This window comes from Capsicum annuum, chromosome 8 (assembly GCF_002878395.1).
Source record: "Capsicum annuum cultivar UCD-10X-F1 chromosome 8, UCD10Xv1.1, whole genome shotgun sequence".
Lineage (NCBI taxonomy): Eukaryota > Viridiplantae > Streptophyta > Magnoliopsida > Solanales > Solanaceae > Capsicum > Capsicum annuum.
This window is the reverse complement of record NC_061118.1, coordinates 36,958,183-37,030,271: the sequence shown is the minus strand read 5'-3', so window position 1 is coordinate 37,030,271 and position 72,089 is coordinate 36,958,183. Positions and strand designations below refer to the sequence as shown.

General features: G+C 34.9%; 2 protein-coding genes and 2 pseudogenes across 8 annotated transcripts; 3 read left to right on the top strand and 1 right to left on the bottom strand.

Annotated features, from left to right (window-relative positions):
- The first annotated feature begins 27,259 nt into the window (after positions 1 to 27,259).
- LOC107845795 lies at positions 27,260 to 33,696 on the top strand (annotated as a pseudogene).
- Positions 33,697 to 33,704: 8 nt separating this feature from the next.
- LOC107845785 lies at positions 33,705 to 38,650 on the top strand (annotated as a pseudogene).
- Positions 38,651 to 51,130: 12,480 nt separating this feature from the next.
- On the top strand, positions 51,131 to 56,852 carry LOC107845753 (protein WVD2-like 4). 7 transcript variants are annotated; one of them, XM_047394381.1, is made up of 9 exons: positions 51,267 to 51,458; positions 52,177 to 52,216; positions 53,576 to 54,155; positions 54,246 to 54,298; positions 54,441 to 54,521; positions 54,632 to 54,716; positions 54,811 to 54,882; positions 54,983 to 55,090; positions 56,266 to 56,852. In XM_047394381.1, exons 3-9 carry the CDS (start codon positions 53,589 to 53,591, stop codon positions 56,701 to 56,703), a joined length of 1,404 nt encoding a protein of 467 aa, XP_047250337.1. In that variant the 5' UTR covers positions 51,267 to 51,458; positions 52,177 to 52,216; positions 53,576 to 53,588; the 3' UTR covers positions 56,704 to 56,852. The 7 variants fall into 7 exon arrangements, with proteins under 7 accessions (XP_016545720.1, XP_016545727.1, XP_047250337.1 ...); XM_016690234.2 differs by lacking the exon at positions 52,177 to 52,216 and having other exon boundaries at positions 51,131 to 51,458; XM_016690241.2 differs by lacking the exon at positions 52,177 to 52,216 and having other exon boundaries at positions 51,232 to 51,370.
- A 5,061-nt stretch (positions 56,853 to 61,913) lies between these two features.
- LOC107845746 (fasciclin-like arabinogalactan protein 17) lies at positions 61,914 to 66,712 on the bottom strand. Its single transcript, XM_016690224.2, has 2 exons — positions 65,178 to 66,712; positions 61,914 to 62,025 (listed from the first exon to the last, which is right to left on the bottom strand). Exons 1-2 carry the CDS (start codon positions 66,448 to 66,450, stop codon positions 61,976 to 61,978), a joined length of 1,323 nt encoding a protein of 440 aa, XP_016545710.1. The 5' UTR covers positions 66,451 to 66,712; the 3' UTR covers positions 61,914 to 61,975.
- Positions 66,713 to 72,089: the final 5,377 nt, after the last annotated feature.

Below are 72,089 nucleotides of genomic sequence, written 5' to 3'. Positions count from 1 at the left end.
TAGATAATCTCCCAGGAATACCACCTGATAGGGAGATAGATTTTGGTATTGATTTGTTGCCAAATACCCATCCCATCTCTATTCCGCCATATAAAATGGCTCCTACAGAACTGAAAAAGTTGAAAGAACAGCTAGCAGACCTATTGGACAAAGGTTTTATTTGTCCTAGTGTTTCTCCCTGGGGTGCACCTGTACTCTTCGTGCGAAAGAAAGATGGCTCCCTGTGTATGTGCATAGATTACCGCCAGTTGAATAAGGTCACTGTTAAAAATAAATATCCTCTTCTTAGAATTGATGACCTTTTTTACCAGCTTCAGGGTGCTAGATGTTTTTCAAAGATAGACCTTCGTTCAGGATACCATCAGTTGAAGGTCAGTTATTATGAATTCTTAGTCATGTCCTTTGGGTTGGCTAATGCCCCTGCAGCTTTCATGGATCTGATGAATAGAGTGTTCTGTCAGTTTCTAGACCTGTTTATGATAGTTTTCATTGATGATATTCTAATTTATTCTAAGAGTGGGGAGGACCATGCCAATCACCTCCGAATCATCCTTCAGACTCTTAAAGATCATAAGTTGTATGTGAAATTTTCCAAGTGCAAATTCTGGCTTAATGCTATTGCTTTCTTGGGGCATATTGTGTCTAGTGATGGGATTAAGGTTGATCCCCAAAAGGTTGAGGCAGTAAGAAAATTGCCCAGACCCATGACTTCAACCGATATTTTGAGCTTTTTGGGTTTGGCAGGGTATTACAAAAGATTTGTAGAGAGTTTTTCTTCCATAGCTACACCACTTACTAAGTTGACTTAGAAAAAGGTGAAGTTTGTGTGGTCTGACTCCTGTGAAAATAATTTTGAGAAGTTGAAAGATAAGTTGACAACTGCTCTTGTTTTGACTCTTTCGGAAGGTACGGAGGGGTTTGTTGTGTACTGTGATGCGTCCTGTATGGGACTTGGATGTGTACTTATACAGCATGGTAAGGTGGTGGCTTATGCATCTAGGCAGTTGAAAGTGCATGAGCGCAACTACCCCACTCATGACTTGGAGTTAGTGGCAGTTGTGTTTGCACTTAGGATCTGGCGGCACTATCTTTATGGGGTGCATGTTGATATTTTTACTGACCACAAGAGCTTGCAGTATGTTTTATCACAGAAAGAATTAATTCTCAGGCAAAGACGTTGGTTGGAGATTTTGAAGGATTATGACACGAGCCTATAGTATTATCTGGGTAAGGTGAATGTGGTAGCTAACGCCCTCAGCAAGTTATCTATGGGCAGTCTTTCTCATGTTGAAGAAGGGAAAGGAGAAATGGTAAAGGATATCCACTGACTTACAAATCTAGGAGTGGGACTCTTGGATTTCAAAGATGGGGGAGTGGTTGTTCATGAGGTAGCTAAATCTTTCCTTTGTGCCAAAGTTAAAGAGAAGCAGGTTAAAGATCCCATCTTAATACAGATCAAGAAAGATGTGGGTTAGCAGAAGGTGATGTCTTTTGAAATAGGTGGTGATGGTATTTTAAGATATCAGGTTTGACTATGTGTGCTAGATGTAGATGGGTTGTGAAAGAAAATACTTAATGAAGCTCACACTTCGAGGTATGTTGTTCACCCAGGCTCTACTAAGATGTACCATGATCTAAAGACTATATATTGGTGGAATAATATGAAGCGTGACGTGGCTAACTTTGTTGCCAAGTGTTTGAATTGTCAAGAAGTTAAAGTGAAACATCTGAGGCCTGGTGATACATCCCAAGAGATAGCTTTACCTTTATGGAAGTGGGAGATAATCAATATGGACTTCATCATGAGACTTTCGAGGTCCCGAAACTAGTATGATTTTATTTGGGTGATTGTTGACAGGCTGACTAAGTCTGCCTGTGAGGACTAATTATTCGGGAGATGACTATGCCAAGATTTATATTGAGGAAATAGTCCATCTGCATGGAGCACCTGTGTCCATCATATCTGGCCATGGTACGCAATTCTCTTTGCAATTTTGGAGATCTTTTCAAAGGAGTCTAGGTACTCAAGTGAACCTAAGTACGGCTTTCCACCCCCAGACGGATGGGCAAGCCGAACGTACTATTCATACCCTTGAAGATATGTTGAGAGCTTGTGTGATTGACTTCAAAGATAGTTGGGTAGATCCCTTGCCATTGAAAGAGTTTACTTATAATTATAGCTACCATGCTAGTATTAAGATGGCCCTTTTAAGGCCCTGTATGGGAGAAGGTGTAGGTCGCCAATAGGGTAGTATGAAGTTGGTGAGACGCAGTTGTTTGGTCTTGATCTTGTTCATCAGACAATGGAGGATGTGAAGATTATTAGAGAACGACTTAAGACAGCCCAGAGTAGACAGAAATCTTATGCCGATGTTAGAAGAAGGGAGCTAGCATTTAGGGTTAGTGATTGGGTGTTTCTCAAAGTCTCTCCTATGAAGTGAGTCATGCATTTCGGGAAGAAAGGGAAGTTGATTCCTTGCTATATAGGACCCTACCAGATTGTGAGAAGATTAGGTGAAGTTGAATATGAATTAGAGTTGCCTGTAAATCTGGGTTCTGTACATCCGGTATTTCATGTGTCCATGTTAAAGAAATGTATTGGGGACCATTCTTTAGTGTTACCCGTAGAAGAGATCATAGTGTCAGACTCCCTATCTTATGAAGAAGAGCCTATTGCAATCTTAGATTGCGAAGTTCGGAAGTTGAGGAGCAAAGAGATAGTGTTGGTGAAGGTGTTGTGGAGAAATCAGAAAGTTGAAGAAGCAACTTGGGAATCAGAAGATGACATGAGAGCAAGATACCCAAACCTGTTTGATCCGATAAATGATGAGTCGAAAGGTACGATCCTTGTATTATTCTTTCCATGTCCTTGGTATGCTTGTAATCGTGCTTGTCTGTGTTTTGCGTCATCATTTGGGAACGAATGATACCAACGGGTGATAATGTAATGCCTCACAAAAATTCATACATGTGTTAGCCCCTAGTAGTGTGCTCATAGACTTGAAAACTAGAAAATTTTCTAAGTATAAAAAAGAATTAGAATTATTTTGAGCTTCCTATCTTCAAGGATTTTATTTTCGACCTTTACGACCTCCGTTTCTTGATTTTTTTATTGATATGCGATGGGGCAAGTCAAAAGTACGTCTCAGGTGAGTTTCAGAATTTTTAGACAAGCTTAAGGGCATGTTTGGGTTGATGAACCAGTGAGCCGAGGCGATTATCCCGCGGCGCCTCGCTGATCGCCTCACCTGGGAGTGAGCAAGGTGATAGGCAAGGCGGCGCCCTGCTATCACGGTGCTCAACCCAGGGCGGCGCCTTGGAGATTGCCTCAGGCCATTTTTTTCAGTTTTCTCCGAGATTTTAAGGGTACTTTGGGTATTTTCAACTCCCCAATCATCTTAAACACGGGATTACAATCCCAAAACACCACATTACTCATATTTTCATCAAATTCCTTCAAGAATACTCCCAAGGATTTCAAATTAAAAATTCAAATAACTCAAGATTTAAACGTGGGTTTTCAAGATTGATTGAAGATTTGGAATCCCCAAACTGTAGGCTTCAACAATCATCCATTATTTTTTGTAATTGAGGTACGTGGGGTTTTCCTAAAAAATTCATAGGCAAAGAAACCTTCTTTAATTCATGCTAAAGATTAAGAAATCATGATTTTACAGAAAGGATTTGAATTACCATTACTAGCATGTTTTAGAAGCTTTAATTAATATTGTTTGGTCTTTAGGCCTTTCACCAGAGTGATTTGAAATTCTATGTATATGTATGTATGTGTTTTAATGTGATGTTTGAATTAAGAGCATGACTTACATTAAATTCCTCTTGATATGATTTATCCCATTTTTCACATGATATGGATTGTTTTGAAATGCATCTTGAAAGGCATGATACGAAATGTATTGATTTATACAGTGACATGAATATGATTTTTGAATCAAAAGAGAGGGTTGTTTGTATTGATAAATATTGAATACAAATATCTAATGGAAAGAGTTGTATGGTTTGACAAAGATTTCAGGACCACCACATTGTTATTTAAAGAATGATAATCCTTGCATAGTTTTGACTTGTGCTTTCGAAACATGAAATCTCTTATACTATTTGCATGTTTGGGTGGTCTAAATTGAGTTTTTGATGAAAGAATCATGTTTGATGCATTATGGATCATAAATCGGACTTGAAAGTCTTGGTGTGACGACACCAACTCAGATAATGCCATGTTAATTCAGAACAGAATAGAATGTATGTTTGAAATCAGATTTTCAGATTTTGAAACTACAATAGTGCATGTTCAGAACAGACTAAAATTGGGCATAAAGAGAGCTTAGGTGGCTCCTCAAATAAGGCACGATTTCAGACAACTCATTGCCCAAAACCGTGATTTGTCGATCCGGGTGTATTATACGCTGGACTAGTGTCCTGTGGCGTATCAGACTCAGATACTCCAACCCTTGCGGCACACTTGGATTGGGGGCTTCCCCGCCAAGTCAATGGTGGATTCCATATATCCCATGGAATATAGGGGAGTGCCACCTAACTCATAAGTAATACAAAGATCAGAAACTGCATTGACAGAAAGGTTTTATGATTTTCAAAAATGCCCGTATTTTGGAATTTATATCATATATGATGTTTTATGACTAGCTCTCAGCTATTTTATTTATATTAAAATCTTTATTTTGGATTGCTCTACGTACCATTATATCAGTATTGACCCCCTACCTTTCAGGTTCTGAGGCACAGTCTAGGGGTCCTGATAAGCAGTAGATTTCTTCAAACAGAAGTGCAGAGTCCAGTGGGTGAGCCTTCTTTGTTTCAGAAGGCCTATTTATTTCCAGACATTTACCATTAACTAGTGTTTTGGTCTACTGGGGGCCTTGTCCCAACTTTCAGACAGTTGTTATTAGTGATGTAGTAGAGACTTCGCAGACGATTTTTGGATGTTATTAGATGGTTTGAATTTCATTTTTCATTGTTGAAATATATATGACTTATGACCATGATTCCGTTCTATTATGAAATTATGCATTTTCCTCTATTATATGAATGTTGTGCATGATTACCAGACAGATAGAGACGCCCAGACCTTTATGGTTTGGGATGTCCGTCATGGCTAGGGCCCCGGTTCGGGTCATGACAGAGGAGTATCAAGCAATCATGTGTTGCTGATTCCACCATGGAAGACAAATATGTAGCTGCCTCTAAGGCGGCTAAAGATATTATTTGGCTCGGTAACTTTCTGAAAGAGCTTGGAGTTGTTCCTTCAGTTCAAACACCACTATCACTTTATTGTGACAATAGTGGTGCAGTTGCGAACTCGAAAGAACCACGAATCCATAAAATAAGTAAGCATATTGAGATAAAATATCACTTGATTTGGGATATAACTCAAAGGGATGATGTGAGAGTTTTGAAGATTGAGTCGAAGAACAATTTGGCGGACCCATTTACAAAGGGCTTAACTCAAAAGGTTTTTGATAAGCATGTGGAAGAAATGGGTGTTAACGTTGTGCATTCATGGTTATGAGTCTAAGTGGGAGATTGTTAGGATATACTATTAATCACGTAATATGTGTTATAGTATTATATTTTCATCCCATGCAAAGACTATTTATTATATTAATAAAAAATTTATTTGAATAGATCATTGTGTTAATATGTGTGTCCTTTTGTTTTATAGTAGACAATTTTGTGTATGGAGTATTTTAAATCATGCACGGAAGATTAAAATTGTCGGTTCTTATAAGTAATAAATTAACGTTCACAATCAAAGATGGAGTAGGACAAATATCTTAATGATTGTAGCACAAGATTAAATATAATTTGATCTTAATTATGGGAGTGGTAATATTCCAACTTCTTGTGCTAGTACATTTCGTATGTATTGAATGCACCAATTAGAGATATTTGTTTATGTTCTGAATATTAATAAACGATTTCTCTAGTTCATTACATGTATTTATACTCTTAATCTTGATATAATTATTATGATCTATGTGGTTTGTTTTGTTCTTTTAATTTATTAAAAGGTGAGACTCTTTTGTGAGTCAACACATTCCTAAGGTTGGATGATGAGGAATCACTTAGTGAAATATTAATTAGTTGATAGAACCATATCTCGGACTTGAGATAGATGACACCTCTTTACGGTTGCTTATAAGTTTTCACATGAAAACCCTGCAGGTGGATTTTGTATCCGTCATGTGAAATAAGTTAAGCATTATAAATAAAGGATTAAATTAATCAATGAATTAAATTTTTTTCAGAGAATTTAATTTAATTGATTGGTGTCGGTAATTCTAACATAGGGAGTTAAATAAGATGTAATGGCAGATTTTGAATCGAGGAGTGCAATTACAGATTTTTAGTGGAATAATTTATAATTTATTATGATATGATAATTCTTCACCGAATTAATATGGGTAAAATTCAGAAATAGCATACTTATCTCTTTAATTATGAGTTTCATGGCAACAGTTTCATAATTATATAATATAGCAAGTTGTATTTTATATTCTTGCAAACTGTTGCAATAAAAATACAAATACATATGATTTTTACTGCCCTTATGATCGATATGTATTTTGTATTTTTGCAAACTGTTGCTACAAAAATACAAATACATACAAATACATATGCTACAAATGTAATTTGATAAAAGTGCTGCTATTTTTTATAATTTAATATGTAAGTATGCTACTTTATGTATTTTTTCCAATTAATATCATAATTGGAAGCCTCACTTAATAAATTTGCGGTCCCTACCATACCGGATTAATTAATCATTTTGGAAAAGAAAGGAAAAACTTTATAGAAGAAGTGATTTTGTTTTAATTACTGGTCTTCTATAAATAAGGAAAGAATGAATTAAAAAATCAGGTTTAATGACTGCATTAAGGCCAAAACACATTTTGGGTATTAAACCCATAATAAAGGCAAAAACGTTTAATGGCATAATTGCAGCAATAAGGGAAAAAAATGTTTTGCACCCTTTATCTTCCCTTTTCATTAAAGATTGGAAAAAAATAAGGGCTGATTTTTTTATTCAAGATAATCTTCTTTACAATCTTCTTTTCTGAAAAATAATCACTTGCCACTCAAGTGTTGATTGAAAAAGGTTAATTTGATTTTGGTAGAAGATCGCAGTCCTGGAAAGCAAAGCGTTGAACGAGTTTTGTGAAAGCTTTAAGAGGTAAGTTTTTTGATTCTCGTTTTAGTTATGTTATCTAGATATTATGTAAGTTATTGATCCTGTAGAATTATTGCTTCCGTTGTGCATGTTCTATCAAAACCTACATAATGCTGAAATAGCACTACTAGTTAGATTAGGTTGTCTACATCACACTCTTTGGGACGGGGACCTTCTCCGACCCTGCTAAGGCAAGATGCTTTGTGCTTTTCTTGTTTAGGAGAAAGAAAAGTCTATGAGCATGATAATTGGTGTATAGACCATGACCAAATACGCCAAAAATCAAGACTATGAGTAAAATAACATTTCAAGTCAAAATTCCAAAAGACTTGATTGGTTAGGATAATAGTGTTGGTTGGTCCTTCCCCGGACACCGTGCATAGCGATAACTTTAGTGCATCGGGCTACCTTTTTTTTTTCTAATGTGCAGAAATGTAACATCATTGGTTTGATAATCTGCAGAAAAGCTACTTTTTCTTGGAAAAAGTACGCTTTTTGGAGTGAAAAAGTTCACGTTGAAGGCCAAATGGGATCAGAAGCAAGTTTGTATTTGCAGCAGAAACGACTGCACCATCTAATGCGATAACTCTATCGATGGCTCTTCCATTGATAACCCTGGGGTAGGAGGTACAACGGGTGTGATTATGAATAGTAGAGATCGGAGAATGGGTTACCGGATGTAAGAGGGACTTGCCTAACGCAACTAACAACATAATCGAGTTACTAGTTGTTATGCAGGGTTTAAAAATTGAAGCGGAGAACAATTTGACGCCACTAAAAATCTCCACGGACTCAAATTAAAAACTGCTAAAAACTGGACATATCCCTTACAGTGCTAGAATGTGTTATCATCAGCTGGTTTCAACTAAATTTGGTGAGTTATCTAGCTTGACACGTCCTTATTTGGAGTATTCAGGTTTTACAGGACTAATCCCAACAGAAATCTCTACCCTTTCTAAATTACAAGTTCTTAGTATATCGACTGTTGATCCGTATGGGCTTAGACTTGAGCCTTACAATTTTGAACTGCTCCTTAAGAACTTGACCCAATTAAGAAAGCTTCACCTTGACTCAGTGAGCATCTGTTCCACCATTCCTCTGAATTTCTCATCTTATTTAACAACTCTATGGCTTCCACGCACACAGTTACGTGGGGTATTGCCCGAAAGAGTTTTCCACCTTTCCAAGTTAGAACACCTTGATTTATCATTCAATTCCCTAACTGGTCCAATTCCATCCAACGTAAGTGAATTCCAAAACCAACAATTACTCTACTTGTATATTCTCCCTCTCGTCACTACAATTGTTAAACTTGAGAAATAACTCTTTCAGTGGCAAAATTCAGGAGTTCAAGTCTAATACATTGGAATTCGTTTCTGTAAAACAAAATCAGCTGCAAGGTCCTATTCCAAAGTCACTCCTAGACCTGCAAGCTGCTAAAAACTGGACATATCCCTTACAGTGCTATTATATCCGAATGCAGGTTGTTGCTGAGAAGGCTAGAAAACCAGGAGGCATACCGTAACTACGGAGAGCAAAACAAGGTTGCTGATATCCTATCATAGGAAAGAGGCAAAGAAGAAGCTTTTGAAAATGTTAAGTGCAACAAATAGTGAAGAAAGCAGTGTAGAGCCTACAAGAAAGGGACAGTAACAACATCGAAAAGCGAGCAGACATATGCTTGTAGTTTGTCTTTGTATATATACTTAAGTAGTAATATCCTTTTAACCAAAAAAACAAGGGTGAAGATTAGTTAGTTCAATGCAAAAAAAATAATTTTCACGACTTAGAATGAATAAAGTTTAGTGATCATTCTTGATATTAACCATACTTATTTAAATGTGTTGTTTCAGTTACATTAATTATACAAAAAAAAAAATAGAGAATTTCATGACACAAGAATTGAAGCATAATCAAATTCTCCTAGATGCCTAAGTTCCTTTTATGGTTGTTGTTGAAAATATGTCTCAGAAATAAAGTAGGAATAGATATTTTTAGTAGTTTTTAATTATTAGAGTCCTATGTGACTTAGGAATTAGTTGTCCCTTTATTATTTGAATAGGAATTAGTTATCCCAATTTAGATTGGAGTGTAGTTAAAAATTCAGCTATAAATATATGTTTTGAGTTATTAATAAAATAATTCTCTTTGACAATATTATTGTCGTATTTTATTTTTCTCCAATTCTTTCTCTGTTATTTCTCTAATTTCACAGCTAAAAACCAACAATTGGTATTAGAGCCAATTTTTTGAGGGATCTATGAGATGAATTCTGAAAACAACTTTTTCCAAATAGCTCCTCCTGTCATTGATGGTGAGAATTACCAACTTTGGGTAGTAAGAATGGAGACTTATCTTGAAGCTTTAGATCTTTGGAAAGCCGTGGAGGAGGATTATGATGTTGTTCTGCTTCTCCATAATCCCACGGTGGCCCAGATCAAAAGCCAAAAGGAAAAGATAATCAGAAAATCAAAAGCAAAAGTGACTTTGTTTGCTAGTGTTTCTCCAATAATTTTCATGAGAATTATGGCCTTTAAATCAGCAAAAGAAATTTGAGATTATCTGAAGGAAGAATATATTGGAGATGAAAGAATACGAGGCATGAAGGTATTGAATCTACTAAGAAAATTCAAATTACAAAAGATGAAGGAATCTGAGACCGTCAAAGAGTATTCAGACCGACTTCTTGGCATTGTTAACAAGGTAAGAATATTTGGCACAAAATTTAAAGATTCAAGAATTATTGAAAAAATTCTTGTTACAGTGCCTGAAATATACGAAGTATCAATAACTACCTTGGAAAACACAAAAGACCTGTCCAAGATTACCTTGGCAAAATTATTAAAAGACCTGTCCAAGATTACCTTGGCAAAATTATTAAATATGTTGCAAGAGCAAGAGCAAAGGTGGCTTATGAGGCAGGATGGTACAGTTGAATGAGCTTTGAAAGCTAACCACAAGACTCAAAGTAAGGGTAATAATTTAAGAAAAAATTACCCACCTTACTAGCACCGTGGCAAAATAGGTCATCCTCCATTTAAATGTTGGAAGAGACCAGATGCACAATGCAAGATTCGTAATCAATTTGTCCATGAAGCTGTGATTTGCAAAAATAAATCTCAAAAATATGAAGTAGAAACCCAAGTCACCAAAGAAGAAGAAGATCACTTATTTGTGGAAACATCTTCAACCAAGAAATCTGATTTTTGGATGATTGATAGTGGTTGTACAAACCACATGATATATGACAAAACTCTTTTTAAAGAGTTTTTGCTTTTAGACAATAAGAAAATCAGAATTGGGAACGGTGACTATATTCCTGCAGAAGGAAAAGGGAATGCTGCAATCAAAACAGTTTTAGGTACAAAAATAATTTCAAATGTCCTTTACGTACCCGATATTTATAAAAGTTTGTTAAGTGTTGGTCAGCTAATGGAAGAAGGATTTAAACTATGGTTTAGAGATAACTATTGTTGAATCTTTAATTCCACTGATCTTGAGATTTTACAAATTGATATGAGAGGCAAAAGTTTCTTATTTAATCCAACAGAAGATGCACATAAGTCATGCAAGAACATAAACGAATTGACAGATTTATTCAAGAGGACAAATTCAGCCGAAGCTGAGACAATTTTTGATCCAAGGAGGAGTGTTGAAAATATGTCTCAGAAATAAAGTAGGAATAGATATTTTTACTAGTTTTTAATTATTAGAGTCCTATGTGACTTAGGAATTAGTTGTCCCTTTATTATTTGAATAGGAATTAGTTATCCCAATTTAAATTCGAGTGTAGTTAGAAATTTAGCTATAAATATATGTTTTGAGTTATTAATAAAATAATTCTCTTTGACAATAATATTGTCATATTTTATGTTTTCTCCAACTCTTTCTCTGTTATTTCTCTAATTTCACAACTAAAAATCAACAATTGTGTTATCATCAGCTGGTGGACAATGTTTTTTTTTCATGACACACATGCTTGTAGATTTTTTTTCCATTACTTTAACTTCATACTATCAAGTGATTTGAAATCCAATTACAACAAACTTTCTATTACAATCATGGAGTAAATATGTACAAAGTTAAGATAACTGAACAATAGGCGGCAAAGCAACGTGATATCATTAAAACTTGAATCGTAGATCTAATCCTGGTTATAAAGGATAGTAAATGCATAGCTTGTCCAAGTCTTAACTCGAATCGAAGCAGTTAGAGTTAATTGTTTGAGTCGTTTGTAAGTTGGTTAAGCATGTTTCACAATCATGTGTGGTGTTGAATCAATATTGAGGAACTCCATCGAAACTCTAACCTGATTTATCTCCAAAACAACTCTTTGCTTCATCACTTCCAGATCCAAATTTGTGGAAGTCTGGATATGGAAAAGTAATTACCAAACACTGAACAGGTTCAAGCATTATCTGTTTAATTTCCAAATTTAAGAATATCAATAACAACAACATACCCGGTATATTCCCACCAAGTGGGATCTGGGGAAGGTAAGTGTACGCAGTCCATACCACTACCTCAGAGGTGAGGCTATTTTCAATAGACCTCCGGCTCAAGATAAAACAATCTAGAGACAAGGAATAGTAAAAGGATATGATACAATAGAAATTACCACACCAATAATATCATAGACAAGATTCACCAAGTAATACAACAAACGATACGACATCCGCCTCCTCCACAACTTCCTATCATGTCCTCTGAAAGCTGAAGTTGCTTCATGTCATGTCTAATCACCTCCCTTCAATATTTCTTCATTCTATCTCTACCTCACTTGAATCCATCCCTACCCAACCTCTCATACCTCCGCACTGCGGCATCCGTTCCCCTCATCATCACATGTCCGTACCATCTCAACCTCGCTGCCCTCATCTTGGCTTCCACCGAAGTCACTCTCACCTTATCTCGAATAACCTCATTTCTAATCCTTTCTTAGTACACCCACACATCCACCGAGGCATTCTCAACTCCGCCACCTTAATTTTTGGATATGGGCCTTCTTGATAGGATAATACTTTTCCCCATACAACAAAGCCGTTCTAACCACCACTATGTAAAACTTGCCTTTAAGTTTAAAGTTATCAACAATACATCAATTGAACACAAATCTATTCTCTATTATTATTTTTTTACATGATACGATAACTTTTACTGTTTAAATAAACATTTGAATCAATATTGATATATTCATTGGAACAAAGTATCATTCTTTACTTAAAATTTGAATTTGTTAACAAACACAAAGTGAAATGTTGACATGTGTATCGTGAGAAGAGAAGAAGTTTAGAATAAAAAGAAAAGTGATTCTTTTAAACCGAGGATCTAGTAGAAAAAGCCTCTCTACCTTCAAGGTAGGATAAGTCTACGTACACACGATCCTCCCCAGACCCAACCATAGGATTACACTGGATTTCTTCTTGTTAGTATCTGATATTTCATGAAGTGTTTGTTAGCCTATGATAACGTCACGAGTTTTCTTCCTTTGTGACCCAACCAAATTTTGTTTTCGTTTGTTAATATGTAGAAATAAATTCAGTCTAATAAATTCAGCATATTCGACTGATAAACAGAAATTTGGATAGAATTTGAATCCTCAGATCATTCAATCAATTTCCTAACAAAACCTACAGTTTCTCATATCGTCATAAAACTAATTGTAGTGGACGTACTACACCATCCTGGATATCCTCACTTCCATCACTAGGACTATAACAATGAGTTTCTTCCTTTCGACTTCTCCCTTTTTTTCCTTTTTACCTTCAATGAAAAGTAGAATAAATCTTATACTCCAAAAAGACAAGAACAACAGACTCACACTAACCTAGTTGGACTTAATGAATCAGTGGTATATGAAGAACATGATGCCACGTATAGTGTCACGACCCAAACTAAGGCCTGGTCGTGACGGACATTCCGAACCATGAAGGCCCGGATGTCCTACTCTATATAATCTGGTAATCATGCACAACATTCATAGCATACAAGAAGATGCAGAAATATAATTTAATACGGAAACATGGTCAAACTCTGAATTCATTTTAATAACGAAGAATAAAATCCAAAATCAACTAAACATCATCTGAAATAGACTGCGAAATCTCTACTACATGATCTAAAAGAGAACTGTCTGAAAACTGGGACAAAGGCCCCAGTATACCAAAACAAATGAGTAACATAATCTGAAATAACAGGCCTTCTAGAACAAAGAAGGCTCACCACTGCACAGATCACTTCTCTTTGGGTACTCTACTGATTATCCGAACTCCTAGACTGAGCCTCTAAACCTGGGAGATAGGAGGGTCAATACAATTATACTGGTACGCAGAGCAAATCCAAAATACTAATTTATATTCAACATATATGAGAGCAATTTAAATCATTTCATAAACATATCATATAGTAAGAAATCTCATGGGCATTTCTGAAAGACTCTGTAAAATCATCTGAACTCTGTGACACTCTTTGTTTTACTTCTGCGCTAGGTGGTATACCTTACAATTCTGAAATTCCACGGGCTATATAGAATCCGCCATTAACTCTGCGGCCAAGCACCCAACCCAAGTATGTCGTAAGGGTCGGAGTCTCTAACTCTGCTACACCACACAGCCGTCGCCAGTATAAAATAATATACCCAGATCAAAAAATTACTGTTTTAGGCTAAGAGTTACTTGAACTCAAGCCTTCTTCGGGTAATCACCTAACCCTCTTTAAGTCCATTTTTAATCCTTTAAAACATGCATTCTCTGAAGACATATTCTGAAAATATACTCTGTTATGGCATACATACTTATGGTATCGTCATACCATTGACTTGCAAGTCATATCTCTGAGCTATTATTAGCATATTACAATATCTATTTCCAAAACATAAATTCGGGGCCACCATATCAATAAATCATTTCAAAGAACTCTTTCTCTAAAACTCATGTAAACACATATATGCAACTATCTTTGTCAAACTTGCAATGATGCAAGGTGGCCATGTCAAAACTCTTAATCTCATACAAATCTTTCTCTTTTAACATAATATATTTACGTCAAGAAACTCCCTCTCTTAAATCTCTAAATCATGCTCAAAATACAATGGTATTTGAGTAAACTATTTTCAAGCCATAAATCAGGTATTTCAATCAATCACCATAAGATCATAAATATAAGGTTATCACAAGAGAGGAATTTTCATTATTTATGCTCTCAAACAAATCTACAATTTTAAGTTTCATACATATACTTATGTGTAAATCAATTTAAGGGGATAAGGCCTAAAGGCCAAAACAACACTATCATTAAACATGCATAAAGCATAATAAAATCATGGATTTCAAAACGCCTTTAACAAATTGATGCTTGATGACCTTTAAATCATGTTCTAGTGTTTACAAGCCCATGTAGTTTTTTCGGATAAACCCCACGTACCTCGAATTATGAACTTTGATGAATAAGCTTGATTGAGACTCTTTCTCGTACTTTTGTGTCACGCCCCAAAATCCCATCGGGCCGGACTGGCACCCGAAGACGAGAAGGCCCGGGAGAACCCGTTCAAATACCTGTACTTTCACTTACATGTCACCAAAAATTAGACAGCACTTCGTTGCATATAGAAAGATCTAATTACCTGTATCAGCACAACACGCACAAATATATATATATAATACTTGGCCGTCGGGGCCACCACATATACAAATATAACGTTACTATATAAACTTCCATGACTTTACCCTTCCTTATGTCTACAAAGCCTCTAGGATATACATGACATAACTAGGGTCGAGATAAACCCCCGCCCACACATGACTCATGTACAATAACAAAACATAAGGAACCGACTCAGAAAGCTCCGAAGCAAACTGGAGCTCACCAACAATAGCTGTATGACCTGGCTCCTACTTGTGCGGTGTATGAGCTGAGGTACCTGTGCCTGCAGCATGAAATGCAGGTCCCCCGTGAGGGACGTCAGTACGAAATATGTACTGAGTATGTAAAGCTGTAAATAATCACATATGATATAGGAGCTCAATAGAAATCAGAAACAAGTGAATAAGTCGTAATGGGAGTGGGCCACACTTACTAGAACTTGTGACAACCTGTACATTGTATTTATTCAATCACTTTACTTTCGTTCTTATCGTCTTTGTAATCATTACTGTACTGTACTGTGACCATTAGGCTGCCTCCAGTACATATCAACTGGGATTGACCCATGCTAGGCTTATGCCCCTGGGATACCACCCATAAACACCTAAATAGGGATCGACCCATGCTAGGCTTATGCCCCTAGGATACCACCCGATAAGAGAGAACTCCCATCACTTAGTTCAATTAATCTTTGAGATTGTTATTTCGGTCACCACCACATTTTTGATACTTTGAAACAATGATACATCAATAGGAACCAAGTAATAGACCTTCTATACAATAACGATGTAATAAAGACTCATTGGTACATCAACAATGTGTTTCAGAATCATCAATATCACAACAATGAAATAAGAGCCTTTTGGTATATCAATGAAACATTTTGACACTTTACAGGATGGAAACAACTTCGTTGGTAACATAGAACAATACATGTTTTAGGACAACCTCGGAATCTTACTTGATGGAACATTGGTGTTTTCATGCCAAAGAACATTGTTAGAGTATGCTTTACATACCTCGTTGTAGATTCGGATACCAATTCAACACAACTTCCCGTCTTTACAAATCACTTATCTACAATGAAATGTTTGGCATCTAGTATTAGCAACCCAACACCACAATTCTCTTCCATAATTCCATACTACCAATATTTGCAAAACATTCCAAAAACCAACTTGAACAATAGGTTTATGTGTGTATATATATATAATCATCATTTCAATACCACATCATCAATACCACATCATCACACCAAATTCCTTCACAATTCAACATAATCCAACATCATTTTCCAATCATCTTTCAACAACAATCAAATAACATACTTCTTATGCTCACATGCATATATATATATATACATATCCATATAAATAACACCAACATAATTTACATCCTTACCATAAAATGGCCCTTTTGATTTCGAAGTCCTGTTGGCACAAATAAGGGGTGCTTCTCGAAGTCCTAGAGACGGTGAACACAACTACGGAATCAATTTGGATTTTCTACGGTTGAATCACAAGATATTTGGAGTTGAAATTAGGCTAGGGTTTCTTATTCTCAATAATTTGACGATAATTGATGGATATGAGACTAATTATATGTATATAATGACCAATTTTCGTCCATGAGGTGATGGAAAATGACCATATTGCCCTTAAAAATTTAAGTAAATCCGAATCTGTCCATGGTGGACTGTTTTGATAGGCTAAAGTAAATCGGCCATAACTCTTTGCTCTGATATCGGATTTGGGTGAAATTGGTATCGTTAGAAATATAATTCAAAGGTCTTTCATTTCATATAAAGTAGTACACCCAGTTCGTCCTGTACAAGTAGTTATGATCGTTTGAAGTTGACCCTAAAAATCTGTTTTGAGAGGCTGAAGTAAAACGAGTATAACTCCTTACTCAGATGTTGGATTTGGATGAAACCAATTGCATTGGAAAGAAGACTCAAATATCTTTCTTTTGATATGTGGTATCTCTCCCAGTTCATTATATTGAGGGAGTTATGATTGTTCAAAGTTGACCCAAAAAACTGGCAGGCCTCAGTAGTTTTCCTGCACATTTACTGTTCACAACATCCCGGCCACCGTTTTATAGTTTCGAACGTGCTCGATTATATCCGAAACTTATCCGTTTTTGGAAATCTTTATATCGTTGGAAAGCTTATTCAATAACCTTCGTATGGAACCATCGACAGGAAAATTCCGGTATAAATAAAGTCGATTCCTATACACATATAATCAAACTATACACTTGAAACCATCTCAAAATAATCAATACTCATACTTAAACTCATATATACCTAACTTAGGATCAATACATATACTCCAACACATATAACAAGCCTTTGACTAGGAAACCTCAAATATCAACTCAATTTGTGAAAGTTACGTGGATTCTTGAGATTCTTGGAAAAGGTTTTGGGATGCTTAGGGTTTTTGCTTTGTAGAGAATGAAGATTTGGGCATAAAGTGCTTTGTTATGCCATTGATTGTATGTTTATGGATGAATTGGGGGTAAGGTAATTGCCCAAAATACCTCCCTTTTAACCCTTAACGTAACTGAAAAAATATAACTGGAAGCCCGATTTTATGGGCCACCGCGACGCGCCATTATCACGGTGGCTCACTGAAAATTGACGAATGGGATTCTTGGGGTCACCGCGATGCGGAGCCATCGCGTTGTCCCACTGGTTGGGACCTGGAACTTCAGCGCGATGTGCCACAATCGCGCTAGGCTACTGCAATTTGACAATTGTTAAATAGACCCTCTCTGCGATGCGCCAAGCACCAAAATAACGGTGTTTTACGACTAGGACTTAAATTAGCCATAACTTCTTGCCCGGGTATCGGATTTAGGCGAATATTATATCGATGGAAAGCTCATTCAATTTTCCACATGATAAAAAGTTGAAATTAGGGAAATTATATATGGTTTAAACTTTACTCACTTTGGAAGTCAAAAAAATGAGACTGTCTCTTTGACACTAAAAAAAATTTTCTAGTCTGCAACTCTAAGAGCATATTACCAAGAGCTAACGCATGGACGATTTTTTTGCGGGGTGTTATATTTTCTCCCTCTCGGGATCATTCATCCCCGAATGATGACGCGGAACACATACAAGCACAATTTAAAGTATACTAAGACCATAAAAGAATAAAGCAAGGATTATACCTTCCATTTCGTCATTCACCGAATCAAATAGATTTGGATATCTATCTCGCATGTCATCTTCTGATTCCCAAGTTGCTTCTTTAACTTTCTGATTTTTCCACAACACTTTAACTGAAGTTCTCTCCTTACTCCTCAACTTTCTAACTTGACGATCTAATATGGCAATAGGTTCCTCTTTATAGGATAAGAAGTCTATCACTTTGATTTCTTCTATAGGTAACACTAAAGAATGGTCTCCAATACATTTCTTCAACATGGATACGTAAAATACAGGATAAACAGAGCCCAAACTTGCAGGCAACTCTAACTCATAAGCAACTCCACCTATCCTTCTCAAAATCTGGTATACCCCTATATAGCGTGGACTTAGCTTACCTCTCTTCCCGAAATGCATGACTCCCTTCATAGTAGAAACTTTGAGAAACACCCAATCACTAACCTCAAACTCTAAGTCTCTTCTCCTCACATCAGAGTAGAACTTCTGTTGACTCTGGGCTGTTTTAAGTCGTTCTCTAATGACCTTCACATCCTCTATTGCCTGATGAACAAGATCAAGCCCAAATAACTAAGTCTCACCCACTTCATGATACATCTTAGTAGACCCTAGGTGAACAACATACCTCGAAGTGTGAGCTTCATCAAGGATTCTCTTCCACAACCCATCTACATCAGGCACACATAATCTACCCTGATATCTCAAAATTCCATCACCACTAATTTCGAAAGACATCACCTTCTGTTGATCCACATCTTTCTTAATCTGCATCAAGATGGGATCTTCAACCTGCGTCCCTTTAACTTCATCACAAAGGGAAGATTTAGCTACCTCATGAACAATCACTCCCCCATCTTCAGAATCCAAGAGTCGCACTCATAGATTTGCAAGTCGATGAATATCCTTCACCATTTCCCTCTTTCCCTCTTTAATATGAGAAAGACTTCCTATAGATAACTTGTTAAGGGCATCAGCTACCATATTTGCCTTGCCCGAATAGTAGTACAGGCTCAATTCATAATCCTTCAAAAGCTCCAACCAACGTCTTTGCCTGAGGTTCAATTCTTTCTGCGAGAAAACATACTGTAAACTCTTGTGGTCAATAAATATATCAACATGTACCCCATAGAGATAATGCTACCATATTTTAAGCGCAAACACCACAGCCGCTAATTCCAAGTCGTGGGTGGGTTAATTTCGCTCATGCACCTTTAACTGCTTAGACGCGTAAGCCACCACTTTACTGTGCTGCATAAGTACACACCCAAGTCCCACTCGGGAAGCATCACAGTATACAACAAAACCCTATGTACCTTCTGGAAAAATCAGAACAGGTGCAGTTGTCAACTTGTCTTTCAATTTCTCAAAACTATTCTCACAGGAGTCAGACCACACAAACTTCGCCTTTTCATGTGTTAACATAGTGAGTGGTGCAGCTATGGAAAAAAAGCTCTCTACGAACCTTCTGTAGTACCCCGCCAAACCTAAGAAGCTCTGAATGTTAGTTGGAGTCGTAGTTCTGGGCCATTTTCTCACTGCCTCAACCTTTTGGGTATCAACCTTAATCTTATCACTAGACACAATATGCCCCAAGAAAGCAATAGCATTAAGCCAGAATTCACACTTGGAAAACTTTGCATACAACTTGTGATCTTTAAGAGTCTGAAGGATGATTTGGAGGTGGTTGGAATGGTCCTCCTTACTCTTGGAATAAACCAGAATATCATCAATGAAAACTATAACAAACAGATCTAGAAACTGATAGAACACCCTATTCATAAGATCTATGAAAGTCGCAGGGGCGTTAATGAACACAAAGGACATGACTAAGAATTCATAATGACCGTATCGGGTTCGAAAAGCTGTTTTGGGAATATCTGACTCTCTAACCTTCAACTAATGGTATCCCGAACGAAGGTCTATTTTTGAAAAACATTTAGCTCTCTGAAGTTGGTCAAAAAGGTCATCAATTCTGGGAAGAGGATATTTATTTTTAATAGTGACCTTATTCAGCTGGCGATAATCTATGTACATACGTAGGGAGCCATCTTTCTTTCATATGAAGAGTACAGGTGCACCCTAGGGAGAAACACAAGGATGAATAAAACCATTGTCTAAAAGATTTTCTAGCTGGTCTTTCAACTCTTTTAGCTCTGCAGGAGCCATTCTATATGGCGGAATAGAAATAAGATGGGTATCAGGCAACAAATCAATACCAAAATCTATCTCCCTATCAGGTGGTATGCCTGGGAGATCATCGGGAAAAACTTCAGGGAACTAATTCAACACATGGGAAGACGGGAGTGAAGGACAGTATCCCGCCCACACACATTCACCACATAATTTCTATACACCCTCCTAGCAATAAAGAATCTCACACCGAAGTGGAAACAGAAAAAGGTTCAGCAATTACCTCGGGCTCAAACCCAAAACTAACAGCCATATAAGGGGTTACATAAGGCAGGATAGACCCGAGATCAAGTAACACATATACATCACGATAAAAGATTTGCAATATACTAATAACTATATCTGGTGAGGCCTCTACCTCTTGGCAATTGGTCAAGGCATACAACCGGTTACGGCCATTTTCGGCAGCTGAAGTGACACCCTTCTAAGGCAGTGGTGGTGCAGAAGAATCAGCTTGTGACTTGGCTCCACTAATATTACCCTTTGTTGCCGGACAGGCTCTCTAGATATGGCCTGGCTGGACACACGAATAACACACCATAGCGCCAAAGTGACATCTTCCTGGATGATTCCACCCATATCTCTCACAGTGCGTGTATGTCCGAGAGGTCTAAGCTACACTTCCTTGAGACTGCGAACCCTACATCCTCGGCCTCTGCCTAGACTGAAAATCCTGGGTGCGTTGTCCGACTGGGGGTCTGGTCACCGGAGCACTGGCTGCAGACTGCGCATTACCCCAATTCTTCTTCTTCTGCCATTTGTTACCCTAATTCCCACTTTACTGCTGACTGTAGCTCTGGTCTTCTGTCTTGGCTCTCTTTGCCAGTCTGTCCTTTTTCCTAGATTCTACGATTTTCTTTTTCTTCTCTTCAACTTGCTGCATGTGGACTGATAGTCTAGCAAAATCCATGTCCCGATTCAACATTGCTCCCTGACATTCAAGCACTAAGTCATCTGAAAGGCTGAATTCAAATTTCCGTATTTGGGCTCTCATGTTACTAGTCATCTCTGGAGCATGATGAGCTAGTTGGTTAAACCTCAGAGTGTACTCCTGGACACTCATCTTTCCTTGCTTTAGATTCATAAACTCCTCGTCTTTGGCCTCCTTCAGCTCGAGATAAAAGAATCGATCAAGGAAGGCTTCTACAAACTCGACCCAAACTATGGGCTCCGCACTCTCACCCTTCGCATCCTCCCACTCGCTATACCACTGATTTACAATGTCCTTAAGCTAAAAAGCTGCTAATTCCACACCTTCTACCTCATCTACATACATCACCTTGAAGACCTTCTCCATCTCATCAACGAACTCCTGTGGATCCTCCTCTACCTTGGTGCCAGTAAACTTAGGCGGGTTCATGCTCATGAACTGACCCACCATAGTAGCCTCAGATGTAACAGATGCAAACCCAATATCTTCCAACCACTGAGTTTGTGTGGCCACCAACTATACAAGCATGTGAATAGACTGCCTAAATTTTGCATTAGACACCTCTCTCTCACGAGGCTGAGTACGGCTAGTCCCCATTTGGGAAGCTCTAGGTGCCCTGAGTGGGCTGGTCTGAGTAGGTGGGACGCCTGGAGTAGAATCAATCTCCGGATTCTAAGCTCTATTTTGGGTTCTCATCCCATAAGTGGGACGGACCTTATCTGTCTGTGCATTCTGATTGATACTATAACGCGGAGGCATGATTATTTTTCTGAAACACAAGAGATCATTGATTAGGGGACAATTCAGACTCTGAAGCACGAACTAAACCACGAAGAAAAGAAACATTCCTTAACGCCTAGTAGCCTCTTGATTATAAGTGTGGTGTACTACAAACCCATAAACAAGACTATACCCGATGCGATTTCATAGACACCTTAGGACCATGAACCGTGCTCTGATACCAAGTTTGTCACGACCCAAACTAAGGCCTGGCCATGATGGACATCCCGAACCATGAAGGCCCAGACGTCCTACTCTATCTGATCTGGTAATCATGCACAACATTCATATCATACAAGAAGATGCAGAAATGTAATTTAATACGGAAACATGGTCAAATTCTGAATTCATTTTAATAATGAAGAATAAAATCCAAAATCAACTAAATAGCATCTGAAATAGACTGCGAAATCTCTACTACATGATCTAAAAGAGAACTGTCTGAAAACTGGGACAAGGCCCCCGGTAGACCAAAACAAAGGAGTAACATAATCTGAAATAACAGGCCTTCTAGAACAAAGAAGGCTTACCACTGCACAGATCACTTCTCTTTGGGTACTCTACTGATTAGCCGAACCCCTAGACTGAGCCTCTAAACCTAGGAGGTAGGGGGTTAATACAATTGTACTGGTACGCAGAGCAAATCCAAAATACTAATTTATATTCAACATATATGAGAGCAATTTAAATCATTTCATAAACATATCATATAGTAAGAAATCTCAAGGGCATTTCTGAAAGACTCTGTAAAATCATCTGAACTCTGTGACACTCTTTGTTTTACTTCTGCGCTAAGTGGTATACCCTACAACTCTAAAATTCCACGGGCTATATGGAATTCGCATTAACTCGGCGTCCAAGCCCCCAACCTAAGTATGCCGCAAGGATCAGAGTCTCTGACTCTGCTACGCCACACAGCCGTCGCCAGCGTAAAATAATATATCCGAATCGGCAAATCACGATTTTAGGCTAAGAGTTACTTGAACTCAATCCTTCCTCAAGTAACCACCTAACCCTCTTTAAGCCCATTTTTAATCCTTTAAAACATGCATTCTCTGAAGACATATTCTGGAAATATACTCTGTTATGGCATACATACTTATGTATCGTCATACCATTGACTTGCAAGTCACATCTCTCAACCATTATTTGCATATTACAATCTCTGTTTCCAAAACATAAATTTGGGACCACCATATAAATAAATCATTTCAAAGAACTCTTTCTCTAAAACTCATATAAACACATGTATGCAACTATCTTTGTCAAACTTTCAATGATGCAAGGTGGCCATGTCAAAACTCTTAATCTCATGCAACTCTTTTGCTTTTAAAATAATATATTTACATTAAGAAAATCCCTCTCTTAAATCTCTAAATCATGCTTAAAATACTATGGTATTTGAGTAAACTATTTTCAAGCCATAAATCAGGCATTTCAATCAATCACCATAAGATCATAAACATAAGGTTATCACAAGAGAGAGATTTTCACTATTTGTTATAACACCCCGCATCATCCATGCGTTAGCTCATGGTAATATGCTCTTAGAGTCAAATGACTAGAATAGTGTCAAAGCGACTTAGTCTCATTTTTTTTACTTCCAAAGTGAATAAAGTTTAAACCATATATAATTTCCCTAATTTTGAATTTTTATCATGTGGAAAATTGAATGAGCTTTCCGTCGATATAAGATTTACCCAAATCCGATACCCGGGCAAGAAGTTATGGCTAACTTAACTCCTAATCGTAAAACACCATCATTTTGGTGCTTGGTGTGTCGCGGAGGGGATCTATTTAGCAATTGTCAAATTCAGTAGCCTAGCATGATTGTAGCACGTAGCGCTGAAGTTTCAGTTCCCAACCAGTGGGACAACGCGATGGTTTCGCATTGCAGTGACCCTAAGAATCCCATTCGTTAATTTCCAGTGAGCCATCGCGATTGTGGCACATCACGGTGGCCCATAAAATCAGGCTCCCAGTTATATTTTTTTATTCCATCTCATTAAGGGTATAGTAGATATTTTCCACCCCCTTATCAGCTTAAACATGGGATTATAATCCCAAGTGACCACATTATTCATATTTTCTTCAAAAATTCACAAGAACACTCTCTACGTTTTCAAACTAAAAATCCAAATAACTCAAGATTCAACCGTGGTTTTTTGAAACTGATTGAAAATTTGGAATACCCAAACTGTAGGCTTCAAGAATCATTCATCAAATTCCTAAATTGAGGTACGTGGGGTTTATCCTAAAAACTACATGGTCTTAAAACCATTAGAGCATGATTTTAAGATTTTTATGCGTGAATTTCAAATGGGTTTTGGAATCTATGTTCTCAATTACGTACTCCAAATATTTTAATGTTACTATTGTTTTGACCTTGTGGTCCTATCCCCTAAATTGATTTACATGTATACGTATATGTATGGGATTTGAGATTTAAGATTGTTTGAGAGAATAAATTATGAACTCCCTCTCTTGTATTGGCTTAAAGCTTATGGTTTTGTTGGAAAAGAGTTGAAATACATGTTATATGATTTGAAAGATGTTTTCTCAATGTCCCTGTACTCGAATATGATTTCAAATTATTGAGAGGGTGTTTCTTCATATAACTATATTTTGTGTTAAAGAGAAGAATTGCATGACATAGAGACTTTGGACATGACCACTATTGTTTGTTAAACTATTGATAAAGTGAATTTCTTGCATAGTTTTACATGAATTTTAAAGCAGGAGTTCCTTGAACGAATTGTTGTTATGGTGGTCCTGAATTTCATGGTTTGAAAACAGAGATATAAATTGCTATAAATGGCTCAGAGAATGTGACTTGCAAGTCAATGGTATGACGATACCATATATGTGTATATGCCATCACAGAGTTAAAGATTTCATAGTATGTTTTCAGAGCATGCATGTTTAAAGAACTAAAAATGGGCATAAAGAGGGTTAGGTGGTTACCCGAATAAGGCATGAGTTCAAGTAACTCTTAGCCTGAAACCGTATTTTCCGATACGGGTAGATTATTATTGTACGCTGGCGACGGCCGTGTGGCGTAGTAGATTCAGAGACTCTGACCCTTGCGGCACACTTGGGTTAGAGGCTTGGCTGCCGAGTTAATGGCAGATCTCGTATAGCCCGTGGGATTACAGATTGAAGGGTACACCACCTAGCACAGAAGTAAGTCAAAGAGTGTCACAGATTTCAAATCTTTTCACAGAGTCTTTTAAAACGCCCATGTGATTTCTTACTATATGATATGTTTATGAACTGCTTTAAATTACTCTCATACATGTTGAATATAAATAATTATTTTGAATTTGCTCTGTGTACCAGTATATCTGTATTGACCCCCTCCCCTACCTCTCAGGTTCTGAGGCTCAGTCTAGGGGCTCAGATAAGCAGTAGATAATTCAGACAGTAGATTAGATTGTGCAGTGGTGAGCCTTCTCTATTACAGAAGGCCTGTCCTTTCAGATTATGTCATCTATTACAGTTTTGGTGTACTGGGGGCCTTGTCCCAGTTTTCAGATAATTGTCAGATTTTCATATAGTAGAGATTTCACAGACTATTTCAGATATTGTTAGTGATTTTTGAATTTCATCCCTTATTGTTAAACTTAATCCAGAATATGACCATGTTTCCGTATTAGATTGTAATCCCGCATTTTCTTTTATTATATGAATGTTGTGCATGACTACCAGATAGAGTAGGACGTTCGGGCCTTCATGGTTCGGGTTTTCCATCACGGCTAGGCCCTAGTTCAGGTCGTGACATTTGTGCTCTCAAACAAATCTTCAATTTCAAGTTTCATACATATACTTATATGCGTAAATCAATTTAAGGGGCTAAGGCCTAAAGGCCAAAGCACACTATCACTAAACATGGATAAAGCATAATAAAATCATGGATTTCAAAATCCCTTTAACAAATTCATCCTTGATGACCTTTAAATCATGTTCTAGTGTTTACAAGCCCATGTAGTTTTTTCGGATAAACCCCACGTACCTCGAATTATGAACTTTGATGAATAAGCTTGATTGAGACTCTTTCTCGTACTTTTGGATGAGGGTTCTTGAAACCTTTGACTTGGAAACCTCGAATCTCAACTCAATTTGTGAAAGTTATGGTGGATTCTTGAGATTCTTGGAAAAGGTTTTGGGATGCTTAGGGTTTTTGCTTTGTAGAGAATGAAGATTTGGGCATAAAGTGCTTTGTTATGTCATTGATTGTATGTTTATAGACGAATTGGGGGTAGGGTAATTGCCCAAAATATCCCCCTTTTAACCCTTAACGTAAATGGAAAAAATATAACTGGGAGTCCAATTTTATGGGCCACCGCGATGCGCCACTATCGCGGTGGCTTACTGAAAATTGATGAATGGGATTCTTGGGGTCACCGCGACGCGGAGCCATCGCGTTGTCCCACTGGTTGGGACCTGGAACTTCAGCGCGACACGCCACAATCGCGCTAAGCTATTGGAATTTGACAACTGTTAAATAGACCCCCTCCGCAACGCGCCAAGCACCAAAATGACGGTATTTTACGACTAGGACGTAAATTAGCCATAACTTCTTGCCCGGATATCAAATTTGGGCGAATCTTATATCGACGGAAAGCTCATTCAATTTTTCACATGATAAAAAACTCAAAATTAGGGAAATTATATATGGTTTAAACTTTACTCACTTTGGAAGTCAAAAAAATGAGACAAAGTCTCTTTGACACTAAAAAAAAATTTCTAGTCTTTAACTCTAAGAGCATATTACCAAGAGCTAACGAATGGACGATTTTTTTTCAGGGTGTTACATCTCCTGCACTGTCTTCCATCAGTAGGTACATTCTAGAGGGAAATTGGCTAGAGCTGGCGCGCACTATGTAAGGTGCTGTATTCATAGTTGATATCCATCCCAACCTTAATGCATTAGCAAAGTAACGTCCTATTCCTATGATATAAAGTTATATTCTTCAGAGCTGCCACACTTGTAAAGTTGTTGTCAATTAAAACTCTTATCCTAACCAGTTAAGTTTGTGTCGTGTAGTGTGTGTGGAGGGTTTTATCTAAAGATATTTTCTTGTGACATCTTTATCTAAAGGTATCAGACAAAATGCATGTGTTGTTACAAGTGGCAGGTGGGACTTTGTGTTGTAGCTTTCGTTTGAATCTTCTTATGCATAGGCATTCCAACAGTAAATATTCATTAAAAACTTTTCTTTGCTTAAATTGCGTTATATATACCTCATCAAAATTGCTACTGAATAGAGACACAAAGCAAACATTTCTTGATTTCTTCTCTACCAACTTAATTAGTTTTCATCATTTTAGTGCAGCGATGGGTTGTGTAAAACTTGTACTATTTTTTATGCTATATCCCTTTCTCTGTCAACTTGCTTTCTCCTCATCCTTACGTCATTTGTGCTCCAAAGATCAACCTCATGCTCTTCTACAATTCAAGCAAATGTTTACCATTAATCCTAATGCTTCTGATTATTGTCGCAGGTCAAGAACTCTTTCATGGAACAAGAGCACAGATTGTTGCTCCTGGAATGGAGTTCAGTGTGACGAGATGACGAGACAAGCAATTGAGCTTGACCTCTATTGCAGCGGACTTCAAGGCAAATTTCATACCAACAGTAACCTGTTTCAGCTCTCCAATCTCAAACAGCTTGATTTATCTTATACTGATTTTTTCGGGTCGCTCATTTCACCTAAATTCGGTGAGTTATCTAACTTGACGCATCTTAACTTGTCGCGTTCAAGTTTTACAGGTATAATCCCAACAGAAATCTCTCACCTTTCTAAATTACAAGTTCTTCGTATATGGACTGTTGTTGCGTATGGGCTTAGACTCGGGCCTTACAATTTTGAACTGCTCCTTAAGAACTTAACCCAATTAAGACAGCTTGACCTTGACTCTGTGAACATCTCTCCCACCATTCCTCTGAATTTCTCTTCTTATTTAACAACTCTATGGCTTACACGTACACAGTTACGTGGGATATTGCCAGAAAGAGTTTTCCACCTTTCCAACTTGGAAGACCTTTCTTTACCACACAATTCCCTAACTGGTCCAATTCCATCCAACATAAGTGGACTCCAAAACCTACAATACCTCTACTTGACGTCAAACTACTTGATGGGACTATACCTTCCTGGATATTCTCCCTCCCATCACTAACTTATTTAAACGTGAGGAATAACACTTTCAGTGGCAAAATTCAGGAGTTCAAGTCCAAAACATTGTTTTACGTTATTCTAAAACAAAATAAGCTGGAAGGTCCTATCCCAAAGTCACTCCTAGATCAGCAGTACCTACAAACTCTTATTCTTTCCCAAAATAATTTCAGCGGACAGATTGCTTCAACCATCTTCAATCCGAAAATACTGAGAGTGCTAGATTTGGGAAGCAATCATTTGAACGGAACAATCCCACATTGTTTGGGAGAGATGAGTGGTCTTGAGGTTTTGGGTTTAAACAACAATAATCTTAGTGGAACAATTAATACTGAAAACAAACTCATCATCATTAACTTGTACGGGAATAAGCTGAAGGGTAAAGTTCCGACGTCGTTGATCAATTGCAGATATTTGAAATTCCTTGATTTAGGCAACAATGAGTTGAATGACACATTTCCAAGTTGGTTGGGAGGCCTTCGTGATTTGCAGATTTTAAGGACGGACAACTGTTTGCTCAAATTCGAGTAATAGATCTCTCATCCAATGGATTTAGGGGAAATTTACCAGTGAGCCTTTTCGAGAATTTTCAAGCCATGAAAATCATTGGTGAGCATAGTGGAACCCGAGAATATATAGCAAATGATTATTCTGGCAACTACGCGAATACTTTGATAGTTACAACAAAGGGACTGGATCAGGAACTTCCTCGAGTTTTGACCACAGAAATAATTATCAATCTCTCAAGGAATAGATTTGAAGGTTATCTCCCAAGCATTATTGGAGATCTCGTTGGACTCCATATGCTGAACCAATCTCATAATGGCTTGGAAGGTATTATACCAGCATCGTTGGAACATTTATCCGTACTTGAATCATTAGATCTCTCATCCAACAAAATAGGCGGTGAAAGTCCACAGCAGCTTGCATCCCTCATTTTTCTTGCAGTCATAAATCTCTCTCCTAATCATCTTGTTGGATGCATTCCCAAAGGAAAACAATTTGATACATTTGAGAACAGTTCGTACCAAGGGAATGATAGGTTACGTGAATTTCCACTATCAAAAGACTGTGGTGGCGATGATGGAGTACTGCAAGCGACAACTCCAGTTGAGCTAGGTTGTAACACCCCACATTTTGGGCTAGAACGAAAATCGTCATTTCTATGCGTAGATGATCCAAAAGCCATAAATCCTATGCAAATTTAGTATGTTAATCAATTATGTAGTGTGGTAACCTATTTGAGCATGAATTGAGATCATAGAGGTCCCCTAACTCAAGGATGAGTTGAAAGTTTTCCTATCATTCGAGTTTGAGTGAGCGTCGAAACTTAGGTCAACTTCAATCAACCATAACTCTTTGTATGAAATGAATTAGGAGGCCTACTATATATCAAATGGAAGTTCCTTGAGTCCTCTATCCAACGCCACTGGTTTCGCTTTAATCCGATATCGGAGTAGAAAGTTATGTTCATTTTACTTCGAAGTGTCTGTCTGCCAAAACGTGACGATGAGGCTGACGACTTATCAGCTGTGTGACGGACCATCAGACCTGGTCGTCATCCTAAGGTAGTGAATGGTGAAAACCAGTCCAAAAGTGATGACTTGGGTGACGACTTATCACCTGAGTGACGGCCCGGCAACCCCGGTCGTCAACTGATGCAATTATGAGATTTTTTGGGGTTCCTTAGGGGTATTTTGGTCTTTCCCTCACTCCAAAAACCTTTCACATGAATTAAATTATCCCTTAAGTGTTATTAATCAATCATTATCAGCTTTACAACATCAAAAACTTCCTCTTCACTCTCAAAATAAGATCAATTAGGGCTTTCTCCAAGAACAAGAAATTCAAGAAAATCAAACCTTAAGTTCAAGATCTCCAAGAAACAAATCAAGACCCGGGTTTCATCTATCAAGATCTAGGTTTCATCTTTCAGATCTTCTAATTAAGGTACGTGGGGTTTTCCTAAAATTTCATGGGCATAGAAATCTTCTTTAAATTATGCAAAGGGTTTAGAAATCATTATTTTTAAGAAAAGAATTTTGAATTTACGATTTTAATCATGTTTTTAGAAGCCTTGATGATATTGTTTTGGTCTTTAGGCCTTCCCCCAAAGTGATTTGAAATCCTATGTATATGTATGTACGTGTTTTAATGTGATGTTTGAATTGAGAGCATGACTCACATGAAATCCCTCTTTTGATATGATTTATCTCATTTTTCATATGATATGGATTGTTTTGAAATGCATCTTGAAAAACATGATACGAAATGTATTGATTTATACTATGACATGAATATGATTTTTGAATCAAAAGAGAGGGTTGTTTGTATTGATAAATATTGAATATAAATATCTAATGGAAAGAGTTGAATGGTTTGACAAAGATTTCAGGACCACCACATTGTTATTGAAAGAATGAGAATCCTTGCATAGTTTGGACTTGTGTTGTCGGAACTTGAAATCTCTTATACTATTTGCATGTTTGGGTGGTCTGAATTGAGTTTTTGATGAAAGAATCAGGCATGATGCATTATGGCTCAGAAATAGGACTTGCAAGTCTTGGTGTGGCGATACCAACTCAGATAATGCCATGTTAATTCAGAACAGAATAGAATGCATGTTTGAAATCAGATTTTCAGATTTTGAAACTAGAATAGTGCATGTTTCAGAACAGACTAAAATTTGGCATAAAGAGAACTTAGGTCCCCGAAGAAGGCACGAGTTCAAACAACTCATTGCCCAAAATCGTGATTTGCCAATCCAGGTATATTATTATACGCTGGCCTAGTGCCCTATGGCATACCAAACTCAGAAACTCCAACCCTTGCGGCACACTTGGGTTGGGGGCTTCCTCACTGAGTCAATGGCAGATTCCATATAGCCCGTGGAATATCAGACTTGTAGGGGAGTGCCACCTAACTCAGAAGTAATACAAAGATCAGAAATTGCATTGACAGAAAAGTTTTATGATTATCAAAAATGCCCATGTGTTTTGAAATGATATCTTTCATGATGATTATGACAATCTCTCAACTATTTTATTTATATACAAGCTTCATTTTGGATTTCTTTGCGTACCAATACATTTGTATTGACCCCCCCTTCCTCCCGGGGTCTAAAGCTCAGTTCAGAGGTCCTGCTAGGCCGTAGAGTTTTCAGACAGCAGTGATGTGTGCAGTTGGTGAGCCTTCTTTATTCCATAAGGCCTCTATGTCTTTCAGATTATGTTATTTATTTTGGTTTAAGTCCACTGGGGGCCTTGTGCCAGTACAGTTGTCATTTTCAAATATAGTAGAGATTTCGCAGACTGGTTCAGATGTTGTGTAGTTGATATTGGATTTCATTTTTCATAGTTTAATTGAACTCAGAGTATGACCATGTTTTCATAATGATTTACAATTCCGCATCTTTTATTATAATTTATGAATATTAGGCATGATTACCAAATAGAGAAGGGCGTCCGGGCCTTCATGGTTCGGGATGCTCGTCACGGCCAGGACCCCAGTTCGGGTCATGACATAGATGATGATGAAGATGAAGAAGAGTTGATCAGTTGACAAACGGTTCTCATGGGTTTCGGTTGTGGTCTGGTTATTGAACTGTCCATAATATACATAATGTTGTCAAATCACTATCCAGTATGGTTTTTGAGGATGGTTGTCAAATTTGAACACAGAATTGTTACGGGAATGAAAAGATATTAGTGTGTAACTTGTAGGTATTCAACTTAATCTCTATCCTTCATAAGATTTGAGCATTTAATCAAAAATTTTAAGCAATCACCAGAGTAGCTCACGACTTGTATTACTAAATAGTCGCACCCAAGTTTGTCGAAAATCAAACTTGTAATTGTTGCTTCAATGTTCTTCTTAAGCACTTTGATGAAAGGTATGGGTCCACCAAATACAATAGGATCTGCTATCAGGATTTTCAAACTTCACTAATCTTCAAGACAAGTGTGATAGCTCTGACACACTTACAACTGACCAACTCTAGCAACAGATCCTAGGCAACTCTACCCACAACTCAGCACCACAAGCGATGAGAACAAACACTTGATCAACTTACAAATGACTCAAACAACTAACTCTAGCTGCTTCGACTCGAGCTAAGATTCAATGGATGGTTGTTTCTATGGAGAAGACCAAGATCAATATATGTTCAAAAACTAGGTTTTGTTATATATAGATGATCCTTTTATATAAGACAACAAAACCTAGACTACTTCTTATTGGTCGAGGTTCATCTCCTCTACTGCTGCGCTACCAACTTTCTGCAGGAAAGTACAACTTCCAGTTGTGGTCAAGCAAGTCATCGTCAGAGAACACCCTCGTATGGGACAGGGTCCCATAGATACTCAATAAACCATTAATCTCTTCTTGAATAAAATTCCATATGATTGAAAAATTACATAAAAGTACTAAAAACCACAATTTATTATCAAAAATATATTTTTTATTTTTTTAAAATAAAAAACTATTTTAAAACTATGCATGAGTGAGCTTGCTTGCATTGTTGGTCCTAAATTCGAATAAAGAAAGAAGGTCATCGACAGTCAACTGTTCTCTATCCCATAAAAGTAAATATAAGGCTACACATAACTTACCCTCTCTAGACCTTATCTTTCTTTTTAGGGATCAATCAAAATGACAAAGGACTTTTTTAGGGACCAATTGAAACAACAAAAGCGTTGAATCTCAATGGATCGTGATAGCAATGTCACTCTACCACTTACAATACTCTCTAGACACTGCTTATGGAAATACAGTCAGTCTTCCTTGATTTAGGCAACAATGAGTTGACTGACACATTTCCAAGTTGCACGGCCCTATAAGTGATTCAAGGACAGACAACTTGTTTTCTCAAATGCGAGTAATAGATCTCTCATCCAATGGATTTAGTGGAAATTTACCAGTGAGCCTTTTTGAGAATTTTCAAGCCATGAAAATCATTCGTGAGAATAGTGGAACCCGAGAGTATATAGAAGGTGATTATTCTGGCCATTATGCGAATACTTTGATAGTTACAACAAAGGGACTGGATTTGGAACTTCTCGAGTTTTGACTACATCTATGATTATCGATCTCTCAAGGAATAGATTTGAAGGTATTATACCAGCATCATTCCACCAATTATCTGTACTTGAATCGTTGGATCTCTCATCCAACAAAATAGGCGGTGAAATTCCACAGCAGCTTGTATCCCTCACATCACTTGAAGTTCTAAATCTCTCTCACAATCATCTCGTTGGATGCATCCCCAAAGGAAAACAATTCGATACATTTGAGAAGAGTTCATACCAAGGGAATGACGGATTACATGGATTTCCACCAAGTAAAGATTGTAGTGTTGACAATGGCGTACCAAAAGCGATAACTCCAGTTGAGCTGGACGAAGAAGAAGAAGAAGAAGATTCACCAATGATCAGTTGGCAAGCGGTTCTCATGGGTTATCGTTGTGGATTTATCAGTGTACTGTCCATAATATACATAATGTTGTCAACACAAACTCCAGCATGGTTTTCAAGGATGGTTGATGAATTGGAATACAAAATTATTACGAGAATGCAAAAGCACAAGAAGAGATATTAGTGTGTCACCTCCAGGTATTCTACTATGCAAATTGTTTTTATTTGACTTAGCATTAGCATTTTCATTTGATCATCACTTGTCACACTACCAATTAACATATGCTCGAGAGAAGGCGGCATTTTCTTAAATCTTTTTGTCGACTTATTGCTAAGCGTAAACCATTCCACTATGTGTCTAACTTTAATTCTTTATTTATTTTTTTTCGGAAACTGCAGTTTCCAAGTCTACTGAGTAGATGGAATGCAAATACAAGCTTTTATTTGTTATTTTATGGTGTAGTCGGGTACAAGAATCTGTATTTAGGCACAACAACTTCAACACTAGAACACTATGAAGTACAAAAACACCCTCAACACAAGATCAAAGTGATCTTCCTCCCAGGATAAAATGACTTTCAATCCAACTATAGTGGTACCTCAAATAATTGAATTCGTCGAACTCACTCAACGATTTGACTGATCACAAAGAATGTTTTGAAGACAAGAAAATTTTTTATTTCAGAAAATTTTTCATTCATAAACCTGTGGATAAATGCAGGTTTATATAGCCATCAAGTGCCCCTTCCCAAAGGTGGCAATGGTTCATCTGAAAAGGTGTATCCTTTGGAAGAGTCATATCTGTTCATTCGAAACATTGTGTCTTTTTCTGAACAGACATAACTATCTGAATAGTCACTCATTTTCCAAAACAATATGTCTTTTCCTCAAAGGTTGTGTCCCTCCATTTTTCATTCACACCTTTTTCATACATATTGAACCCAACATTATTTTCATAGTTTCCGATGTTTCAACTTAGATTTTTACTACTACCTATTATTGTATTATCTTGTTTTTGTTTTTCTGATTGTTGCTACTGCCTTATTTTACATTTTTTCGTTGAGCTTAATCTATTGGAAACAGCCTCTCTACGTTCAAGGTAGGGTAAGGTCTGCGTACACACAATCCTCCCCAAACCCAACCATAGGATTACACTGGATTTCTTCTTGTTAGTATCTGATATTTCATGAAGTGTTTGTTAGCCTATGAATAACGTCACGAGTTTTCTTCCTTTGTGACCCAACCAAATTTTGTTTTCATTTGTTAATATGTAGAAATAAATTCAGCATATTCGACTGATAAACAGAAATTTGAATCCTCAGATCATTCAATCAATTTCCTAACAAAACATGCAGAACATGACATATTAAATTAAAATTATTAATAACATGTCAACTGAAAGTAGAAATTTTCTTCTTCTTTTCTATTTGGCTGTTAAGAGAACCAAAACAAAGACCTTTTTTATCAGACAAAATGCAAGTGGAGGGACCTTTGTGTTGTTGCTTGTAGTCAAGGTCTGTACCCTAAGTGGAGGGACTAATCAAACTATCTTTGATTTTTGGGCAACGACTCATGCATTGACTTGAGATTTTTTTTTTCCCATTACAGCAAACTTTCTATTACAATCACGGAGTAAATATCTACAAAGTTAAGATCTGAAAGTGACTACCATCTAGGAATTGATTACTCCGAAGTAACTCAAGGTGTTTCCTTTTTCCAATTCATGACTTGAATGTCTTCGTCAGAGTCTTTCTCTCCCCTCTAAAAATCAAAATTGATTAGTCCAAATGGTCACGCAACTAAGGACTTTTATTCAGAAAGTCACTTAACTTTATTTTTTTACTTCAAAGTCACTCAAGCAATTAAATTATCTTTTTCATTAAAATTTGTTTTTATGAATTTTTCATTTAAACAAAAGTTGTAAATCTAAAAAAAAAAAAAAATTGCACAAAGCATAAGACTTTTCAAGAATTCAAGATCTACACCAATTGTCACTCTGATAGACTTTCTTTCTCCTTTAAGAAACGAACAGTCTAGTAGGGTCCAAAGAAAGTCCCCACTCCAAGTTCTAAACACGTTCTTGGAAAATTGATTCCATCAAACTCGAGGTGTTTTTTTTTTCCAATTCTTTACTTGAAATGTCTTCGTCAAAGTATTTACACCAATTATCACTCTTATAAACTTTTCTTCCTTCTTAATGCATCTTGCGTTAGTAGGGTCCGGAGAAAGTCCCCACCCCATAAAGTGTGATGTAGTCAGTTTAATATAATGCAAGCATTAACAACTACTTTCATGGCTCGATCGTTTCCAACGCTTCACTTTTCTTTTTCTTATAAGAATTTATATTGATCAATTAACTGTTTCCTTGTGTTAGAGATCATATTCAAAGTGAATTTTTCTGCATTATTTAGGATATTTATATCTCGTAGTACTATTTGATAAATTAGCTTAATAGTGCATAACAATTTGGTCCGGACTACTTGCAGAAACTTGGGATTGTGATGTCTTCAACTGTGAAAGTATCAAACAAAATTGTATTATTACAAGTGATAGGATCTTTCTATTGTAGCTTTCGTTTGGACCTTTCTACTATATATACCTAATCAAAATTACTGAATAGACACACAAAGCATACATTTCTTGATTTCTTCTCTACCAACTTAATTAGTTTTGATCATTTTAGTACAGCAATGGATTGTGTAAAACTTGTACTATTTTGTATGCTATATCCCTTTCTCTGTCAACTTGTTTTCTCGTCATCCTTGCCTCATTTGTGCCCCAAAGATCAAGCTCATGCTCTTCTGCAATTCAGGCAAATTTTTACCATTAATACTTCTTATTACTGTGGCCCTCCTAATCCGAGAACTCTTTCATGGAACAAGAGCACAGATTGTTGCTCGTGGGATAGAGTTCAGTGTGACGAGACAACGGGACAAGTAATTGAGCTTGACCTTGCTTGCAGCGGACTTCAAGGCAAATTTCATTCCAACAGTAGCCTGTTTCAGCTCTCCAGTCTCAAAAAGCTAGATTTGTCTCATAATGATTTTTCCGGATCGCTCATTTCACCTAAATTTGGTGAGTTATCTAGCTTGACGCATCTTTATTTGTCGCGTTCAAGTTTTACAGGTATAATCCCAGCAGAAATCTCTCACCTTTCTAAATTACAAGTTCTTCATATATGGACTGATGATCCGTATGGGCTTAGACTCGGGCCTTACAATTTTGAACTGTTACTTAAGAACTTGACCCAATTAAGAGAGCTTGACCTTTACTCTGTGAACATCTCTTCCCCCATTCCTCTAAATTTCTCTTCTTATTTAACAAAGCTACAGCTTTCAGGCTCGCAGTTACGTGGGATATTGCCGGAAAGAGTTTTCCACCTTTTCAACTTGGAATACCTTTATTTATCATCCAATTCCCTAACTGGTCCAATTCCATCCAACGTAAGTGGACTCCAAAACCTACAAAGACTCTACTTGTCATCAAACTACTTGAATGGGACTATACCTTCCTCGATATTCTCCCTCCCATCACTATCTTTGTTAGACTTAAGCAATAACTCTTTCAGCGGAAAAATTCAGGAGTTCAAGTCCAAAACATTGGTTTTAGTTTCTGTAAAACAAAATCAGTTGCAAGGTCCTATTCCAAAGTCATTCCAAGACCAACACGGCCTAATTTATCTTATCCTTTCCCAAAATAATTTCAGCGGACAGATTCCTTCAACCGTCTGCAATCTAAAAGCACTGGGAGTGCTAGACTTGGGAAGCAATCATTTGAATGGAACAATCCCACAATGTTTGGGTGAGATGAGTGGACTTATGATTTTGGGTTTAAACAACAATAGTCTCAGTGGAACAATTAATACAACTTTTAATACTAAAAACCAACTCCGCATCATTTAACTTGTACGGGAATAAGCTGAAGGGGAAAGTTCCACCATCGTTAATCAATTGCATATATTTGGAATTCCTTGATTTAGGCAACAATGATTTGAATGACACATTTCCAAGTTGGTTGGGAGGCCTTCCTGATTTGCAGATTTTAAGTTTGAGATCAAATAAGTTGCATGGCCGTATAAGTGATTCAAGGACAGACAACTTGTTTGCTAAAATTCGAGTAATAGATCTCTCATCCAATGGATTTAGTGGAAACTTACCAGTGAGCCTTTTTGAGAATTTTCAAGCTATGAAAATCATTGGTGAGAACAGTGGAACTCGAGAGTATATAGCAGAGGATAATTCTGGTTATTACATGAATTCTTTGATAGTTACAACAAAGGGATGGGATCGGGAATTTTTTCATTCTTCTGAAAACAAACATAATTATCAATCTCTCAAAAAATAGATTTGAAGGTTATCTCCCAAGCATTATTGGAGATCTCGTTGGACTCCGTGTGCTGAACCTATCTCATAATGGCTTGGAAGGTATCATACCAGCATCATTGCACCAATTATCCGTACTTGAATCGTTGGATCTCTCATCCAACAAAATAGGCGGTGAAATTCCACAACAACTTGCATCCCTCACATTTCTTGTGGTCTTGTTGGATGCATTCCCAAAGGAAAACAATTTGATATGTTTGATAACAGTTCATACCAAGGGAATGATGGGTTACGTGGATTGCCACTATCAAAAGATTGTGGTGGCGATGATGGGGTACCGCAAGCGACAACTCCAGTTGAGCTAGATGATGATGAAGAAGAAGAAAGAGATTTGATCAGTAGGCAAGTGGTTCTCATGGGCTTCGGTTGTGGTCTGGTTATTGGACTGTCCATAATATACATAATGTTGTCAACTCACTATCTAGTCTGGTTTTCGAGGATGGTTGTAAAATTTGAAAAGAGAATTGTTACGACAATGGAAAGGCACAAGAAAAGATATTAGTGTGCAACTTGCAGGTATTCAACTTAATCTCTATCCTTCATAAGATTACGTTTCATCCTTAAAGCTCTTAACCTTAATCCTTCATTTTTGGAAATTGCAGGATTCAAGTCTAATATGCCACCGGTGATGCAAATATAAGCCCTTCATCTTTCATAGATTGTGATTTTTTCCAAAGTGTTTGTTACTCAATGAATAAAGACATCATTTGAGACTCAGCTGGAATTGTTTTCATTTATTTAAAGTTGTTCTTGCCAGACAGTAGCCCAACTTCTATTATTCCTTGCTATATAATCTGTAGTGGTAATAATTTCAGCCTTATCATTAATTGAGTAATTATATGGCGTTGTGTTCAGAATAGATTTTCATCGCTACCCAAGTTTGCATTAACAAAGCGACATCCTACTTCTAAAAAAGAGTAGCATCCTGCCTATTAGCATAGATTTCCGCCATGAATAACTCAGTCTGAACTTTTTCCTTACTACACTGGTCTCGTCATCAACTTGTAGACTAAAACGAAAGATAGCAATAAAAAAAATTGACCTTCAAAGCAAATTTTCCGCTCCAAAAAGTCCCTTTTCCAATAACTTTCTCTTTTCATAATATTTCAGAAGAAAACCATAACACATGCAACCATCAGTCAATCAAGTTATCTTCTGTTAAATGAACGTTCTCAACAACTGAGCTCGTAACATTTCTGAAGCAGTACTTTTAACAGAACTAGTTCTTCCTCAACTTTTTCCTTTTCTTTTTGCTAAGAAAATTCATTTTATTGAACATAGAAACAAAAACGTTACAAGTAAGAACTAAACGAACAGTTGCAATTGCCTCTAAGTCAAGTTTAAATGACGGAAAAGAGTGGAGGGGTTACAATAATTTCTGATTGTGTGTGTGTTTTCTGGAGGGTTGTTAAGGGAACCAAAACAAAGATCTTTTTGTCTAATTGACTTGACAATGTGAACTACTCATAGTTTCCTGCATTCATTTGTATAACACATCAACTGATTAATTCTAAATTGCCATTTTTGATATATATATATATATATATACCTCATCAAAATTATTTTGATTAGACACACAAAGCAAACATTTCTTGATTTCTTCTCCACCAACTTAATTAGTTTTGATCATGCAATGGATAGTGTAAAAGTTTTACTATTTTTTATGCTATATCCCTTTCTCTGTCAACCTGCTTTCTCCTCATCCTTACCTCATTTGTGTCCCAAAGATCAAGCTCTTGCTCTTCGTATATGGACTGATGACCCGTATGGGCTTAGACTCGGGCCTTACAATTTTGAACTACTCCTAAAGAACTTGACCCAATTAAGAGAGCTTGACCTTTACTCTGTGAACATCTCTTCCAACATTCCTCTGAATTTCTCTTCTTATTTAACAACTCTACTGCTTCAACGGACGCAGTTACGTGGGGTATTGCCCGAAAGAGTTTTCCACCTTTCCAACTTAGAAAACCTTGATTTATCATACAATTCCCTAATCTACAAAGACTCTATTTGTCATCAAACTACTTGAATGGGACTATACCTTCCTGGATAATCTCTCTCCCATCACTATTTGTATTATACTTGAGAAATAACTCTTTCAGTGGCAAAATTCAGGAGTTCGAGTCAAAAATATTGTATGCAGTAGATGTAAAACAAAACCACCTGCAAGGTCCTATTCCAAAGTCACTCATAAACCATCAGGGACTATATTATCTTATCCTTTCTCAAAATAATCTCAGTGGACAGATTGCTTCAACCGTCTGCAATCTGAAAACACTGAGAGTGCTAGACTTGGGAAGCAATCATTTGAATGGAACAATCCCACATTGTTTGGTTGAGATGAGTGGTCTTGAGGTTTTGGGTTTAAACAACAATAGTCTCAGTGGAACAATTAATACAACTTTTAATACTGAAAACAAACTCATCATCATTAACTTGTACGGGAATAAGCTGAAGGGTAAAGTTCTGCCGTCGTTGATCAAACTCATCATCATTAACTTGATTTAGGCCGTCGCATCAGTATGTGGCCCGGAGGAAGTGTCACTGTATACACACACACACACATATATTCATGTACAGATACATTTAGACATATTGAGGACACTAGTTTTGAATGGTTAGGCTGTCTGTGGTCTAAGTTAATCAAACATGTATATTTGTCCAACAACACAATTTAGAATAATCTTCGGAGATGCTTCACTCGACATTATCAAACAATAGGTTCATATGTCCGCCATAACCTAGCTAGTGTTGTAGGGTCGTACTCCATTGGGGCCGTCTCATCAGTTGGTGGCCCGGAGAAAGTGTCACTACACACATAAACACACAAACATTCATGTACACTAGTGTTGAAAGGTCAGCTGATGAAAACAAACGTTAGGCTGTCTCTAGTCAAGTTCATCAAACAACACAAATTTAGACTCTTTTGGAGCATTATGCTTCACTAAACATTAAGATTGCAAGTGGCGTATCAAACAATGGATTCATTTGTCCGCCATAACCTAGCCTAGCGTTGTAGGGTCGCGCTCTATGTATGTATATATGCCAAAAAAACAAGTATAGATAGAGTTATAGAGACAGTATCCATTATGTCTAAATTCTAAATCGGCCACTGACTGACTGCACATTGATACTTATATCCCTTCTACTGGCCATTGATTCTTGTTCTTACTAATCTTTCAGGATGGCCGAATAGACTACAACGAGTTTGTAGCCCATGATGCACAAAGGAAATGCAGATTTGGGTAAGAAACGTCTGCCAAATAATTTTAACATCAGATATAGGGAAGCGATGGCTGCTTGTTGACAGGGTCGCGGTATAGGCTGTAAGATAGTTAAATTCAGAAAGCGTTACTAGTACTTAAGGTCATCGTCCTAAAATCCTGAACTCATAAAGATCAAATCCTGAATCCGCCTCTATATGTTGATACAATTATAGTCCTTTCCCTTTTGATGTATAGAAGTACACTGGGTTTAAACATATCATTTGATGCTGGCACATAGCAAATGCCAGCTCTATTTGTTTTGCCAGTTCAATGTTTAGTCCTAAAGATACAAACTATATTCATAAAGATAGGAATGTACTCTTTTGTATTATATTTCAAGTAAAGATATGTCACCGTCTCTCCTTTGTCCTTTTTTTATTTTACTACTATTGAAGAGGCTGGCTATGGACGATTTTAGGCGGGGTAGAGGTAGCCTGAAGAAATACTGGAGGGAGGTGATTAGGCATGATATGGAGCAGTTACAACTTACGTAGGACATGACCCTTGACAGTGACGGAGCCAGAATTTTCATTGAGGGAATTCAGAAGTAAATAGATGAACTAGTCGAAGGGGGTTCAACATCTACTACATATGCATAAAAAATATTTTTAACCATGTAAAAAATAATATAAAAACAGTATAATTTTTCATTGAAGGGGGCGGAGCAAAGATGGTTCCGCCACTGACCCTTGATAGGAAGGTGTGGAGGACGCAGATTAGTATAGAGGATTAGTGGGCAAGAGTTCGGCCGTAATAGTAGGAAAGAGTGCTTTATTTGTATTTACTTCTGGAGTTTCTTGTTTGTGGTGTTTCGGTGATGTCTGTGATTTCGAATAGATAGTTTATAATATTACCCTGTCGGTGTCTTGTTTACTCTATTATCTTGCAGTGTGTTATCCAATTTTGTGGTGTGCTTTTATGTTTTTTTGTTTGTTATACTGTTATCTGTCCTGAGCCGGGGGTCTATCGGAAACAACCTCTTTTCTTCATCTGAGGTAGTGATACGGACTACGTACACTTTACCCTCTTCAGACCCCACTTTGTAGGAATACACTGAGTATGTTATTGTTGTTATACTGCTAACAAAGAGGAGCCTCAGAGCAACGATAAAACCTCTATCTGACCTATATGTAACATGTTCGAGCTGTGAATCATCCATTGACACTTGTGTTGGTACAGAAAAAAAAATACTATTTTGATACGTAACAGTAGGTAGCATACATTACACCTTTTTGGGATGCGACCCTTCCCTGAATCCTTTGGATCGCGTGAACACGAGATACTTTATGCATCGAGTTGTCTTTCTTAAACTAAGTTAATTTAACCACTTGTTGGACTCACCTAATTAATTATTAACAAATCAAGAACATTATGCTAATCATTATTATACTTAAAACCATATAAAGACCAACCATAAATTGAGATGACCAAATTATTGAAATGACTAATCTTTCAATTCAATATAACAAGTTAATATCATGTTTAAGTTGGAGAATATTAGAGAATATAAATAATTGCAAACTAGCCAACTTTTAATTATGCAAATCTTAGTGGGGTGCACAAATCCTTCTTTAATTGCACTTTAAAAACTACTAATTTATCTTTATAATTGGCCCAAAATATGTCTAATCAAAGTGATTAACTTAAATAAATTGTGGTGAATGATGATAAAGTTGAATACATCCTAGTTAATTAAGGAGAAAAGTGAACTATCATTGAAACAAGAAAAAGTTTATTTTCTAGTGCTAGCAATTTATAGTAATTGCAATTAACAAACCTTCATTAAAAATTGAGATAAGCATCTAGTAACCCCCGAAGGTCCGAACTATGGCCAAAGTTATTACGACACACTTCAATTTCATAGGAATTTTACTACCCCTGAACTCAATTTTAGCGTATTTTTGTCACCCTTTTGTGCTGATGTGGCTTCTTTATTACATAAAAATGGAGCCCACATCAAAGGTGGCATATCAACTAAAGAGATGCCACGTCAGCAAAAAAAATTGACAAAAATACGCTAAAATTAGATCAATGAGGTAATAGGACCCTCGTGAAGTTAGAATGCGTCGTAACAAATTTGATCATAGTTCAGAGGGGTACTAGATGCTTTACTCTTAAAACTTTATCTGCACCTGAAATTTATATTGAATCAGTAAATATAAAATTAGTGTTTTTCATACGCACATTTATAATTTAATCGTGGTTAAAGAGTTTGTGTTCTTACTTTAAATGTTAACCGTTTAAGTTAAATTAACTAAGTTGATATAAATATCGATCAGTGGCGGACCCAGAATTTAAGAATAGTGGGTGCTTAAAAAATTTAAAAACTGAAAGAAGTAAAAAGTTAACTCGATGAGGCTCGAACTCGAGGCGTCCTTCCAATGAAAGACCTTAAGATCAACCTAAATGTCAATGCACCCACCCAACTTTTTGTTATAATAAGTGCTTTTTTAGATTTAATACCTATTTTACTATATTTTTTATGTAGTTATACCTATTTCGTATCGAGTTTAGTGGTGTCGAAGCACCCCAAAATCCTACATAGGTCCGCCCTTGATATCGACAAAACTTATTTGCTTTGCAATATTTTGATAGTCGATTTAATTAATTATCTAAGTAAATAAATGGCTTAATATCGATAGTCCTTTAAACTCGCTAGTAAATTACATTTAGACACTTAAATTATAGCTTGTTTTAATTGAACATCTGATTACATAACAAAAACATTTTATTTGAAATTATAAATGTGTGGAAAAATAATATAGGGGTAAAATAATTGACTCTAAAAATGTGAGGACAATAAACATATGATGAAAAATATGGAAGAGAGAGTAAATAAAGAAAGAAAACTAGAAAAGACATATAAAATCAATAATTGAAATGGAGAGAGAATAATGAATCCAATGCTTCAAAGATTGTGTTATAATAAATAATTATGGTAGGATTGATGGAATTTATTTAGAGGTTTCGAGTTTGAGTTTTATGAATAAATATAATTTGGTAACAAGCATCTTTTTAATAGGTTTTATATGGTGTGAATTTGAATTAGTCAAATTTCAAAGCTTGTACAGATCCTCGAGCGGAAAAATCATAGGCACAAATAGCATCGAGAAACATCCAAGAGTGTGACCTAGTGTCCAATGAAGTGAATTGAAAATATTTTCTCACTACCTAATATGTCCTAACTTTGATGGATAAAATTACCTCTAGTAGAAGATAGCAAGCATCTCGTGAAACTAATCGAGGCGAGCATAAATTGGTCTGAACACCACAACTATCAAAAACAAAAAAATACCACCAAGAGTTGTAGTGGAAGACAACGGTTCTCGTGATATTAGTCGAAATGAGAATAAGTTGGTGTGAACATTATAATTATCAAAAACCAAAAAATACCACCAAAGAGTTGTAGTGGAAGACAACAAGTATCTCATGACATTAGTCGAGGCAAGCATAAGTTGGTCTACACATCATAATTATCAAATATAAGAAAATACCACCAAGAGTTGTAGTGGAAATCAACAGGTATCTCGTGACATTAGTTGAGGCGAGCATAAGTTAGTCTAAACATTTCAATTATCAAAAACAAAAAAATACCACCAAGAGTTTAGTGGAAAACAGCAAGTATCTCGTGACATTAGTTGAGGGAGAATAAGTTAGTCTAAACCTTTCAATTATCAAAAACAAAAAAATACCACCAAGAGTTGTAGTGGAAGACAACAGATATTTCGTGATATTAGTCGAAGCGAGCATAAGTTAGTCTAAACATCACAATTATCAAAAACAAAAAAATACCTCCAAGAGTTGTAGTGGAAGACAATAAGTATCTAATGACATTAGTCGCAGCGAGCATAAGTTGGTCTGAACACTTCAATTATCAAAAACAAAAAAATACCACCAAGAGTTGTAGTGGAAGACAACATGTATCTTGCAACATTAATCGAAGCGAGCATAAATTGGTTTGAACACCATAATTATCAAGAACAAAAAAATACCACCAAGAGTTGTAGCGGAAAACAACATGTATTTCGTGACATTAATTGAGGCAAGCATAAGTCGGTCTGAACACCACAATTATCAAAACAAAGAAATACCACCAAGAGTTGTGTAGTAGAAGACAACAAGCATATCGTCACATTAATCGAGACGAGCATAAATCGGTCTGAACATCATAATCATCAAAAACAAAAGAATACCACCGAGAGTTATAGTAGAATGAATAAATATCTTCACCTCTAATCGAAATCTCGAATCAAAATTCTAAAAATGAAAAAAAATTGATAAATCATTTCTTTTATTTTGAATAGATTTTACGTCATACAAATCTGAATTAATCGATACTTTGAAAACAAAAGAAAGAAATCATAAGTACAAACAAGCAACAACAAAACAAGAGCATGAGGGATGTCAAAGCTCTTCTAGTTTGTCATTTTGGAAAGTATTGTTATGCATGAAGACAAAATATCATGTGGGTTTTAACAATTAACACCATTTATAAAAAATAAAAATAGAAATTAAAAAAAAACATTGGCCTTTTCCAATGCTCCAAAAAATTTCTATTATGGAAAATTTTCGCCTTACTTTTTTTTTTAGGTATTTATCTTTTGTTCATTTTTGTCTTGATTCTTTGGTACAAATGGAGAAAATTAAAAAGGAAAAATAACATAAATATATATATCTTTAACTTATTATATTTACATAAATCTTCATTCTTATAAGTAATTATTTTCGTTCGATGTATCGGGAGCTAATTATATATCTCGATAGATCAAAAATTTAAAAAAATATATCGGGAACTAATGATGCATCTCTATAAAGAAAAAGATATATCTTTATTGGACATCTTATGTATCTCGACAGATCTAAAATTAAAAAAAAAATATCGATAGTTAATTATGTATCTTTATAAAGGAAAAAATGTATCTTCATTCGATGTGTCGGAAACTAATTATATATCTTGACAGATCCAAATCGAGATTTTCAATAATCATGCAAAAGATCAAAATCTTCTGTAATTAAACTTTAAATCATTGAAATTTATGTTGTTTGGCTAACCAAAAATGCTTAGGGATTATTTAGTTTGTGGACAAAATTATGCAAGAATTATAATAAAAGTATATATTTTTTATACTATAAATCTTTACCATTTTTCTTTATTTTTAAAGTTAAGAATAAAATAGTAACGAATCAAGGTCATTATAGCATTTTATATAAGCTTTGAGCATAGCCAAATGGAATTATTTCAAATAATAGTATATTATTCATATTTCCTCCTAAAATGGAATCTTTGTTTCCTCTTTTAATATAAAATAAAATATATATTCTCTATTTTTTTAATTTTTTTTTCGGCTTGATGTTCGGTACTTATATTTGAGTTTCGACTAATTTAAATCACGCATGCAGAACTCATTCTAGGATGACATTTTCAATATTATTTTTGTTATATTCCGTGCTCAAATTCGAGACTTCTAATTAAGAGTAGAAATTCCACCATTGCACGATAATCCTACATAAAAAAATTAAATTTTATTTTTAAAAAGAAAATTATTAATTTATTGATTTTTAAATACAATGTATTGCACACAAGATCCCATACTTTCTAAATTCTTCCCAAAACGGAGAAAATGATTTGAACCAAAACTTAACGGCTGAGATGGATTCAAACTTAACTGATCCACCGTTGGATCAAAGTCCCGGCACGTTCTGACAGCTCACACCGAAAAACGGCTGTTGATTGTGAGGCCCATTAGAAGAAACGTGGGACCCAATCACGTTCTATAATTGTGCCACGTGGACACTTCTAAAATCAAACTCATTTTTTCACTTTTTTTTCGAAGTATCTATGTTGAAACTCGATTATTTTGAATTCACGTTGAAAAGTTTGAGTTTGGTACTTATTTTGGAGTTAAGGAGAATCTTGGAAAAACTGGTAAAGTTGTTGTCATGTGATTAAAAAGTTACGTGTTCAAGCTTTGTAAATAGCCTCTAGCGAAAATACAAGATAAAGTTGCGTGCGATACACCTTTGTAGTGGGTCCTTTTTCAGACCCTACACGTAGTAGGAACTTTAGTGCACCGGGCTATCCTTTTACCTATTTTGGAGCTCAATTATTTTGGATTCATGTTGAAAAATTCGAGTCCGATATCTATTTCGAAGCTCAGTTATTATGGATTCATGTAAAAAAATTTGAGTCCGACACCTATTTTGAAGCTAGATTATGTTGGATTCATGTTGAAAAATTTAAGTCCGATATCTATTTTGAAGCTCGATTATTATGGATTCATGTAAAAAAGTTTGAGTCCGATACTTATTTTGAAGCTCAGTTATTATGGATTCATGTTGAAAAATTTGAGTTCGTTATCTATTTCGGAGCTCAGTTATTATGGATTGATGTAAAAAAATTCGAGTCTGATACCAATTTTGAAGATCGATTATTTTAGATTCATGTTGAAATGTTTGAGTCCGGTACCTAACTCAATTATTTTGGATTCATATTAAAAAGCTTGAGTTCGGTATCTATTTTGATGCTCAATTATAATGGATTTATGTCTAAAAATTCGAGGCCGATTTCTATTTTGAAGCTCAATTATTTTAGATTTACGTTAAAAAGTTTTATGAGACGATTTTAAAATTTGTTTCTTTTATTTTGTTACAGCAAACCTTTCAATAACAATCATTCGATTTCTATAACAAATATTTCATCATTACAATCATATTCTATGCAAAATCGATGATCTTTACGTTATGTTATATTATATGTTTCTATATAGTAAGTATTGTACAAAAAAAGTTGGCATATTTGAACAACATCAACTATTTTTTATTTTATAAGAAGGCAACATAGGCTCTTTTTGTTGTATAAGTTTGTAAATTTTTTATTTTCATTTTTTCAAAATTTGAAAGATATATTCAATACTTGCTTTAAGATTCGATTAATTTAAATTTGTATCAGAAAGTTTTACTTTAGAGGATAAAAGTTTTCTATTAAAAGTGACTTTATTCTTAGGACTCAAAATCGAGATCACAGGTTAAAAATAGAGCCATATCATCGCACTACAATATTCATTAATGGTAAAAGAAAAAAAGGTAAGAAAATACTACATATTTTAAGAAAAATTACATAATACCACAGTTTATTTTTACTAAACCACATAAAATTTTTGCCATTTTTATTAAACCTAAAATAAAAAAAATAAAAAAAAGTCGGATACATCTACAAAATCATAAAATTTTAAATACTTACATAATTTTAATTATGTATCTCACTTTGATCTAATTAATGTATTATGTATCTCGATCAAATAATCTCAGAAATAGATGTATCTTAGTAATCAAAATTATGTATCTGAATGCTAATTATGTATTCGAAAATTATAAAAATAAGGAATAGTTTGTAATTTAGCGAATAATAGGGATAAAGAGTAATTAGAGATTAACTTATTGAAATTTATGTAAGTTTTACAACATTTTAAGAGGAAATATATTGGAAAAAAGGATTATTGTAATCATCAAATTACTCATTTGTTTACAAGTCATATTATTTCATGATAATATTATGTCAAAACTATGTAAATTTGCTAAAAGGAATTGTGGTACAAAATTTTGTCATCTATTAATTGACTTTTATTAAATTCTAATAAAAGAAACTATCAACTCAATAAAATATTGGTGTCAAACATTTTTACTCTATTTATTCCAAAAGGAAAATGTACAATTACTAACTTCTTAGTAGATAAGATTTTGATGAGACTTGGCATTATTACTTCATATAGAAAGTTTCATAGTATGTGTAAATCTTCAATATAAATAAAAAAATTAGATTAGTTTATCGATATTTATTGGTCTGATTAATCTGAATTTATGTTAGCGAAAAAGATTTGAAATATACTTAAACTTGACGAAATTTGTTGTAACACGCCTCAACTTTGTGGAGGTCCTATGATCCCTCGACTATTTATTATCGTATTTCATTGGCATATATTTTCCCAGCTGGACCATTGTGTGAATACACGTATACTAAGTGTGTGAGGGTCTGAAGTGGCTCAATTGAAGGCATAACTTTTTCTTATATTAACCATGATTTTTTTTATTTTTAAGACTTGAAACTGAGACATCTGAAGGATTTACTTAATTCACTGTGATAGATCTCTTGTTGTAAGCATGTTATTGAATCATTAATAAAAAATAAAATAATTGATTAACAATCAAACAATCACACAAATCATACAATTAATTTATTAGATTAAGATATTATTATAGTGATAGGATTCCTTGTTTTCTTAGGATTCTTTTGTCATCAAATAGTATGACCACAGTAATTAGAAAATTTGCAAGACCATGTCCAAAAAAATGAAAGGATTGACTAATTAAATATTGACTAATCAAAAGTTTCAATTTTTAATTTATGAAAATAAAAAAATTATTGATATTGTGGATCCTATAATGTGCGAATTTAAATTTAGCTGAACTTATATTGTGTTAATTAATTTAATCAAATTCTAATGCGATTATCGGATAGAAAAACAAAAAATATTTAGATTTTTTTCTTCAAAAAGCTTTTCATAATCCTCTTGAAAAGGATATTAGATTACCACTAATGTGTTCTCCACATGCTGACTTTTGGAGCAAAATTAATTATAACTGAAAAAATTACCCATTAATGGAGACAATAATCAAATTCTCATATTAGTTGTTCAGCTTGTTCAGCTTATTATAAATGAATGTTTCCAATTATACTATTATAATGGATGGATAGCTCTCCATCAATATGTCTGATTTTCCTGTCTTCATTTACTTCTCTTATCTGCTTTATCAGCTATTTTTTTTTGTAATTTTAATTATGTGATCTCTAATTATTACTATCTAATAAGAGGCAAAAGTCTGGAGAAGTAGGCAGCTCTCCGTCAACATTTCTACTTCTCCTGCCTGCTTCATCAGCTGCTTCCTCCGTGATTTTGTTATATCATCTCAAATTAATTATTTATGTATTAGAAAATTAATAATATTTAAAATAGACATTTATGACATGTCTGCTTCAGCTATTTTACCCATGTATTTTTGTATAATAATTTTGTTGTATCATTTCTGATTAGAAATGTTTGTTTCACTATTTCAATCATGATTTTATTATGTCACTCCTAATTAATGATTATGACCATTTAAATTTTTTCAAAAGTATTTTTTATAATAATTTTGTTGTATCGCTTATTAGTTGTTATGAGTCATTAAAACATGTCAGTTTCGCTGCTTCAATCGTAATTTTACTATATCACCCATAATTAATTATTATGATCATCTAAGAATTTGAAAATTACATAAAAAGTATTATAAATTACAATAGTCAATAGTTAGCAACTTAAAATATCTAAAAAAAAAAAATTATATATTTTTAAAAAATATTATAAATCACAATAATTAAAATAAACTTTTTTAAAATATTTGTTGGGTCCGTGCCTTGCACAGGCTATTAGTAATTCTAATACAAGATACTAGTTAGGTTTTAGGTTTCCAAAGAAGAAAATTCACTATGCTAAAGTTTTGACTGTATATTTTGAATTATATTTAAAAAATTTATCTTCAAATACTATTTGATCATAAAATTTAATCAAATTTTGACAATCCACATTCAAGTAAAATGCATTCAAATGCAATTTCAAATTTCAACAATCATGATTTCAAAGAAAAAATCCACTAAGCTAAAGTTTGACTATAAATTTTGGATTATGTTTAAAATATTTATCTTTAAATACTATTTAGGTATAAAATTTAATCAAATTTTGACAATTCACGTCAAAGTAAAATGCATTCAAACACAATTTCAAATTTTAAAAATCATAACTATTAAAGTTTCAAGCTTTGAAAGCAGCTTCTGATAGAAATACAAGATAAGATTACGTACAATACATCTTTGTGGTGAGACTCTTCTCGAACACTGTATATAACAATAGTTTTAATAGATCATACTATTTTTTTTAAAAAAAATTCATGACTTCAACTCAATTTTTAAAATTATAAGTCTCAATTTCAAAATCTACGACCAAGCAGGGCTAATACAAAAGAAAAAAGTTAATGATTATTTTAGTCACTTACCAAATTGAAAAGGAAAAAAAAAAAATTCTAACTTGCCTTTAATTTTTTGAACTGCCATTACACCACTATCTTCTCTCTTTCTGTCCTTAGTGTCTACTATTTGTAACCAACTTTACATTCCAAAGTAAGCATTTTGAATTCTTGAATCATAATTGATTTGTACCATTTCAAACAAAAGCACTAATTTTGTACCTAAAAGTCCTAGACAAAAGGTACAATCTTGCTACTTTGGTTTTCAAGACTGTAACTTTACTCAAATTGTGTATTCATTTTTGTTGGATCTTTGCATTTTCTTGCCTTTTCTAGGTTTTTATGATGTGGGGTTTCCATTTTTTGCTTGTTGGAAGTGTGATTTGGTTACCCTTTATTCCTTGTTTGGTTGGTTCTTGAATTGTTTGTTGAATTTAGAGTGTCAAGTTTCTTGATTTTTGGAAATTGTCATATGGGGTATGTTTCTTTGTCATCATATTTATATGTTTGTCATTTTGGTTACTTTACATTCCAAAGTAAGCATTTTGAATTCTTGAATCATAATTGATTTGTACTATTTCAACAAAAAACACAAATTTTGTACCTTAAGTCCTAGACAAAGGGTATAATCTTGCCACTTTGGTTTTCAAGAATGTACCTTTACTCAAATTTTGTATTCATTTCTGTTGGATCTTTGCATTTTTTGCTTCTTGGAAGTGGGATTTGGTTACCCTTTATGCCTTGTTTGGTTGGTTCTTGAATTGTTAGTTGAATTTACAGTGTCAAGTTTCTTGATTGTTGAAAACTGTCCTTCATTTTCTTACTTTTAAAGGATTTTATGATGTGGGGTTTCCTTTTTTTTGCTTCTTGGAAGTGTGATTTGGTTACTCTTTATGCCTTCTTTGGTTGGTTCTTGAATTGTTAGTTGAATTTACAGTGTCAAGTTTCTTACTTTTGTAGGATTTTATGAGGTGGGGGTTCCATTTTTGGCTTCTTAGAGGTGGGATTTGGTTACCCTTTATTGCCTTGTTTGGTTGGTTCTTGAATTGTTTGTTGAGTTTACAGTGTCAAGTTTCTTACTTTTATGGGATTTTATGTGGGGTTTCCATTTTTTTTGCTTCTTGGAAGTGGAATTTGGTTAGTTTTTAGGCACTGTTTGGTTGGTTCTTGAATTGTTTGGTTGAATTTTACAGTGTCAAGGTTCTTGATTTTGGAAATTGTCATTCATTTTCTTACTTTTTAGGATTTTATGCTGTGGGGTGTGTTTCTTTTTCATCATATTCATGTGCTTTCTCATTTGTAACCAACTTTACATTCCAAAGTGAGCATTTTGAATTCTTGAGTCATAATTGATTTGTATCAAAAGCACAAATTTTGCCACCAATCAGCACTCAAAACCCCCCAAGGACAAAAGGTGCTATTCACTCTTTTGCTACTTTGGTTTTTCAAGAATGTACCTTTCACTGTATTTTTACTCTAAGTCTTGTTTTCATTTCTGTTGGATCTTTGTATTTGCTTACTTTTTATAGGATTTTCTTTCTTAGAAGTGGGATTTAGTTACCCTTTATGCTTTGTTTGGTTAGTTCTTGAATAATTAGTTGAATTTACAGTGTCAAGATTCTTGATTGTTGAAAATTGTCATATGGAGTGTGTTGAAAATTGGTTGGTTCTTGAATAGTTTGTTGAATTTACAGTTTTCTTACTTTTTATAAGATTTTATGAGGTGAGAATTCCAACTTCTGCTTTCTGGAAGTGGGATATGGTTACCTTTTAGGCACTGTTTGTTTGTTGAATTTACAGTGTCAAGTTTCTTGAATGTTTGAAAATTGTCATATGGGGTGTGTTTCTTTTTCATCATACTTATGTGTGTTTTGTCATTTTATTACTTTTTATAGGATTTTATGAGGTGGATACTCCATTTTTTTGTTTCTGTGAAGTGGGATTTGGTTACTCTTTATGCCTTGTTTGGTCGGTTCTTGAATTGTTAGTGGAATTTATAGTGTCAAGTTTCGTACTTTTTATAGGATTTTATGAGGTAGGTATTTGATTCTTGGAAGTTTGATTTGGTTAACCTTTATAACTTGTTTGGTTGGTTCTTGAATTGTTTGTTGAATTTACAGTGTCATGTTTCTTGATTGTTGGTAAATTGTCATATGGGTGTGCTTCTTTTATATCACATTTATGTGTTTTGTCATTTTCTTTGAAGATTTTTTGAGAAGAAAGTGACTTGTTTGTGAAATTCTTTGAAGAAAGTGACTTTTTTGGTGGTGGTGAAAAATTGGATTTTGCGGTTTGTCTAGTTTTACTTATAGTTTGCTAATTCCAATTAAAGTTTCAATTTTTTCTTTGTGTTACTCAGATATTTCGGATAAATGGAGTCTGAAAATGGGGTTCCAGTTGAAGAGGAAAAGATTGTTGTGACCGAAAAGAATTTGGATATGAGTAAGGAGGAGGAGAATGTGAGTGAAACAAAAGCCAATGCAAATGAGGAGAAGGTTAATGAAGAACTTAATGTATCTGTAGTCAAAACTGAGCTGCCTCGAAATGCTCCGAAGAGCAAAGGGTCAAGTCAAAAAAAGCTTGCTGCTAATGGAACTTCAAAGAATAATAAGATGGCGAAAGATCAGGCTAGTTTAAGAGGCATAGCTGCATTGGCTCGTTCGAATAAGGCGAGTCAATCACAAAGCCTGTCGTTCCCGGCACGAGGTGTTAGTTCTGATGTAATGAGGAAGAGCATTGATGTGTATCCGAAGAAATCGGATGGCAAGGAAGTGAAGACAAATGGGGTTAAGAATGAGACTTCACTTTCGAAGGGATCATCGGCTTCTAGTAGTAGGGGTGTATTTGGTGGAGTCTTGAAGAACGCAAACGCAAATGGAGGTGTTGCAACCAGCAGAAGAACAACCATTGCAGTTGTCCCGAGTCTCCGTCAGTCTATGGTATCAATCCTCGTAATATATTTGCATTTGCCTTGTTTAGTGGATGGTTTATCTCACTGTGTCTCTAACCTGTTTCCCTTTTCTTCTCAGTCGGGGAAGCCTCTTTCAGCCAATGGAACTGTAAAGAAAGCTACATCTGAAGTGTAAGTGAATTTGTTGTTTTGCAATTGCAATGAATTTTTTTTTGGTCTACGCTTGTTTCGCTTAAAGATGAAATTTTTAGTTTATATTATGTTTCATTTGCAAAGAATTTTTATTCAGTTAAGATATTTCGTTGTACTGCAGATCGAATGACGAAAACAAGAAACCTACTAAAGCTGCATTGCCTATTAAAGAGGAGGAGGATGCTCGTTCTACTACTTCCTCGTACTGCTTTTGTTTCTGCACTACTTTCATACTGTCGTTCGGTTGATTGTTCATCATCTTTCATGTCTTAGGCCAATTAACTCTACTCCTTTTGTTTCTGTTGTTACCAGGAGTACCACTCCTCGTGGGCAACGAAGGGCCAGTATTGCTGGATTTTCCTTCAGGTTGGAAGAACGTGCCGAAAAGCGGAAGGAGGTCTGTAGTCTTGCAGTTTCTTTTTTTTGTTTACCAATGAGGGAATGCAATTTATATGCAACGCTAAGTAGTGCAAGGTTTCTTTCTTTGTTAGTTCTTGGCGAAGATAGAAGAGAAGATACAGGCAAAGGAAGAGGAAAAGAACAACTTGCAAGCAAAATCGAAGGTTAGTTGGAAAAATATTAGGATTTCCCGGTTAGCTATTTAAGATCTATTCTCGCTTAAGCGTTTTTTTTTTTCTTTTTGGAATTTCGGATTTGATGCAGGAAAACCAAGAGGCGGAGATAAAGCAATTGCGGAAGAGCTTGACATTTAAAGCAACACCAATGCCAAACTTCTACAAGGAACCCCCTCCAAAAGCTGAACTCAGGAAGGTAAAGTATTGATCTTAGATCTCACCCCTGTTGACGCGCTCTGGTTCGTTACTTTTATATAACACATTAATGTGTTAGATTTGGCGTAAAACATTTGAGCTGAGGGTTTTTCGGAAAGAACCTCTACTATCCCACAAAGGTAAGGGAAAGGTCTGTATACATCCTCCCTCCCTAGAACCCTCTTATGGGACTACACTGGGTATGTTGTTGTTGTTGTGTTAGCATTGGTGTCCTCTCGCGGGAAAACCTTCATATTCTGCATGACTTGACATGACAAAATTGTAGTGTGAGAGCTTCAGAAATTAACAAGACGTAGTTTCTAGTAGAGCATTTTTTACCTTAGAAAATTCTTTCGAGATAGTAGATCATAATGATGGCATAGACATTGGCCATTAAGAGGATCCATCCCACTGCCCCTGATAGTATGACCTCTCGGAACGGCATAGGCATTGTGGCCGCCTTGGGGATCCACCCCACTACCCAGACAGGATGGGGCATTGGGAGCGCTAGATGCAAGAAACGCGCATGGATAGAGTTTTCAGTATAACTTTGCATTTGTTCTAGGATGTCTGTCTACACGTTCAAGTTCCCCATCACGTTTCCCAATTGTCACATCTTTCTGATCGATGCTTGATTGCAAACCTGGTGAGAGAACTGGTATTTGAAATATGGAAACGATGTGCCTCCAGGCTCCATCTAATGTAATTACGTATCATCAGTAGGCTTTCGATGATACAAATTCTTGACCACAATGAGCAGAGCTAACAAAAAGATTCTGATTTTCTCTACTGTGATTTTTAAGCATCTTTGTGCTTGTCTCTCGATATCAAAACCGAAATGGGGCACTCACTTATGGATCTTTTTTCCTCTGAAAATGTCATTATAGGTAGCATCGTACATTAACAGCCATCAATGAATAAGTAGTTATGCATTTTCTACGATACCTGAAAACTGTTGTACAAATATCTAAGAATGAAGCATATTTGTTTTCTTCAAATGACCCCTTGGGAGATAAGGATATCGTTCAACAGTCGATGTATTCATCTAACCATATGGTTGTTCCTCCTCCATTCTCCACATTTACTTATACGCGTCTCAGAGTAACATTTTGATTACCACATATGCTAACAGAGTTAGCATGTTACGACTCATCATGATATTCTTGTCCTGTACAGATACCGACAACCCGTGCTGTATCTCCTAAGCTTGGAAGAAACAAAAACTCCACATCTACAACCAACAGCTCTGAAAGTGGAGGTTCGTCTTTCAGTCCAAGAGTTGTCAAAGAACAGGTAAAGTCACCCCGAGCTTTGCTGTCAGCTAGCGATAAAGTTACCGGTGTTTCAAAAGGAGGGAAGCCTGTTGACACCAAGAGGCCAATGAAAAGTTCCTCAACTACTAAAGTTAAAGGGAAAGCTGTCGTAACAAAACCAAAAACCGCTGCAGTGAAGGGGTCGGATGAGAACATTTGTGAAGAGAAAACACAAGAAATGCAGGTCAAAACTGACTATGCCCAAGAAAAGTCCGAGATGAATCCACCAGCAGTCGACAATGCACAGCAATCGCCAAACATTGTTGTTATGCCATCAGCTCAAGTCACTGTTGAAGGTTAATGAAGTTCTAAAACGCGCTGCATTCATATCTATATTATAGGTTTCTCTTTTTGAGGTCTCTGAAAAATTATGCTTCATTTAGTTGTGAATACATTGTTGTATGTTTGTGTTTACAAGTTATATGTATATGTTTGTTCAAATTCATTCGATATATGTTCTTTCTATCTAAGTACTTTTCAATACAAGATGTATCATTATGCTTGAATGACTATGCCACTCTGTGATGATCATAGAATATTTTGGAGTAACTGGTAAAGTTGCTGCCATGTGATCGAGAGTTCACGGATTCAAGCCTTGGAAACAGCCTCTCGCAGAAATGCAAGCTAAGGCCGCGTACAATACACCCTTGTGGTGGGGCTCTTACTCGGACCCTGCGTATAGCGGGAGCTTTAGTGCATCGGGCTGCTTCATCCATTTTGAGCAAATAGGCTATATGCCATGTGCCTTTGATAGATTGGTTGTTAGAACTCATGACAGATCACCAAGAGTTTAATACAAAAATCGATTATATGAATTCTTATTGATCATGTTTCGTCATTCAAATATAGTTTGTTTACAAACAAAATAGGTTTTTAGACTACAAATTACAAAAGTATCTTTTTTACGTATAAAATTTCGTGTCTAATCAAAAATCATATAAAGGCTAGCAATAAGGCAAGTTTCATGAGCATCTTTTTTTTACATGTTTGTACCTTGCTCTTTTGGAAATATAGGCTAGTTCTTAAATGGCTAAAAATGGCAACTATACAAAAGTTTATTACTGGCCCAATGGAATTCTTGATTTTTTTATGGGTCTAACAATCATCAACCCAAATGAACAACTCAAGGAATGGAAAAAAAAATATGGCAAACAATATAAATCCTGACAGTTTGGAGCTTAATTATAGAAAATTTCAACATTTTGCATAATTACTAAGATCAAGATTTTGAATCTATCGAGATACATAATTAGCTCTTGATACATCTGACGAAGATATATTTTTTTTCTTTTGTAAAGATATATAATTAGCCCGTTATACATTTTTCTCAATTTTGGATCGTCGAGATACATAATACATTCAATGAAGATTCAACTTTTTTTCCTTATAAAAGATACATAATTAGCTCCTGATACATTTTTTTCGATTTTGAATCTGTCGAGATATGTAATTAGCTCTCGGATACATCCAACAAAGATATATAATTAGTTAAAAAATTTATATTTACTTTGTAAGGGTGGGATTTTGTGTAAATATGATAAGTTAAGGTGTATTTATTTATGTTATTTAAAATACAGGATAAAGATAATTCGTTGCATTAAAGCTACCGCTTTGTACAGGTTTGCGGAATGGCCAATCCACAAGGATTATTGTATCAGTTTTTACCCTATATTTCTGCAAGAGGTTGTTTTCATGGGTTGAACTCGTGACCTTCTGTTCACATAACAACAACTTTACTAGTTACTCGAAAAGATGATTTATCTGAATACTTCTATTTAATATGTATCTATTTTTAATTATTTTTTTCCCATTTCGATTAACTTTAAATTAACAAAAAATTCAAGCATTTTTATCTGAAGTTCAAGCAAAAACGAATGAAATTCAAACAAAAAATGACTGACATTCGGCAAAATCGATAACTAAAATTCTGAGAAAAATGATTTAACATTTTGACAGAGTCAATTATATCAATTTTTTATCCAATTCTTTTACACCATATTTTTTATAATTATTTAAATTAGACATTTTTTTTTCTACTTGTCACATCTCCCATTAAATTATAATACAATAAGAAGACTAAAGTAAGTTGACATTGACAAATAAAAATGTTGAAATTAACAAAATTTGTGTAAGAGGAAACTTGAAGCAATGGCTAAAAAGGTGGAAATTTATATACTTATATATAGTAGTTATATATATGAAATTTATATATGGTCACACACACATATATATACATATAGTTCCAATCGCGTAATTTAATTAGAATTAGATTTTGTACGTGTGCAGATATATTGTATTTTACTATGTTTTGAGAGGAAAATATTGTTATGTTTTTAAGACAAACGAAAATCACACTATATTTCAAGATTACTGATTTTACGTTTTAAAGAGATTTAATTATGAATATTATTTGAGCAACCTAATATAATAATTAAAAAAAAAATTAACATATATGTTAAATAAATTAAATTCAATATTAATATATTATATTTTGCACTCTAAGATCCGTGGAACGTTCCACGGACACATGTAAAGTTTAGAATGACAATTCTTTAATTTATTTAAGAACTTTGGATTCTTATATATTACTACTATTTATGAAGGCTATGGTTTGGACTTGTTCTTCTTGCATGAAAATTAATAAATAAAATGTATAAATAAAGTCAATGAAAGTGAGGGTGGGAAGTGGAACTCCGAGTAATCGGTAAAGTTATTGTCATGTGATCTGAAGATCACGGATTCTAATCATGAAAACAACATCTTGCATAAACTTAAGATAAGTCTAGTACACCGAGTTGTTTTTCAGTGGAAGTTGTTGTCATGTGACGCGCATGTCACAGTTTCTGACAGCGAAACAACCTCTTGTAAAAATACAAGGCAAGTCTGCGCACAAGATATCTTATTGTCCAGACCTTTTTCAAATTTCATACATAGCGAAAACTTTAGTACACCGAGTTATTTTTCAGTGGAAGTTGTTGTCATGCGACGCGCATGTCACAGTTTCTGACAGCGAAAACAACCTCTTGTAAAAATATAAATCTGAGCACAATATATCTTATTGTTCAGCCTTTCTTCAAATTTTACACGTAGCGAAAGCCTTAGTACATCGAATTGTTTTTAAGTGGAAATGGACGAGGGGTGGGGTGGGGGTGTAAGGGGTTAGAATTTGTCCAATTTTCCATAGTCCCCACATCAATTATAACTTTTTATAATTAATAGTTCCATGTGAAGGCCAGCTCATTTGCTTTCCTACTTTGATGTGATTAATCATTAACCTAATAAAACCAACAAAAAATAAAAGCATGGACAATTTCCCTTTGATACGAAATTTGGTTAACAAACAAGTGGAACTACTATTTATGTATTCCAATAATTGAATATTTGTCCTTTTTTTCTTTTGTAAAATTGTATCTATATTCCCAATTGTTTGATAAATTACACTTTATTAATGCATCCTTCATTCTTTCACCAACTACTCATTTAATTTAATTAATTTACATGCATCTCGATTATTTATAAATATATGTTGTGTCTAGCGCAACTGATACATATTGAGTGAGGCTTCTTTTTATCTCATAAGTTAGTTGATAGAAAATAATCCATCAATTATCGAAAAAACAAATAAATTTAGTTATGGACTTTGTTGTCAATCTGTCTCTAAATCACTCGTAGCTAACAATTTTTTTTTTATAATCTGTTACTTACACATCGCTAAATTAAATTAACGATGGATATTTTTATTTAGCTATAGAATTCGTCCGTTACTAGTCCTTTTTTTTTTCTTAGTAGTAAAACGAGTACTTAAAATCGCTATTAAAATTTAATTTTCAGAAAATGTATGGGGCATATTTTGAAATAAAAGGAAGATTACTACCTTAATTAGATAGTGAATATTATTAGTATTATGTTAGTAACAAAGATTTGAGATGATTATTTAAATTCAAACCCTCCATAATCTTTTCATTTCCCTTAATCCAATTAATCAAGAGTATAGGGAGCTTAAGACAATTTTCCACATCTTAGGGGATTTTAATGTAAATACCAAATAGTGTTGGTAGGGGTTGGGGGTGGGGGGGTTAGTGGCCATTGAGCAATTTCCATGAAATAACATGTTCATCAAAACTTTTTGTTTGTCTTCACCAAAAGAGGTATAAATCCAACAAACATTTTCAATAGGATTTAATTTGTTATAATAACTTACTTAATAAAGGGAGCCTAATAATGTTATAAGGTAAGGTTAATTGGTTAAGAAAAAATCATATTATGAAATTGATTAGGTATTAATTAATCGCTTCGATATGAAGTAGTGTCAGCTGTAAATATAGACCTGATTAAAGAACGCACTTCATTTCTTAATAGTATTTTCTTATGAGCATTTCATTATGGACCGACACCTCATAAAAGATAGAATGCCATAAAATCTTTGCTTTAATATCAATTTTGATTTTCCTATGATGAATAAGAACTCTAAATAGCAAAAATACGTTCGTATTGCGCTTTTAAAATCAGTCGTCTTTGTTCAAGTATGACCTCACCATTTATTTTAATACCAGCCAACAACGACATACCCTATGTAATCCCACTAAGTGAAATCGATAGAAGGTGAAAGTACAAGTAAATCTTGCTCCTACATAGATAAAGAGGTGGTTTTCGAGAAACCCTCAGCTATGTTTCCAACCATTGTATATAACAACCAAGGGCGGACCTATATGCATTTTTTTATGCTCCAACACCTATTGAATTCGATATAGATCAAGTATAACTACATAAATTTTTTTATAAAATTTGATATAAACTTCTAAAAAGAGCCCAAAATATCAAAAAATCAATTGAGTGTTTCTGTTTTCAGACGGAACCTTACAACTTTAGACATTAATGTGTGTTCAAACCTCACGAGCTCCCACGACCCCTAAATCCTAAATCTGCCACTGACAACAACATACCCAATATATTTTCACAAAATAGTCTGAAGAGGGTAAAATATATGTGATCCGTACCACTTTCTCAAAGTTGACGTAGAGATACTATTTTCAAAAGTCTCTCGACTCAGGACAATATATATATATATATATATACACACATGTATATATATACATACATATATATATATATATATATATATATATATATATATATCACATCACAATTGTAAAATAAATAAATAAATAAATAAATAAATAAAGACAAAACACCCGTGAATATATATAAAAGGACAAAAAAAGACTATTTCTGCATACAAAAAGTGTTGGTACCAACAAACCTTAAATACAAATAAAAAAATTGATATATAGTAATTACAGTATTTATAACCAAAAAAAAAAAAAAAAAAAAAAAGGAGAAAAATTCTTTTCTCTTGCTTGGAAGATGGACATTTTCTGATTTTTTTTTTCACTACATTTCAAGCAAATTTTTTTTTCTCCTTCCCTAAAATTTTACAAAAGGACCTCCTAGAAAAAAAAAATTAAAATTTGCCATTTATTAAGAAAATTTTGTAGCTTTTTATTTTTTTTCCCCCCTCCTCCTACAAATTCATACACATTAGAGTTGTTTGCTCAAAATATGTAGAAAGTTTTTTAATGGCAAAATGATCCCAACATACTACATGCTACTTCCATCAACTTTCCTGCAAAAATTCAAATACAAATAAATATATTAGCAAACATGTAGTAGCTAAGTACAGTGACGGAGTCAGGATAAATCTCTACTATATATGCATAAAAAATATTTTTAATCATATAAAAATAGTATAATTTTCTGTCGAACAAACCCCCCAGAGCAAAGGTGGCTCCGCCATTGTGTGACGTAAGAGAGGAGATAGTTTCAATGTCGTTAGATTGCATAACTTGGGTAGTCCGATGCACTAAAGCTCACGCTGCGGAAACCAGGAAGGATTGGACCATAGTCCATTATACGCAACCTTACACTGCATTTCTATGACTAGAGTTGATAGTTTCGATGTCGCAAGATTGCATAACAGCGGGTAATTCGATGCTCTCGCTATGTGCGAAAACCAGGAAGTCTTGGACCATAGTCTATTATACGCAATCTTACCTTGCATTTCTGCAAGAGATTGTTTCTGCGACTCAAGTCATGACCTTCTGATTACATGACAACAACTTTACTAATTACGTTACGGGTGTCATTTGACTACCTTTGTTGCCAACTCACAAGAGGAAAAATGAAATTGACACATAAGATAATTAAACATGAATGGAAACATAATGTCAAACAAATACAATGAGATGGACAAATCATGACATCTTGATAATTGAAATGAAATACTATTAGAAAGCAGGTGGGGGGCAACGAATTTGTCAACAAATACACTAGGCTGGCTGGTTTCTAATTTACTCAACAATCCAAAGTTGGAAAAATCAGTGCATACAGCTGTACTAATGCCTTTAGAATTTCAACATAAAGATCATAACACATTCGTAAAAGACAGCTCGATGCATAAAGCATTCTTAAAAAAGATTCAGAAAAAGACCGGACCCCAATGAGTGACTTGATTGGTTTTGATTAAGTGGTAAGAGCGCAACATGCAATGTGCTTAGACACGTGCGATAAGTTTCAACTCTATTGAAAACAATCAAAGTCTGATGTTTAAGTGGAGAAAGATAGGTTGACGAGTCTATCGTTCGCCAAGTCTTGAACCGTGTGCCGACTAACCCTCAAAGGTTTTTCAAATATCAAAAAAAAAGAAAAATAGGGCTTATTGCTTGATGATCGAAAAATTCATCTGAAGCCAACCTTTTGGACTAAGGGCGACCTTCAAAACTCGAGGATGATGGCTCGCTCCTCTACTAAAATATCAAACTTAGTTCGCATGGTACTGGATCGAAACCTCTAGCCTAAGTATGACATCCCTCCATCTTTGTCGGAGAGTCTCACTTGGGGTAAAAGCGCTCCCTAGTAAAAGGTAACATCATTCTCAAGACTTGAACCAATGACCTCTGCTTAAAGACATAGGGATAACCACCCTAACCTCTAAACCTAAGTACAGCATCCCTCCATCTTTGTCGGAAGTCTCACTTAGGATAAGAGGGCTCCCTAGTAAAAGGCAGTATCATTCTCAGGACTCGAACCAGCGTCCTCTGGTTAAAGAGGTAAGGCTAACCACCCTAGTTTTGGTGGTTAACCCTTTACTACGAGTGGTTTTATGGTTAGGTATGACCAACCCTACTTTTTTCCCTTCACCTTCACACTTTTTTCCTCTTTAATAATTCATACTATATGCTTTTAAAAAATAAGAAAAACAACTCCATCAAATGGTTTTAGAATAATCTATATATCAAGCAAAGAACTAATTCTTTTTCTTTTTTTTATATATCTCACCGACAATATTTCTCAACTACTAATTACTTAATACAATATTGTCACTTTCTATAAAAACGTGCAAACATATTACCTAACAATTTATGGCTTATAATAAAAGAAATTAAAACAAAAACTAACTAATCAATGAAAATAATGACAATGATCTCTTAACTCACACACACACCAAAAAAAATTAGCAAAGCAAACAAATTAGTCTACCACTTTATTTTGAGCAAATTTTAATAATCATGATGGTCTAGTTAGTTTTTATCCTCAAAGGTTTGTGTATATCGTACACTTTTTAAATTCATTCTCTATTTGAGAGACTATAGGCATGTTGGTGTTGTTAGTGTCCGAATCAATTTGCATGCACGTCGACAAATTGGAGCCAGCTTTTTATCCATACAGGTCTGCATATATCGTACTCTTCTCAAACTCAGACTCTATTTGTGAGACTATAGGCATGTTACTGTGTTAGTGTCCAGACCAATTTGCATGCACGTCGACTAATTTCTTAGGGCACTTGCTACCTCCAATCAGAATAAATATTAAATAACTCTGTCCATCAAATTTTATTTTGAGGAAATGTGTTTATGTGGGAAAAGATGAATTGCCAATTTGTGCAAAATCTTAAATCCATTTCCAAATTTATTTATTTTTTTAAAAACCATTTCCAAAAAGTTGGATAGACATAGCTTAGATGTTAAGTCCAAGAATTCCACCACAAAAAAAAGTTGGCAACAACTGGAATCACAAAGAGACATAATTCCATTATTCTCACTTATACCCACCTACCAAATTTGTTATTACATCACATTTACTAATCAAGAAAAGAACCAATTTTTAACAAACTTTTGTACTAAATCACATTAATTTGTTAGAAAAGAACCAAATTTTGTGCTAATTGTAAGGACAAAAAAAAAAAATTTAACACAAAAAATTGAGCCATTTTCAAGAATCGAGAATCTACCAGAGATACCCTCTCCCCACGGAAGGCTACAGACATACCACACTTGCCTCGACCCCACTTGTGGAATTAGCCTCTCGTATAAGGCGGCCCAAATCGTCAGATTACAACGCGTTATTATTATTTATTATTTACTAAGAAAAAAATTTAAAATATATCTGAATTTTGGTAAAATTTGTTGTGACACACCTCCAACTTTGCGGGTTTTATGACCGCTGACTATTTATTACCGTATTTCTGTAATACACACTGAGCGCGTGAGAATCTGAAGTGGTCCAGCTGAGAGTCGTAGATCCCCGCAAAATTGAAGCATGTTACAACAAATTTGTTGAAAGTTTATATATATTTCTGACTCATTTCCCTTATTTATTCCATAATTAGAGATAATAAAACACATTAACCGCAACAATCAAAGACACCAAAAATGATAAAAATAAAAAAATATGACAAACAAAAAAAATAATAATAATTTTTTTAAAAAAATTAGTTACCTCTTCTTGGCCTAGCAACAACTTTAGCAACAACAGGAGCAGCTTTAGGAGCAACCTTAATCTCCTCCACCGGAAATAGAACTCCGTCAATCCCCTGAACGGAAATCCGGCCATCTGTGTAGATATCCGGATCGAACAAATAACCCGACGTTTCACCGAACCCGAATTTCACTGATCCATCTGCTTCCTCAGCAATAACTTTGTGTGGTAATCTCAATGTGTCATACTTGACTTTACCAAATCTCCTTACGGAGTTATACATACTTTCTTCCGTTTGATACTCAGGTATCAAATGGTAGTACATTATCTGTTCTGGCGCCCCGGGTTCGCTAAGCTGATCAGTTGTCAGCTTAGCCATAGCCTCGTCATTGGGCGCCAGGACGGTCAGTACGTATCCTTCTGACACTAGTCTACCCATTTCTGTAGCTAGTGATGTCAGATTGACAAGTATATCAGCCAACTCATTGTAACCTCCGTACTGTAATAGGGTTTGGATGAAGTCCTTGACCTGTGTTTCGCCGTCGAAGTGGTGGTGTGGTCCACCTGGTCCGGGTGCTGGTGCTGGCGCCAGCGACGGACCAGGTGCCATTGCCGCGTATATAGGAAGCGCCGGGGGCGCTCCTGCTGGTACTGAAGGATATTTCTTATTCTTAAGCTTGTTTGTTCTGGGATCAACTTCTGGTGCTCCCTCCGGGAGCACTGCAGAAATGGAACGCAGGTTCCTCCTGACGTTGAAATCCATTTGAACGGTTTTCGGAATCATAACTCTGTCAATCCCGTGGATTATTCCATCTGGTTTGATTATATCATCTGGTTTGGTAACCATTTTGAATCTCTGAAGAACATGTAGATATTGATTCTCACCGTGGCAGAGCGTGGAATACATTCCACTTCCACGCTTCTGGTGCTGCAAATTTCCAGACTCAATGCGAGCTGGAATCATGTGATAGAGCAACAAATTCTGAAGCGATTTTAGGTTCCCGGGCTCAAGCAGGAATCGCTTGAACTCGGGATCTAAATCACGTTCGAGTGCTTCATTGGTTGGTGCCAATATAGTTATGTTGTGTGTTGACACAGCTTCTTCAAGTGTTTGTAGAAGAAGTGCTTTTTCAACTAGCTCAGATAGCTCAGTGTAGTGTGAATCAAGAAGTGCTACAAGTACTGAGTTTGAGTTGATCTGGGGAGGTACTTTTTCTTGTAATGTAGCAACATTAATGGTGGTGAATGAGAGGAACAAAAAAGTTAACAAGAAACCATAGATCTGTAAATCCATGGCACTTGTTTTTTCTTGAAATTTGCTCTTGGTTTCTTGATTTTTTGTTAATTGTTCTCTTAGTGGTGTTTGGAGGTGTCTTTAACAACACAATGTGTGGGGGGGATGATGTGAATGTGAGTGAGTTATGTGGGTGGTTTTGGCTTTGGTTGTAAAGAAGGAAAAGAGAAGAAGAGGTGGGATATAGAGGGTGGGGGTAGGGGTGGGGGTGCCGGGGTGGGGAAGGGGGGTCTATAGTTGTCATTGTTTGGTGAAATAATAAAGTATAGAGGTAATGGATGGTCAAGGGTTACTTTCTTAAATATTTTTTTGTTAGTGTTTTATCACTCTTTTTTATTTGTTTTTCCCTCAATATCCAATGTAGTATCTGTTTTGAGTAGGGCCGGATATAAAATATCAAAAATTAAATTATCGAACTGAATCAAAAAATTTGATAATTGATATTTGATAATTCAATATTTGAGATGACATTTATAAATAAAATTTTAATATTTTGGTATTCGAAATTGTGTTAGGTACAAGATATTAATACCGTTTGATATTGATATTTACCGAATATCAAATTATTATTGTTATTATTATCATTATAGATATATATATATATATATATATAATACGATATGTCTAACTAACCCAATAGACAATAATATTAGTCATCCCAAAAAATATTTTGTACCTTGGTAATATATTCGTAAAAAGCACAAAAAAATATTAAATAGGGTTTCTATTAAATATACTTTTTGAAGTTTAAACATAGTTTGCCCATTTCTAACTTTAATATGGTATTACCAAGTACCGTATCGAACCGAAGTTAAATTTATTAATTACCGAATAATCGAATCGATATCTAAAAGTATGATATTTGGTATCTATTCTCAAACATTGATTATCAAATTATCGAACTTAAACTTTGAAAATATCAAATCGAATAACTAGTTGTGAGAATCGATTAATATAAATTTATGATGAAAAATCTCAATTTATCAATTTTTTTTTATGATTTTATTTTAAGAGTTCAGGTTTAATCTTCTGTTTAAGAATAAAGGGCTACTTACTACTGAGGCCAAGCTAATAGTAAGTTGAATTAAGTAAATATAATCCAAATTATATATTTGTATATATATATATATATATATATATATATAATTTAAATACACAAAAATTATAAACTTTAAATCAAGGCTCTATCTTTGCTTACCACTGCACAACTTTTGATAGTGAAAGGGGAGACTTTGGCTTCAAGTGAAAACTTACTAAGCACAAACTATTTTTTTTTCTTTTTTTGTTCTTTGGAATTGGTGAAACTTTGGGTTAAAGTTGTTACACAAAGAGAAAACTAGTGACATGTGGAAAATGAAGTTTAGTTAAAAAAAAAGTATTTGGAATTAGGGAAACTTTAGGTTAAAGTAGTGACATGTGGAAAATGTAAGTTTAGTGTAATTATTAAGGTTTATAAGTTGGAAATGTGGACCTATTTCATTTTCATTGATAATGGAGGCACTTTATATGGCAAATTTCTCAATTTAAATTTTATGGTGGGTTGTGATCAGGGTGGGCATGGTACGGTACGATATGGTATTTTAAACTTTGATATAGTAACTTCAGTTTTTAGTATCTAAAAGAACAATACTATTACCATATCGAATTAGTTCGGTATGGTTCGATATTTTTAAATTCGGTTTCAATATTTTACGGTATGGTAATTCGGTAATCATACTTTATTTGATTTCTAATTACATATATTCATATACAAAAACTATAACTTTAAATTTTAAAAACGTCTCAATCATGTTAGGCTAACAACTATCTTTATAAATCAATTGCACAAAAATAACATTTCAATCACGATTTAATAGTTCGAGATGCAAACTCTGAATAACAGTACCTAAACTCAAGCATAGTACTCCTAATAATTAGCTTCCTAAAAAATTTATTTCTGAATAAAAGCTACTTTTATGTTCAATTGGCTAATGGATGATATAAAAATACATTTAATAATCTTAAATATAATATATTTATGGGTTTTATATGATATTAAAAAATTTCGCTGCGGTATACGATATTTCGATTTTATTGCATAAATACCATACCAAATATCAAAATAATTTAAAATTCCTACCAAATACCATAACATCCATACTGCGGTATAAAATATTTTGATTTTGGTCTGATATTCGGTATATACCATATTATGCCCACCCCTAGTTGTGATAATATGGGCAAACAAGATGAAATTATCAAAAAAGGCGAAAGGTTAATGGTCAAAAACATACCTGTAGAATCTCGATATTTTGAGTTTCATATATGAATTAGTGAATGTGTAATTTTTTTGGCCTGAAATGTTACTAACTATTATCAAAACACATCTCAATTATTAATTATCTATTTTTCTATCTAAAAATGAACAATTAATAGTTGAAGTATGTTTTGATAAATATCTAGCGATAGTTCATGTAAGAAGATAAAATCCTGAGAGGTAAGAAGATGAAATCCTGAGAACTCGAGATAATTTAGATGTACGTTTTGATCATTACTAAAAAAAGATTAGCATAAAAGACAAAATTCTTATAATTTATTATATATTTGTGTCTTCCTAGAAAATCAATTTATAAAATTTATTGGAGAAAACTAAAACACAATGTTCTATCAATTAACAAGCACACATGAGGTAAATCATTTTTGATACACTAATTGATTAGACTTCAAATTTCCATTTTAGTAGTTCTAATAATTGGTAACTTTGGTATTTCCACTAACTAAAATATTGTTTAGATAAAAAGAAAAAAAGAGAAAATTTTGCTTAAAGATTAAAAATGCTAATTTTTACAAAGTTTTGGTTTCCTATGTACATAAAAAAAAAATAGCAAATAGTCAATGATATAATTGCAAATTTCAAATTGCAAATTGATTAAAAGCTATCGTCATTAATATATAAGAAAAGAAAAGGAAATTAAAGTGCGTAAGTCGATCAAGAACTATCATCATTAATAAAACAAATAAAAGAAAAGCTCAATGAAATGCCGATAGCTCTTTATTTTTGCCAAGGTTTGGTTCCGTCCACCGATGAAAAATAGCAAGTGTTATGTGATAATATAATTGAAGTACACATAAACTGATCGAACACTATTGTCACTAATAGACAAATGCAAACTTGATGGCAAAAGATGACTAACTAATCAAGAACTATCATCATTAATAAAATAAAAGAAAGAAAAACTCAATAAAATGCCGACAACTATTTATTTTTGCCGAGTTTTAGTTCCCTCCGCCGATGAAAAATAGCAAGTACTATGTGATAGTATAATCAAAGTACACATAAGCTAATCGAACGCTGTGGCAAAAGCTGACTTCTTCTTCTTTTGGGGGGACCTGAGTTGAGTTTAGTCAAGTTCTTATTTTCCTCCACAAATAAAAGTGGATTAAAGGAATTTCTTTTTATTCTCATTTTCATTTTTCTTAATTTATCAAATGAGTCGTGGTACAGTGGTGAGATTGTTTCACTCTTAAATAGAGATTTCGAGTTCAAGTTCTTAATATGAAGAAAATTCAGTTGAAAGTGTCATCCTTGAAATGGGCACTACAGTGACCAACATGAGTTTTGATGTAGTGGTGACATTGTTTCATCCTTAAATGAAGGTCTCGAGTTTGAGTATTTGGTACAGAAAAAATTCTATTAGAAGTGTCATCCTCAGAATGGCCCTGCAATGACCAACATGAGTTTTGGATGCAATTTTGAAATTGCTCCACCCTTAAATAGAGGTCTCGAGTTTGAGTTCTTAATATGAAAAAAATCCTATTAGAAAGGTCATCCTCGGAATAAGCCCCGCAATGACCAACATGATTTGTGGTAAAATAGTAAAATTGTTCTACCCTTAAATAGAGGTCTCGAGTTCGAGTTTTTAGTACGAAGATATCTTGATCGGAAGTGTCATTCTTAGAATGGATCCTGGAATTGCTAACACGAGTCATGGTGCAATCGTGAAGTTGCTTCACCTTAAAAAGAGGTTTCGAGTTTGCGTTCTTGGTATGTAGAAAGTTCTGTTGAGAGCGTCATCCCCAGAATCGATCATACAATACGCGATTTGAACTAATCAGGGCTCCAATATAAATATCGAACACCGATGAAAAACAAAAAAATAATTTTATTTTCTTTTTAATTTTAATTTTTATTTTTATTTATTTGTTTTTAATTTTGGGTTGGAACAGGCTGTAAGTGGGGCCCACACGGTTGAATGACATTATCAAATGAGCTGTGACGGTGGCTTACCGGCATATAAGCCACGCCGATTCCCTTTATAGCTTTGCTTTGTGTCTTTGGTTTCTTTAACTACGTCATCTATTTATATTGAAATCGATTAAATTAAAAATTATGTTAAAAGGCTTCCGATGGGAGGTAAAACATTTTTTAATAAAACTAATTTCACGTTCAATTTTGTAATTTGATGAGGAGTTTAAGTTATGCAAAACAATCTTCGATAAAATATAAAATAAAATTATGTAAAATAGATTCTTATAGTGCGACTCTTTTTTGGTATTTTTAAAGTTTGATTTTAATAATTTTGTAATCAATAATTAAAAATAGTTATCATATTTTGAACTTTCAAAGTTCAATCTGATAAATTAAATTTCGATTTGATTTGGTAACTCAACAACAACAACAAACTCAGTATATTCCCACATAGTGGGGTTTGGGGAGGATAGAGTGTACGCAGTCTATACCACTACCTCTAAAGAGGTCGAGAGGCTGTTTCCTATAGACCTTCGGCTCAAGACAAAAGACAGTATGAAAGAGCAACAAAAGCATAGAACAGGATGAAATAACATATGTACGACATCCACAAACATATTATACATTGTCAAACATAGGACACCAAGTTCAACCTAAATACTGACTGCGACTCATTCATACCCTTAGCCCTCTATCCTAATGCTATTCCTCCATAACTTCCTATCCAGAGTCATGTCCTCGGTCAGCTCTGTAACTGCTCCAAGTCACGCTTAATCACTTCTCTTCAGCATTTCTTCGGTCTACCCCTACCCCGCTTGAAACCTTCCAAGGTCAACCTCTCACATCTACGAATTGGGGCATCCGCGCCCCTCCTCATCACATGACCAAACCACCCCAACCTCACTTCCAGCATTTTATCATCACATGATTTGGTAACTCAATTTTCGATAATTTATGCTCACTCATAATACGTACCTACTTACCACCCCCCCAGAAGGACAAAGTTAGTGTATTTGCATGCATGTTCTACGAAATTCAATAGTTTTGACTCAACTTTAATACTATTTCTTTAATAAATCCATTTAGAATGTATAAATATTTTATTTAGAATTCACTAAATTATTTTTTCCTGAATTAAGAATTTATAAATTCAAAATATTAGCTCTGCCATAACCCCATTCAGTGACGGGTGCAATCTTTTAGGCTGCACTTTGTCTGAATCCAATACTATCAACTCGGAACATAAATTTATATATATATATATATATATATATATATATATATATATTTTTAAATTTAAAAAAAGTTGAATTCATAACATTTAAATTCTGAACTTATTAGTTCAATATTTTCATTATTCTCATACATTTGTAGTGGTCCTTTTTTTTTTTTTTAAAGGTAAATGAATTTT

Coding starts and splice junctions, on each gene's coding strand:
- LOC107845753 (XM_016690234.2), top strand. CDS start 53,589: ATGGAGTCTGAAAATGGGGTTCCAGTTGAAGAGGAAAAGATTGTTGTG. Junction 54,299..54,440: donor AAGAAAGCTACATCTGAAGT/GTAAGTGAATTT, acceptor GTTGTACTGCAG/ATCGAATGACGAAAACAAGA. Junction 54,883..54,982: donor ACTTGCAAGCAAAATCGAAG/GTTAGTTGGAAA, acceptor GATTTGATGCAG/GAAAACCAAGAGGCGGAGAT.
- LOC107845746 (XM_016690224.2), bottom strand. CDS start 66,450: ATGGATTTACAGATCTATGGTTTCTTGTTAACTTTTTTGTTCCTCTCA. Junction 62,026..65,177: donor TGTTGCTAGGCCAAGAAGAG/GTAACTAATTTT, acceptor GAATTTTTGCAG/GAAAGTTGATGGAAGTAGCA.